Raw genomic sequence first — 72,089 nt, forward strand, 5'->3', positions numbered from 1 at the left:
GGAGATTACATTCAATTTTTAGAGGTCTGTTACACCATTTGTCTCGAGGATTGCGCCTTGGGATACTTACAAGATTTATGCAAATATGAGAGTTGATATGACTTTGGCAGGTTTTGATGGTTTAAGAATCAAAATATCTGATCAAAGTGTTCTTTTCATTGATGATGAATCTGATGATGAGAGAATAAGCCTTGGATTTATGTGTTTGGTTTCACATGAGAAAAAAGGAGTAGTTATTTAGACCATCAAAACCAGGTGAAAGAGAAATGGAACAAGATTTGGCTAAAAAATCTACTGAGGCTAAAGTTGTTAGAGTTGGAATTGATGTGAGTCAAGTACTTTTAGTTCCTCAAATCTACTTGAGAAGAATGGATAGAAAATAAAGTGTAAGGCCATGGAAAAGTAAGGTTTTATGATATGCAAAATCTGGTTTTAACTGTTAAATCCAAAGGGTTACTGGAGGCCAACACAATTGTTTGGGACATGGGAAATGAAGAATGGGTAGCAGAACCTAAGGTAGTAGATGCATTTACCAATGTCAAAGTTGTTCATGTTGAAACAGATCAATGAAAGGGTGGTACAGATTAGTCTGACCAATTTCATTTAATGGAATGCTCATACCTTTGCTCTCACTGAATCAGGGAAGCTTTATTGATTTAGGGCTAGAGACAAAGGACAGCTAGGAATTTAACTTGTTGCAAACCAGACGGAAAGGGTAAATCCGGAACGGGTGAAATCAATCTTGTTAACTGTTTGTGCTTCTAATCACCAATTTTTTAAACCATTTTATTTCGTCTAATTTATGATCATCACAATGCATAGCATTTAGTGTTTAAATTTCCTTTGTCCATTTTGTAAATATAATCAAAGAATGCAGTGACATAATGGTCCAAGGTAGGTAAAACAGCTAACAAGGGCGGAGCTAACTATTGTTGTCAAATAGCGGCGCTAGAGCGTAGTAGAATTTGAACAAACTCTTATTGCTACACAACAATACGCTATTGTTTAGTACAAATTGTTGTCAAATAGTGGTTATAGCAACCATATATCACTATAGCATGTTAGGCGGAATTTGAACAAACTACGATTTTCCGCAATCCACGGTTGACATCATTGGAGCTAACACAACACAACTGAGATAAGCAAAAGTACACAGCAAAAGTTGATATCTGATGTGGAAAGTGGAAACTGTTGAGTCAAGTAGAATGCCATATTTAAATATGAACATCATTAGGAATGAACTTCTAGTCTTTGATTCATGACCAATTTATTACTCTTTATATTGAAAGCCTTTTGTTGAGTTTAGAATTATTATCTTTCATTTAGACCACAAGTTTGTTCAGCTTAATAGTTCATTCTAGATTTGGCAGTTCCTACCTAGGCCAGACATCACAGTATACTATACTGAATCATCATCAAATTTTTATTTTCCTGTAAATGATCATATCAGAATCTATTCAACGAAATGAAAAGATAGAATTTTATACTAACTACTATTTCTTGCTAGATGTTAAATCCTACAAATTTTGAAATCTCTACTGAATTGGGATGCTGCAACTGCTAAATGTGGAATCATGGCAAAGAAATGCAAATACTTGAATATCACAAAATCCATTACTACTACTATCTATTCATTTATAAGTCACAATTCAAAACATAAAACAATTACACCCCCCAAATAAATTCTGTTTACAGCAGCAGATCAGACAAATTTAAAAATTAAACTAATTCTTGGCCCGACGCAGCATGGCGAAATCAAATCGGCCGTTGTTTTGATCCCAACGTAAGCCGATTTGATCTCCTTTCTTCAAATTCCTACTTTGAACAAAATCTTTGGCCCATCTCTTGGTGAAAGTATGCATTTTTGCAGAAATCCATATCTTGAAAACGAGAGAATGAAGAGTGTCGGTGTCGACGTCGCGGACTTGAACTTGAATTCCCTGTTTGGTCTGAGCAGCTTCAGCACCACCCAACAAGAAAGGAATGATGAATTTTTGAGCGACTTCTTTCTTCAACAAAAGCCTACACAAATGGAGACAAACATCACTTGTTTCAAATTTGAAGCTATTTCTGGAATTCCTTAACTCAGATACACAGTGGGCTCATATCCTCAGAAGTAGGGTGAAGAGAGGCAGTGATTTCATTAATCATCATGTGTTTTCTTCAATATGGAGTGGCATCAAGGATCAAGCCCATACTATTTTGGAGAACACAACTTGGCTTCTTGGTAATGGAAGACACATCAATTTTTGGTAGCATAATTGGAGTGGGGTAACTCTTGTTGATATGCTTCACATTCCTCAACATTTGTATAGGCATTTGCAGTAAACGGTTGCTGATATTAGAACTAATAATCATTGGAATATTCCTATGGAACTACAAGATCTTTTTCCCAACCTTATGACGGGTTAATTTGGATGCACACAGATTCTGGAGAGATCACTTTGAAAGATGCTTATTTAAATTTTGCTCCAATTGGTCCTAATATCAGTTGGGCAAAATCTATTTGGAATGTTGCGATCCCTCCTTCAAAATCTTTCATTGTTTGGAGATTGTTTCACAATAGGTTACCAACTGATGAGAATTTAGCTTCTAGAGGTTTTCAATTACCGTCTGTTTGTAACTTATGTAACAAGTCTTCTGAATCCTCACTGCATTTGTTTCTGCAATGTTCCTTTGCTACTGTACTCTAGAACTGGCTTGCTTCCATTGTTAATCTTAACATCGATTTGAACTCATTTTCTAGTGTGTTAATGATCTGCAATGTTACAGTTGCAGCTGCTGTTATCTATATATTCAATGCTATATGGAGTTGTAGGAATCTTCTTAGATTTGAAGACATCATTCCAAACCTCAATTCCACAAATGATGAAAACACAAATAATATACTATAAAGTTTATTTTTTTTTTAGTATTAAACAAATAATAGACAATTTATTTTCTCTCATTTTCATATGTTAAATATGACCTTTGACTAGACAAAAAAAAAAAAGACTTTTGAAGTCATAATATATCATTCACCAAAAATACCGCCAATCGATTACATGCATGCATGAGACCACCAACCAATTATGAAGTTTAAATTAAAAGAATATTAAAATATTATTAAATCATATTTTCCCATTCTCATGTATTAAATACGACTCTTAGAGTCATGCATATTCATCACTAAAAATACACACAACCAATTATTATATGCATAACACCATAATATATTAGAACTCATTCTTCTACTAATTTTTCATGTAATATATGCATAATTTCTTTGATCTCTTTTTTTTTTCTTCATATTTTCTTTTGAATTTTTCTCTTTTATTTTCTTTCATCTTTTTTGCATACATTCGTAGAAATAAAAGACAATTGTGCAAACTTACGGAATACATTGATACCCAGGGCCGTTTCAATATATTTGGAGGTCCGGGGCGAATCGAATAAAGAGGCTTTTCTTTTTTGGGTACATAGATGCCTTTTGTTTTTGAAGCAAGAATAAAGAGGCCTTTTAAAGGTGAAATAAATTTTATAATATTAATATGTTTTCTATTAAAAAAAATGCAATTTTTAAAAGAGTAATTTTTTATTTAAAATGTAAATAACATCAATAATATAAAAATAGTCATATTCTAATTGACTTTGATGTTGATCGACATTAAGTAGCAGAATGACCTAAATTAAATTAAAGTAAATAACTTGAGACAAAAATGCATAAACCCAATACAGTAGTACACCAAGAACAATAAAACTTTAGTAATTTCAACCATTTGTTCATGATAATAATTCAACAAGTACAAAAGATATTTATATAACAAGCAAGTATGTGGGCACAAAAAGTGTGCCACATTACGGTATACACTGCACATGCATGATCATCGATTACTTGGAACATACTCCAATGAGTTTCTGAAAGTCCCGCATCGCCTCACTGTTTGCTTCAAAACGAGCGGTGTTTCGAATTTTATTGATATCGAGCCGAGCCTTTTCTCTGAGACTTTGATATTGATAGACCCGACCCTTTTCTCTGAAACTTTTATATTGATAACCCTTTGTCGTCATCTGTCTCCAAGTGGAGATAGTGTTCTTGACTTGAAGATCATCAAGAAAAGGAAGATTTTTGGAAGAATTTTACGGTGATGACGTTGTTAGTGTTTGATGAACATCAAGAATAAATCTTTCCTTTTCCTTTTCTTCAATCTTTGTCGCAGCAATAGAAATGGAAACCAATTTTCCCTTTTTCTTGAAAATTTTCTGTTTGACGAACAAGGGTTTTGGTGGTTTTTCTGGACGATGAATGGTTTTTTTGGGAAAGAAGACAATTGTATCACAAGAATGAAGCAGAGTGAGAGTGGAGAGTGGAGGGAGTGAAGTGGGTAAGTGTTGCGGTGAAAGAGTGAGTGTTGGATGAAAGCGTGTTTTGTGATGAAAAGAAGAGAGGAGAGGAAAGAACGGCGGAATAAAGCGGTAAAGAGACCGAGGGTGTGAGAAAGAAAGTGTTTGGTTTTTTTTGTTTTGTAAGTGAACATTAATTAATGAGCCTCTTCACTTATATAGATTTTTTTCTTAACGGCTAGTTCACATGTCTAATCCAATTTATAACAGTAAAAAAATTGGGTTAATAATAATTTTTTTATGCTTTATTATTATATTTTTTTGTAATAAAGAAATGATAATAATAAACCATAAAACTCGTATTATTATCATTTTTAAAATCTCATATTCTGGGATTGTGTCTTTCGGATTTTTCATAAAAAAAATCTATTTTTTCCAAAAAAAAAATCTATTTTTTTATCTTATTTGTGCTTGTTTCAGATTTTTTCAAAAATCATTTTAGTAAAAAAAATCATTCCTTTCATCAAAATGAGAATCTATTTTCAATAGATTTTATCAAAATCCATTTTTTTTTTATCATTCATCATCCCTCACCATCTTAAAAAAAAGACTTAATTAGTAAAATGGTCCCTTAAAGACATTTTTGGTTTCAGATTGGTCCCTTAAAGAAAAAAAGGTCCAAATAGGTTCTTTAAAGAAAAAAAAGTCCGAATAGGTCCCTTAAAGATAGGGGTGCTCAAATCCAAACCAATCCAAATAAAAACCGAAAACCGCAAAAAACCAAAGTTTTTTGGATGTGTTTGGATGTTCTTTTGTGAAAACCGCTGGATCGGATCGGATCGGATTTCGGATTGATTTCTTAAAACCGATCCAAACCAAACCAAATCGCATACATATATTTTAATATTTATTTATCTTTTTATTAGTATAAATATATATTATTGCATTAACCTTTTTTCATTTTAAATTTTGTTAATACTATATGTTAGTTTAATTTAATCTATTTTAAATTTTGTTAATACTATATGTTAGTTTAATTTAATCTATTTTTTTTTACTTTTTGTATGTTTTGAATATAATTGGTAATTGTCATTCCAAAATATTAATTTTCAATATATTATATGTTATATTTTACATCAAACTTAATATTTATTTTGTCAAAAATGTCAAACTATTATTTTGTAGCGTTTTTTATAATATTTATATTTATTAAAAAAATTATAATTTATAATTTGGATATCCAAAAACCGATCCAAATTAAACCGCATAATATTGGATCGGATTGGATCGGATTTTTTTTATTTGTCATCCAAAACCGAACCAAACCGCAAATGAATTTATTTTTGGATCGGATGAGTTTTTGCCTCAAAACCGATCCAAACCGAACCGCGAGCACCCCTACTTAAAGACATCTCCATTAATCAGTTTGGTCCTATTTAGACCTCTTTTTAGGGACCAAACTGATTAACGGAGATGTCTTTAAGGGACCTATTCGGACTTTTTTTCTCTTTAAAGGACCTATTTGGACCTTTTTTTCTTTAAGGGACCAATCTGAAACAAAAAATGTCTTTAAGGGACCATTTTACTAATTAAGCCTAAAAAAAAATAAATTTTAATAATTATAAACAAACGACAAAAGCTTTAGATTTTTTTCAAAAAAAAAAATCAAAAAATCTCAAACAAACATGTGCTCTATCACTTCAAAATTTCACCCGTTAATTTAAGATCAAATAGCCTAAGGGTCTGTTTGGTGAAAATAAGCTATAAGCTAGCTGATAGCTGATAAGCTAGCTGATAGCTGAAAAGCTAGCTTATAGCTGATAGCTGAAAAGCTAGCTTATTAAAATCAAAGTGTTTGGTAAAATTAGCTTTTAAAGTGGTTATTAAATACTCCCTCCGTCCCGATTTATAAGAGAAAAAAAAAACACACTTATTAAGAAATGCATTTAATATTCTAAAATCTATCAAAAACATAATTTTGTTTCCAAAAGTACCCCTATTAACTTATTCCATAAAAAAGCAAAATCATTTAATATCCTACTCCTAATTTCTAAGTACCCCTAATAATTAATTGTTTTGGAAAATATAACAAGGGGTATTTTTGGAACTATAAAATTAAATTGGTCAAATTTGAGTATTTTCCCTTATAATTTGGGACAAAAAAAATAGTCTTTTTTCCCTTATAAATAGGGACGGAGGGAGTATAAAATTACATAATTGATAGTGGGTAGTTTATTTTTTAGAGTGGGTAGTTATTAAATTAAAGGGTAAAAATGGAATAAAGTGTAAAAAGCTATAAGCTATAAGCTCAAATGCTACTTGAAATAGCATCTGAAAAAAAAGCTATAAGCTAGTACAAAAAGCTTGTTACCAAACACCTCTAATTTTTTGAAACAAGCTTATAAGCTCATATAATAAGCTATAAGCTAGCTTATTTGTGTTACCAAACAGAGCCACATAATAAATTCCACTAGACAATACAAATGCCTAACCAAGTCATTGGACTCAAGTGGTTAATGAGCTTCATCAAAAAGGACGAATTTCGGGAGATCACAGATTCGATTCTTAGGTAGAACAATTTCTTGGCCAGACTTTACTTATCTCACGGCCGAACTCTGGACTACTGGTGCCCCTTTCCGCTATGAACCAGAGGGTTATAAAAAAAAACGTGCTACTAATTATTTATATAAATTATATAATAATAATAATAATAATAATAATAATAATAATAATAATAATAATAATAATAATAATAATAATAATAATAATAATAATAATAATAATAATAATAATAATAATCCATTAAAGAAATAATAACCTGTGTTGCACCTTGGGGAAAATTGAATTTTGATAAACCCTTTTCCCAAATTGATCCTCACAAATTCGCAATTCGTTCAGCTGAACCCTCTTCACCGCCATTAACCTCACCTTCTCCACCTCCTCATCGCAAACAACCTTCTCCACAATCCAGAAATCCTTTGCTCAAGCGGTCAACAATGTATGTTTGTGAGTCTCGCTTGCTATCGCATTACCAGAAAAAGATTATCTTGCAGGAATGGAACCATGTAAACACAAACTCCATTAATTGTTGTGGCTTTGAAGAACAAGCTTGCACCGATGTGGAGGAAGATGGGGAGTACTCTCGCTTGGTAAGGGTTATTATGAAGAGTGAGATCTATTGCATCATGGTCCTTAAACCCTGGAATGTTAAAACTGACTGTTTGCTTTGGTCAAAAGACTTCAACCCTAGAATATCGGCATCAAAATATTGTTTTTGCAATTGCCAGCATTAGGGACAACAACATGTACAGATGCAGCTACAGGCAAGCCTCTTTTCGAGAGAACTTTTGGTCAGTTTGTTATGGACCTTTGTGCTGCAGACTAAAGATGGTGGTAGGGTAGGGTTGATCAGGGCACTTCAAAGGGTTTGGATGCTGAGATTGAGAATAGTGGCAAAGCTCAAGAGGAAGCTGATGATGTGGTTATTGTTGAAGAAAGAATAAGCAATGAGACTCAGGACAACTCAAAGTCTCAGGACAAGGAGCAAACTTTGAAAACACCTACATTGGTGTTGGCACAAAATGATGATTTGAACCAGGCTCAACTCAAGTTACTAGTAGTAAGAATAGGTTTGGATTTGGACCGACTCAAATTACTTAATACATCTGCCCACTACTGGTGCTTTCTTTACATGGACAAATGGTAGAGGTGGTTCTCGACACACTGATAGAAGAAGACTTGACAGGACCATTTGTAACCAAGCTTGGTTAGATGCTTGTACATCTTTGAATTGCTCAACCCTGTTTAGAAATAGATCTGATCATTTTCCTTTGCTCTTTGATTTTAACACTCATAATCTTAGTTTCAAATTTATGAGAATGTGGTCTCTTGCTGCCATGATGTTATAGCAAATTCTTGGAATGAAAGGGTCATTGGTTGTCCTATGTCTATTCCAAATTCTCTCACTCTCAACAGTTTTGGTGGACAAATGGATGATTTAGGGTGTGTTTATTTAAGTTTTAAAAAAATATTTTGTTGTGAAAAAATTAAAGGATTTTTTCCAGAGATTTTTAGAAAAATTTAAAGTTATTTTCGGTTTGTTCATCATAGAAAAATCATTTTTTTTAATAGATTTGAAGCTCCTACATCTAAGTTTTAGTTTCTTGTTCTTTTATAAAAATAGATTTTAAAAAAGTTCTTAGTATTAGCTTTTTATTTCAAGGCTAAAAATATATATTTTTTAAATAATTTTAATAAAAATTAAAATAAACACTATTAAAATAATAAATAAAAAAATTGGTTAAATAATTTTTTTTAAAAGATAAATAGATTTGGGCGCCTATTTACACGGATACAACTTATTCATACGCTCACAACTAAAATTCTTACAAAAAAAATTCTTTAATATTACAATTATTCTGAAAAACAGAAAAAAGAATCCCCTAAATCTCTAATGGCTTATTTTGAGAGAAATGAATGTCACACATGAATTATCTAAAATAATAATTTTCCTATTTTTAAGCCTTTTGCTTTCAAGTATCTCTACCTGCCCCTCACTTTTATTTCCTATTTTTATGCTTGTTTAAATCTTTGTCCCTTTGGCTTCTAATTTATAGATTGTTGTTGAAATTGGATTGATTTTTTTTTTTAGAGCAAAATTGTATTGATTTGATACATGATTTTGATGAAGTTTTATTTAAAAGTTTAATTAATCATCCCCTTGATTTGAGCTATGGCAGGCATTGATGTGTCAGCATATGCTCATAGTTCTGTGCATAAAGCCATAATATTGAAAGATTATGATAATCTTAAGAAGATAATTGATAATTTACCAAAACTTGGTAATGCTTATGAAATAAAAACTGAGCGTGCATCAATAGCTGAGGAAGAAAAAGCTGCTGCAATTTCTGCAGTGATAGATAGAAGAGATGTGTTACATGGTGACACGCCTCTTCACTTGGCTGTAAAACTCGGGGATATTGTTGCGGCTGAAATGCTCATGGCTGCCGGTGCAAATAATAGATTGAAGAATAGTGAAGGTTGGAGTGCTTTCAGAGAAGCTATCATAAAAAAACAGGATAAAATAGCATTGATTATGATTAAGTATTCTTATGGCGAAATGGACGAAAAATGGTACCGGAGGTTTCCTCGTTACTTTGCGACGATGAGAAGGATGAGAGACTTTTATATGGAGATTACATTTCATTTTGAGAGTTCTGTCATACCTTTTATATCGAGGATTGCGCCTTCGGATACTTACAAGATTTGGAAAAGAGGTGCTAATATGAGAGCTGATATGACTTTGGCTGGTTTTGATGGTTTGAAAATGAAAAGATCTGATCAAAGTGTTCTTTTCATTGGTGATGAATCTGATGATGAGAGAATAAGTCCTGGATTTATGTGTTTGATTTCGCACGAGAAAAAAGAAGTAGTTGTTCCTTATTTATCTAGACCTTCAAAACCAGATGAAAGAGAATTGAAACAATATTTAGCTAAAACATCTACTGAGGCTAAAGTTGTTAGAATTGGAATTGATGTGAGTCAAGCACTTCTTGTTCCGCAAATAACATGGAGGAAAAAGGAGAGAAAAGAAAGTGTAGGGCAATGGAAAAGTAAGGTTTATGATATGCAAAATGTGGTTTTAACCGTTAAATCAAGAAAGGTTCCTGGAGTTCAAGCTCCTAAGTTACCTCCTAAAGAAAATTGTAACAAGCAAAATGAAAAGATTGATGATATTTTGACAGATGATGAGAGAAAGCAATTAGAAGCTGAATTGAGTTACTCAGAAGATAATCACGGTCATAAAAGTGAATCTAAGAAAGGGAAGAAAGGGAAGTCTAGTGGACATAAAGAAAAGGATCATCGTCGTCATCACAAAACGAAAAGTACCAAAATGGCTTCTACTGCTAGCAGCAGTAGTAGTAATCACAAGGAGGAAAATGGTGACAGTGAGTATAAAAGAGGGATGATGCCAGCACTTTGGCTATCTCCAAACTTTCCATTAAAAATTGAAGAGTTTTTACCTTTGCTTGACATTCTTGCGGAAAAAGTTAAAGCGGTTCGTCGTGTTAGAGAACTCCTTACAACAAAACTTCCAAAAGATACCTTTCCTGTTAAGGTGTGTGCTCTTTATGATCTTCTTTGGTTTCTGCATTTTACAAACATCATAGATTTATTGGCATATAGCATAGTACTTTGGTGTCTGAGTATTCCATGTGTAAGTAGTTTACATGATTCTTTCCATTCTGTTTTCCTTGATGCACAAGTCACTAGCTAGTGAAAATTACAATTTTTGGTTTGTTTTATTCTCTTTAGTACTATGCTTTTTGTTTATATGATGTCTCATCATGTATTGGTTATGGAACTATTAAGTTTTTTTTTTTTTTTTGGTACATGGAACTATTAAGTTTTTATCTATACTATATTTTGCTGCAAAACAAGATTATAAGATAAAGACTAATATACCTATCATTTATTCATGGTATATATGATTGTATATTCATTTCATTGTGTTTCCAAATTCAGATTGCTATTCCTGTGGTATCTACAGTTAAAGTATTGGTTACATTTACAAAGTTTGAAGAAATACCAAAAGTAGATGAATTTGAATCAGCTCCATCAAGTCCTACTTCTGCTGACTTTGAGAATGCACCAGAAGAAGAAGAACCCTCCGCATCATCATCAGCATCAACATCACAATCGTCGTGGTTTCAATGGATACGGACTCCTTCTCAGTCCAATTCATCTGCTGCTGAAAACTATAATAAAGCAGAAGACCTATTTACAATTCCCTCTAATTATACATGGGTTGCTATTGATTCAAAGATAAAGGCTCAAGAAAAGAACAAGACAAAGGAGACAAAGGACATAAAGTCGTAACTAATTAACTAGGAACATTACCGCGGTTCTTTAGGGCCTGTTTGGTGCACAGGATAAGGGACAGGATAGGATAAGTGTATCATATCCTGCCGCAATCCAGTGTTTGGTGATACGGCAGGATATGATAAGTTAATCTTGAAGCTTATCCTATCCTGTCTCTCTAGTTATAATTTTTATCCTGAATTTGAGCTGGGTTACCAGCAGGATAGGATAAGAAAAAAAAAATACTGATTTATTTTATAAAATATATTTTAAAATACATAAAATAAAATTAATAAAATATAAATAATAAAATAATTAATTTTTAAATATATATGTGATTTTCTCACAGGGGTAATTTTGTAATTTATATATTCTAAGAAATCAAAATTTTACTAAAATTACAATATTTTAAAGTAAAATGATTATTAAAAAATTGACAAATAGGGATATTAATTTAAATTTTATAAAAAATTAAATATAATCTTTTGCAATAGTAGTTTTATTATTTACGTATGAGATATATCATATATTTATTTGGCTTATTTAACATGTATATATTATTGAGTTATTTATTTGATCATGATTCATATAAAAAATTAAACTTGATTATTTTCTCACAATTTTTATTTGAAATTATATAAAGTTATTTGATTACTTATTCATATTTTTTATTTATAAAATTAAAAGTATTACAAAATAATTTTAAAAAAATAACAATTGTTTTACAATAGTAATTTTTTCATTGTCATTTAAATATGTTATATATCTTATCATATTATTATGAGCTATTAAAAACAAAATATAATAGTTATCATGTTTATTATCCTGTGTGCACCAAACACAGGATATGATAACTGAGTATAACTGTTATCCTGCTGTTATCATATCCTATCCTTATCCTGTTTTATATCCTATCCTGTCATTATGCTATCCTGCGCACCAAACGGACCCTTATAGTTTTACAATTTAATTGTTAAACCAGTTGTATATATACTGCACATTTGTAGTTTTACATATTAATTTTCTCATTTGAGTGGAAATAGGATAATTTGGAAGCAAAACAACATAGCATAAATTGACCAGAAAAAAATAAATACAAATAGGATACTAACACAGCAATGAGAGAACGAATAAAAATAAATTGACCAGAAATTGTTTGTTTTAATAAGTTCAGAAAACATGCAAGATAGAGAGAGCTAGTAAATGCAGAGTAAAAATTGGAAAGTATCATGCGCACCAAACGGACCGTTATACTTCAAAATAACACACATAGCATAAACCCTTGTAGAACACTTGAAAGTCGAAACCGTCAAGACGAAAACATCTTAAAATCAAAAATTGGCAATAACTACTTTTGATGCCTCCATTGGAACAAGAGATCAAACTTTACCTTTCTTCACTCAACAAATGCCTTTTCAAAACTCAAGTTTCTATATTTTGATCAAAAACACTCATTCATGCAATCCTATTCAACAAATGCAGTAAAACACAAGCATCTGACCTATTATTAACAATGCATGGACAACGTGGATCTCTGACGAGGACGTCGTGTCCTCATCGGTTACGCGCTTTGTTAACTTTCAAACATGTTGCCATTTCGATGAAAGGGATCCAACCTAACAAAATTGTTAGAGGAATGTTAGAATGAGAAAGCTTATTGAATGTGAATTTATAGCAAACACAAGACCTGCATACCGCAACTGGAGAGATTAATCCCCTCGAGGTAACTGAGGATCCAACAAATGTTTCTCCATACGCACCGCTGGGGATCGAACCCAGGATCAAATGGTTAAGGGACCCAAGTATCCACCACTTGTGACACAGTATGTTCGTATAAAGGTATAATATTTAAATAACACCTAATTGATTTTATTAATACATTTTATGTCTATAATAATTTAAAAAAAGAGAAAAATATGATGAGTAGAGTTGTTATCGAAAAGAAGTGGGAGGTTGTTGCCCATTTAAATATTACAAGATTAAACAGATTAATCATTGCAGTTACCGTTTAAAAAAATTGATTTTATTAAAACATTTTATAGTGTCTATAATTTAAAAAATTAGTAGACTTCTAATTGGGGAAAAAAAGTGGGTGGTTTTCGTCAATTTAAATCTCACATGACTCGAAAGATTGATCACTGCAGTTACCAATTTAAAAAAAAAATGATTTTATTAAAACATTTTATAGTGTCTATAATTTAAAAGATTAGTAGACTTCTAATCGGGAAAGAATTGTAAAAGAAGTGGGTGGATTCCGTCAATTTAAATCTCACATGACTCGAAAGATTGATCACTATAGTTACCGATTAAAAAACAACTTTTTCAAATGTTACTTTTTTTTTAAAGGTATCAAATGTTACTGTTAAAATAAAATAAAACACGCAATTTTTTCATTTATTTTTAAAACAAGTTTTTCAAATGTATTTGATCATATTTCTCTAGTTAGATATTTTTATACAAGAAAATGTACAAATAAACAAAAGTATCTATATATAATAAGATAAGAATGATTAATTAAACAAGAAAAAGGAATTCTCCAACTTCATTCCAATTCCAATGGCTTCTCACAGCAACAACAATACTATTTGCCCTCATTCTGTATTTGAGGTGTGTTCGTGTTCAAATGTGTGTCTACATTTGTCACTCACTCCTTGCTGTCCATTGCCATGTACAACAACAACAACAAGAAATGAGAAACAATCCACAAAGAAGAAGAGAAGGCTTGTGCAGCAAGAAAACAATTCTTCAAGAAAACAATTCTTCAAGAAAAATGGCATGCAATGATGTAAATATAAACTGGGAGATTAAGAAGGTGTTGACGGAAAGCGACGTTCTAGGAGTAACGTGCAGATTACTTGTTGGGAAAAAGTGTGCCGAGGCATTTGTTGTTCCAATATTTGGCCGTGATGATGTTGAGAATGGTGTAAATGTCAAGATAAGGGATTATGACACTCATTCTGTTCATTATCTTGTTTTCAAGAAATGTTCCTCCAGAAGCTATGGTTTCGGCCGCAATTGGATGAAAGAATTTGTAAGTAGAAGAGGGTTAAAGGGAGGCGATATGATCGGTCTTCACTGGGATCAAAACAACCAACAATTCAATTTCTCGGTCATCGAAGCCAATTAAGATAGACTACTTGTGGTTTGATCCTATTTCCTCTTATGCAATTTCATGAGTCTTACACCTTTTCTGAATTTCATGAGTCTTACACCTTTTCTGATTAATGTTTACTTCCAAAGGCTTTCTTTAATGTTGTGCTATACTTAATTAATTAATCACCTTACATACTAGTATGATCCCTTTATTCTTTGCTGCCTTATTTGGTTTCCAGATTTTGTAGACCTTAAATCTCTGCTGCATTAATATTTTTTCAATTTGTGTTAAACATATATGTTTCCTCTTTTGTATTAACTGTAATTTGAACATATCGGAAATGGTGATTCTCACACAATTTCATCGAGTAATCTGACGTACTGTCATGGATTTAGAAATAGAGGATCATTAGATAACCAATCTTGCTTTAAAAATAGAGTTATATATTAATTGGGGATCCATAAGTCCTAGTGCAATCGATGCAGTTTGGCAGGTATTTGGAATGAATCAACTGAACTAGTTTACTAAACACAGCTGTATTAGATTCTCTAGTAAGCCCTTCATCCTTCTAAGTCTATCTTATTCGCAACATCGATCTCCTTATTCACCAAAACCAAATATTAGGAGATCCATCATCATCCACACCAGAATTCTTTTGAGTATGCCTATGACAGTATCTGTTGGTTAAGTCATCATGGTCTCATCTCCGGGAGTCCTTAAAATGTTCCACCATAATCCCATTCGTCAAATAATAGGAGGCTTCTGAGTTTTGAATATGGTTTAACCTATGACACTCATCATAACAACAGGCTTACCTTGATTGATTTTCGCCAATGCCTCCAATGAAAATTAGCTGCTTCATGATCCTTTTACCGCAATGATGTCGAATTCAGGAACGGATTTTAGTGCATCATCATCACCATTATCTGCACTAGCTCTTGCACGATAGGCATATTGTCCACACGATGTGAAGACCTTCATATTCAACCTTATACCAATATCCATTCAACCATAGTATTCCAAAAACAGCCCATTTCGTCGGTCCACGTAGAACACACATTTGCTTGAAAACTTTTTCCACCTTCATGCTCAATGTGAACCGTCTTATGTGCTACTGCTATGAGATCAACTATCTCCATCTTTCATGGACACATGCATACATTTGGGATAATTTGTCACCAATTTGAGTTTCACAAAGCTCGAGAGAGATTAATCACTAGGTACGCGTAAAAGATATTGATTTTAAAAAATAAATAGAGACTCATATTGGTCTAAAGAATGAGACAAGGTTGAATCAACATACCATACATATTTGAGCTTGAATTTGTCAACATTAACACCCAATGCAATACAGGTAGAATCAATTCCTGAAACACGTCTTTCCCAACAAATAGTCTACTCATATAGTCAATTAGATCACTCTTTTTCCAACACATTTTTGAATTTTCAAGGATCATATCATATAGCATCAGCTCAATATGATTAGTAGACTACTTGCTGGGAAAGAAGTGGGAGGATTGAACACGGTGTTAGACGGAGACAGACATTCATAATGGAACCCTACTCTAGTGGTACAAGAAACATAGATACAACACAATGATGAATGACAAACAAATTAATGTTGATATAGCAAACAAAGTTTCTTTTTTCTTTTTGCACAAGTTTCGCAAATAGAGTTTTGTTACACTCTTATACTAAAATTTCGAATGTGTAATAGAGTATTGCGCAAGTTAAACTAAAATCAATGTTTTTTCCGTTACAAACATATTTTTTTCCTTCAATCTATACGAACATAAACAATAACAGTTAAATGCCACCAAAATAGAAACTAAAACGGTCAAAGGATTAATTATCCATTATTATTATAACAAGAATACTCATAAAAATAAAACTCAATCTAATAATCTACTTTTGTAAAAAAAAAAAAAAGAGGGTTTAATTGAAGGGAACATAGATACAATAGGAGATGTGATGTTAGAAGAGGGTTTAGATTTGGAAACTATTATTTCATCATCCTTAGAAAATTGTTCCTCAGCATTTGAGTTTACTATCATGAAAACATCATCAATTAGAGAAACTGAACAACATTTGGAAAAGAAGAGAGTTCAAAATTAAAAGGGTGATGAGGCAACATAAGAAAATAAATTGAACCAAAAAATCTTTACCTTGATCACTATTAGTCTTAGTAGTTCCTTCTATCTCAATATCCTGTTTAAAAAATTCTATTCAATTCCTGCATTTGAAAAAGAGTTAAAAGAATAAAAGTAAAATGAGGAGAATTGCCTTTTTTTAAGGACCAACTACTTGTATAGGTGGCTCTTTCTTTGTTCCTGAAATGGTAGACACAGTTGCAACTGCTGTTTTTCCCTTTTAGAAAAAATGAAGCTTGAGTTTGAGTACTGGTATCCATTTCTCACTTTTTGCATTTACAATCATACTGCAATTTTCCCCGAGCGTCACTGGCCTCGTGGGTTTAGATGCAATGGCCACATAATGCTCAATTCTGAAAAAATGTCCAAGTCCACCGGAAATTTCAGAACTGTTCGTCAGCCAATTGAGGAATTTTCTGCTGATGCTACACGGTTCTCTTTGGCTGATGCTGGTGATGGTGTTGACGATGCCAATTTTGTCTTTGAGACAGCAAATGCGGCAATTCTCAGGCTCACCAAAGAGCTTGCTTGGTATGAAGAGAATCTGGCTGCAGAAGCTACTTTGAGAACTGGTCCACCCTCTATTTATGCTGATCGTGTGTTTGCAAATGAAATTAACATTGCTGTCAAAACAACTGAGCAAAATTACTCCAACTATATGTTTCGAGAAGCCCTCAAGTCTGGCTTTTATGATCTTCAAGCTGCCAGGGATGAGTATAGATTGTCATGTGGGGTTGGTGGTCTCAATCGTGATTTGGTCTGGCGTTTTATGGATGTGCAGACACGTCTGCTAGCACCTATCTGTCCGCATTATGCAGAGTTTATTTGGAGAGAGCTTTTGAAGAAGGATGGTTTTGTGGTGAAGGCAGGTTGGCCAACAGCGGATGCTCCTGACCTTACTTTAAAGAGTGCCAACAAATATCTACAGGATTCTATTGTTCTGATAAGGAAGTTGCTTCAGAAGCAACTTTCAGGCTCAAAGAAAGGAAATAAGAAAGGCGCTCCAGTTGCATCGCCAAAAGAAATCAAGTTAACATGCTTGATATATGTCAATGAACAATTTGATGGTTGGAAAGCCGAGTGCCTCAATATTCTCTGGAATAATTTTAACAAAGACACTCGAACTTTTGCTCCGGATTCCGACATAATGGAGGCTTTACAACAGAGTTCTGTGGGCTAATCTTCTGAATTTAAACGAACTCAAAAGTTATGCATGCCTTTCTTGAGGTTTAAGAAGGATGAAGCAATTGCACTAGGGCCTCAAGCCCTGGATTTGAGATTGCCATTTGGTGAAATTGAGGTTCTTCAGGAGAACTTGGACTTGATCAAGAGACAGATAGGTTCAAAAGATGTGGAAGATTTGAAAATATTATCTGCAGCAGATGCTGATTCTGTGGCTAAAGCTGGATCTAATGCATCTGTACTAAGAGACAATCCTCCATCCCCTGGAAGTCCTACTGCCATCTTCTTACCTAAGTAGCTACTCGGTAAGTTTCTAGAAATTTCCTTTCTTAAAATAGGCCATGCCTTAATATGACTTTATATAGAGACATGACTATTGTTTCCATTTTCCCCATTTTCTCTACATGTTTATTCTGATACAAGTTTTGTATTTTTTAGTTTTTTTTTTTTTTTTTGGCATATTAGGTTTTATTTACATCATAACCAATTTAGGAATAATTTATCGGTGTCGCAATATGCACCCCATGATAGTCGCAATTGTCCCACAAAATCATCTTCATAGCTTTTAGTGTTTTAAAAACCGGACCGGACCGGACGGGAACTGCTACTGTGGCCGGTTCGGTCAAGCAACAGGACATGTTCTGCAACTAACCCGTTGAAACCCGCAATGAACCGGCCGGTTTAACGGTTGAACCGCGAACCAGTGGATAGTTACAATTCAATCAATTTTTTTTTCATTTAATATATGATAGTTACAATTTGTACAAAGATAATAGGTTACAATAAAAGTTTGGGTACACACCCATGTGTAAGCCTAGTGAATACAAACTAAGCACCAGTGAGCTTTGTCACAAATCTCGCAACTACATTAAACCCCAGTTGCATAGCTTTGTCACAAATATCGCTTGACAGAATTTCATGCAACTGAAAATCAGCAGCAGTGCTTAATTAGTTCTTTCATCTTCTTCTTTTACATATAAAGTGCTATATATTATTTGCACATCAGCTCCTGCTTCACCAGTACCTAAGGATCCAAAGTTTTGGTAAAAAAAGAAAAGGAAAAAAAACTTAAGTTAAATATTAAATTCAAATTCTAATGGCTAAACAATCTAAATTTTAAAAACAGAAGAGGGTACTGCATCTTTGTTTCAAACAAGCATTTCAGCAAACATCTAGAGAGCACATTAAAAAAACAGATAGCTTCTATTGAGTTGTAAGGTTAAATACCAGAAAATCAAGTATAAGAAGGGATACAAAACAAGAATAAATCAGAAAGAAGAGAAGCAAAAGAAAATATGTGAGGTAGTCACAACCACGGGAAATTAGTCGTACACTATTATCAGGACAGATTTGAAAGGCGACCTTTGGTGAAATCTTTGCCTTTCCTCAGTTAGATCCAAAAGCATGAAATTGAGCAGAAAAGGAGGCGGTGTTATTCAAAACGAGAGATGCGTGTGGCATTGTGAGGTGTGTTCTTGTTCAAATGTGTGTCTACATTTGTCACTCACTCCTTGTTGTCCATTGCCATGTACAACAACAACAAGAAATGAGAAAGAATCCACAAAGAAGAGAAGGCTTGTGCAGCAAGAAAACAGTTCTTCAAGAAAAATGGCATGCAATGTAAAAATAAGCTGGGGGATCGAGAAGGTGTTGCCGGAAAGCGACTTTCTAAGAGTAACGTGCAGATTACTTGTCGGGAAAAAATGTGTCGAGGCATTTGATGTTCCAATATTTGGTGGCGATGATGTTGAGACTGGTGTAAATGTCAAGACAAGGGATTATGACACTCATTCTGTTCATTCTCTTGTTTTCAAGAAATGTTCCTCCGGAAGCTATGGTTTCGGCCGCAATTGGATGAAAGTAGAAGAGGGTTAAAGGGAGGCGATATGATCAGTCTTCATTGGGATCAAAACAACCAACAATTCGATTTCTCGGTCGTCGAAGCCAATTAAGATAGACTACTTGTGGTTTGTGTAACGACCCAATTTTCAAATTATTAATTTTTATGTGTTAAAATATTTTATTAACGTAGAATTTTAATTAAGTTAATAACTTGAGTTATTCATCGAGGACTTTAGTTATTAAGCGAGTAGTGAGAGTTAACGTGTTATTGGGCTTGAGGCCCAATGGGCCTTGTGTGTGTGTGTGGCGCCATATGGCCATGAGAGGGAGAAGAGAAATTCATTCTCTTTTGTTCTTGTGTTCTTGAGTTGAGAGAGGAGAGCTTGAGGAGCTAGGGCAAGAAGAGAAGCTAGAGATTCGAGATTTTCGTCGTGTTTTCTTCGAATCCAGGTATGAGAGTAGGTTCCATAATCGTGGGTGACCCGAGGAAGGGGAGAATGTCGATTTCTCCTCACCCGAACTTCCTCCACCCCATTTTCGTTTTAGCTTAGATCGGATTTTCTTGATGGAAATCGTTCCTAAGGTTCTTAATATGTTTAACATGCTTTTAACATGATTAATGAACGAAAATAATGGTTAAAAACGAGTTTTATAACAGATTAAACTCAAGAACTTTGTGTTCTTGAGAGTTTTGATGAAAAAGTGTCAATCTTTACTTTTTCGATGTTTATGAGGTAGATCTGAGAAATGGACTGTCCTTTTGTGTTTATCTATGTTTGTTATGTGGGAATACAAACTCTTTTGGGATTTATAACATGAAAAATGGGATTTTTGGGTGATTTGGTGTAGAAAACGCAAGTTTTGAACTGTCCTGACAGGAGACACTCGCTAGGCCTTCGCTCAGCGAACGTGTGGCGAACAGCTCGCCATGAGCAGGTGATCCCCTGGTGAGGTTCGCTTAGGCTCGCTAAGCCTTCGCTCAGCGAATAGTTCGCTGAAGCTCGCCAATGCTCGCCATGAGCAGGTGACTTCCTGGTGAGGTTCGCCATGTCTCGCTAAGCCTTCGCTCAGCGAAGGCCTCCGTGACAGCAATTTTTGTTGATGTTTGTAAGTGTAATTAGGCACTTGTAACATGGTTTAATGGTATTCTTACATGATTGTTGATGCATGTTGATGCTTATAATGCTCATTGCTAATCGTTATATGATTGTTAATCGTGTATGAAATATAAATGAAGGATATTAAGGTTTTGTTAAATCTTAATGATGAAGTATGTTGGATAGTGTTCCACATAGTAAAGGAAGAGCTTTATGCTATATAATTGTGAGTGAATTCATGAAAAACATATACATGCATTCATGAATTAAATAGGATATTGGATATTCCAATAAAGAAGTATATCAGATTATATTTATCCGATAAAGAAGGATATTAGAGGTGAGATACTCTAATAAAGAAGATGGTACCACATGCATTAGAAATGTCTAGGGTGACAATCATGAAGTTGAAGCATTAGAGTTGCATTAGGCTATGTGTGCATTTTATGATAAATGATATGTGACACATGTTTGGCTAATTGTGGTATTTGATAATTGATACTTGATAATTTGGTATTCGATTATGTGTTTGAGAACTTCTAATTGGATTATAGATGTGAATATATGTATATGTATATGTATAATTGTGAGGCATGCTTATGTTATTGAAGAAGTGTTTAAGTATCAATTTACTTGCACTTGTATTTTGATTATGTGATCTAACTCTCATGCTTTGTGTTATGTGCTGGACCGTTGGAGGTTCAGATTCTCAGGTTGAGGATCCCGATCAGAGTTAGAGGTTTGCTCGTGCTCGTGGTAGTGCGCTTCTTGGTGAGGAGTTTAGCTTAGACTACTCCTTAGATATATTTTGTATATCTTTTGATGGGTTGTATAGAATTGCTCTGATTAGGTATTTACCGGGTCGGGTTATTCGATTGGATTGTATTAAGCCCGTGATGACATATTTAACTTTGCTAATCCTATCTTTTGTTGTAAACATAATATCCTTTGTTGATATGGCCTAGAGCCTAGGGATATTGTGTGAACAATTATGACTATTGTATGATATGCACTATGTTAATTATTTGTTTTTAATTTCCGCTGTGCTAGCATGATTTTAATTATGCCGTGGTTTTGTATTATAACATGTGACGCCTGAATTTTCTTAAGTGTTTTATTTATTTATATTCAATAAATTCGCGTTAAGGAGTTTGGGTGTTACAGTTTGATCCTATTTCCTCATATGCAATTTCATGATTACGTCTTACCAACCATAGCGACCAATTTGAGTTTCACAATGCTCGAGAGAGATTAATCACTACATACAGTTACGCGTAAAAGATATTGATTTAGAAAAAATAAATAGAGACTCATATTGGTCTAAAGAATGAGATAAGGTTGAAACAACATACCATACATATTTGAGCTTGAATTTGTCAACATTAACACTCAATGCAATACAGGTAGAATCAATTAGTGAGCCACGTCTTTCCCCACAAATAGTCTACTCATATAGTCAATTATATCACTCTTTTTACAACACAATTTTGAATTTTCAAGGATCATATCACATAGCATCAGCTCAATAGGATGAGTAAACTACTTACCGGGAAAGAAGTGGGAGGACTTAACATGGTGTTAGATGGAGACAGACATTCACAATGTAACCCTACTCTAGTGGTACAAGAAACATAGATACACCACAATGATGAATAGATCTTTCAAAGGGGCTGGCCCGGTCAGGCCTGACCGGTCTGGGGGGGGCCCGGTAAAATAAAGGGGCCGGCCCAGCCCGACCTGTTAACTTCAAGGTCCGGCCTGATAAACAAAAGCCTACATGGCCCAATGGGCCGGCCCACTAATTTTCATAGTTTTTTTTTTGAAAAAGAAACATTCTACTAAATTTATGTTATATTTCTCATATAAATCTTCATGAAGGTAATTCATATCCCTATATTTTCTCACATAATCTCCCAAACAACAATATCTTCCTCTTTATCCTCATCAAACAAACAAACAAATCTCTAACAAATAATCTCATTTTAATACAATAAGTTTTTTGTCATATTATTATTATTATTACTACAAAAAAAAAAAATCCAAGTTTTATATCTTTCAAATATCCATTGTAATTTAAGTAAAAAAAAAAAAAGAATATAGAAAAAATATAAAATAAATACAATAAAAAGATGATAGGCTTAAAATAACCATATTCCAAGTTTTATATCCTTCGTTGTAATTTCACAAAAAAAATAATTAAAAAAAATATAAAAAGATGATATGCTTAAAAATAGGAATAAAACAGATTATAGATAGGAACAAAACACAAATAATAACAATAAAACAACAAAAATAATAATAAAAAATTATATATGAATTTATGCATAAAAATAAGACCAAAATATAACAATAAAAATATTATAGAAATTTTTTCAATTCTTTAAGGGGCCGGCCCAAAAGCCTGTGGGCCGGCCCATGAAAAAGCCTGACCCGATAAGGTCCGGCCCGATAAGGCCCGACCATCTTTTTATGAAGCCCGGCCCATGTAAAAGGATAGGGCTAATGGGCCGGCCCAATAGCCCGGCCCTTTATGACAACTCTAAGGATGAATGAATTGTAGTTACAATCAATGATCCTTATATACAAAGATTAGGATACATCATAAGCTATGCTACACTAACTATACAATAACTTGTCCTACAAGTTAGTCATTAGAACTAAACTTATTCTCTACATTTTTATTGTCATTTGATCTACACTAACTTTATTTTATTTTTTTTGGTTCAGAATTAAATTTATTTTATTAGTAGTAGATTATTAGTTTTTTTTTTTTTTTACAAAAGTAGATTATTAGATTGAGTTTTATTTTTATGAGTATTCTTGTTACAATTGATAATCTTTTGACTGTTTTTGTTTCTATTTTTGTGGCATTTATCTTTTATTGTATATGTTCCTATAGATTAAAGGAAAAAAAATATGTTTGTGACGAAAAAACATTGATTTTAGTTTAACTTGCGCAATACTCTATTCCACATTCGCAATTTTAGTATAAGAGTGTAACAAAAATCTGTTTGAGAAACTTGTGCAAAAAAAAAAAACAAGAAACTTTGTTTGCTATATCAACATTAATTTGTTTGTCATTCATCATTGTGTTGTATCTATGTTTCTTGTACCACTAGAGTAGGGTTCCATTATAAATGTCTGTCTCCATCTAACACCATGTTCAATCCACCCACTTCTTTCCCGGCAAGTAGTCTACTCATCATATTGAGCTGATGCTATATGATATGATCCTTGAAAATTCAAAATTGTGTTGGGAAAAGAGTGTTCTAATTGACTATATGAGTAGACTATTTGTGGGGAAAGACGTGGCTCACTAATTTATTCTACCTGTGTTGCATTGGGTGTTAATGTTGACAAATTCAAGCTCAAATATGTATGGTATGTTGATTCAACCTTTTCTCATTCTTTAGAGCAATATGAGTCTCTATTTATTTTTTCTAAATCAATATCTTTTACGCGTAACTGTACGTAGTGATTAATCTCTCTCGATCATTGTGAAACTCAAATTGGTGACTATGGTTGGTTGAATGGACTGTTTTTGGAATACTATGGTTGAATGGATATTCAAAAGGGGTAAGACATACTCATGAAATTGCATAAGAGGAAATAGGATCAAACCACAAGTAGTCTATCTTAATTGGCTTCAACGACCGAGAAATCGAATTGTTGGTTGTTTTGATCCTAGTGAAGACCGATCATATCGCCTCCCTTTAACCCTCTTCTACTAACAAATTTTTTCATCCAATTGCGGTCGAAACCATAGCTTCCGGAGGAACATTTCTTGAAATCAAAAGAATGAACAGAATGAGTGTCATAATCCCTTATCTTGACATTTACATCATTCTCTACATTATCTCCACCAAATATTGGAACAACAAATGCCTCGGCATATTTTTTCCCGACAAGTAATCTGCACGTTTCCCTTTGTCTATATTCGCTTTGCGACGTTCTAAGAGTAACTTGCAGATTACTTGTCGGGAAAAAGTGTGTCGAGGCATTTGTTGTTCCAATATTTGGTGGTGATGATCATGTTGAGAATGGTGTGTATGTCAAGATAAGGGATTACGACACTCATTCTGTTCATTCTCTTGTTTTCAAGAAATGTTCCTCAGGAAGATATGGTTTCGACCGCAATTGGATGAAAGAATTTGTAAGTAGAAGAGGGTTAAAGGGAGGCGATATGATCGGTCTTCACTAGGATCAAAACAACCAACAATTCGATTTCTCGGTCGTCGTAGCCAATTAAGATAGACTACTTGTGGTTTGATCCTATTTCCTCTTATGCAATTTCATGAGTATGTCTTACCCCTTTTGAATATCCATTCAACCATAGTATTCCAAAAACAGCCCATTCAACCATCCATAGTCACCAATTTGAGTTTCACAATGATCAAGAGAGATTAATCACTACGTACAGTTACGCGTAAAAGATATTGATTTAGAAAAAATAAATAGAGACTCATATTGGTCTAAAGAATGAGATAAGGTTGAAACAACATACCATACATATTTGAGCTTGAATTTGTCAACATTAACACTCAATGCAATACAGGTAGAATCAATTAGTGAGCCACGTCTTTCCCCACAAATAGTTTACTCATATAGTGAATTAGATCACTCTTTTTCAACACAATTTTGAATTTTCAAGGATCATATCATATAGCATCAGCTCAATATGATGAGTAGACTACTTGCCGGGAAAGAAGTGGGAGGACTAAACATGGTGTTAGATGGAGACAGACATTCACAATGAAACCCTACTATAGTGGTACAAGAAACATAGATACACCACAATGATGAATAGATCTGTCAAAGGGGTTGGCCCGGTCAGGCCTGGCCCGGTCTGGGGGGCCTGGTAAAATAAAGGGGCCGGCCCAGCCCGGCCCGTTAACTTCATGGTCCGGCCTGATAAACAAAAGCCTACATGGCCCGATGGGCCGACCCACTAATTTTCATAATTTTTTTTTTTTTTGAAAAAGAAACATTCTACTAAATTTATGTTATATTTCTCATATAAATCTTCATGAAGGTAATTCATATCCCTATATTTTCTCACATAATCTCCCAAACAACAATATCTTCCTCTTTATCCTCATCAAAGAAACAAACAAATCTCTAACAAATAATCTCATTTTAATACAATAAGTTTTTTGTCATATTATTATTATTATTATTATTACTACAAAAAAAAAATCCAAGTTTTATATCTTTCAAATATCCATTGTAATTTAAGTAAAAAAAAAAAGAATATAGAAAAAATATAAAATAAATACAATAAAAAGATGATAGGCTTAAAATAACCATATTCCAAGTTTTATATCCTTCGTTGTAATTTCTCAAAAAAAATAATTAAAAAAAATATAAAAAGATGATATGCTTAAAAATAGGAATAAAACAGATTATAGATAGGAACAAAACACAAATAATAACAATAAAACAACAAAAATAATAATAAAAAATTATATATGAATTTATGCATAAAAATAAGACCAAAATATAACAATAAAAATATTATAGAAATTTTTTCAATAATTTTTTCAATTCTTTAAGGGGCCGGCCCAAAAACCTGTGGGCCGGCCCATGAAAAAGCCTGACCCGATAAGGTCCGGCCCGATAAGGCCCGACCATCTTTTTATGAAGCCCGGCCCATGTAAAAGGATAGGGCTAATGGGCCGGCCCGATAGCCCGGCCCTTTATGACAACTCTAAGGATGAATGAATTGTAGTTACAATCAATGATCCTTATATACAAAGATTAGGATACATCATAAGCTATGCTACACTAACTATACAATAACTTGTCCTACAAGTTAGTCATTAGAACTAAACTTATTCTCTACATTTTTATTGTCATTTGATCTACACTAACTTTATTTTATTTTTTTTGGTTCAGAATTAAATTTATTTTATTAGTAGTAGATTATTAGTTTTTTTTTTTTACAAAAGTAGATTATTAGATTGAGTTTTATTTTTATGAGTATTCTTGTTACAATTGATAATCTTTTGACTGTTTTTGTTTCTATTTTTGTGGCATTTATCTTTTATTGTTTATGTTCCTATAGATTAAAGGAAAAAAAATATGTTTGTGACGAAAAAACATTGATTTTAGTTTAACTTGCTGATAGAAATTTAGCAAGTGTACTAAATAGCCGTCAAGTAGTATAATAAAATCGTTCTTTCCGCAGGGATTGTTGTAAATCAATTGTAATTTGAAGACATACTCATGTAAATTGACATAAATTGTAAAAAGGGGGTTCTTGTTTGGTTTCAAGTTAAAACTTTTAAACTTTGGAATTGCTTTGGTGTTTAGATTGATGTAAGAAAAGCGATTGGTCCTTTTTGGGTCATCTAATTACTATTTCTCTTGGTAACGCCATGTATGATAACGAATTATTCAAATTAGTTTCATGATTTGATTAAAACACAATTGATTATGCCCAATGTCTTGGTAACATAATCCTCTCTCATGATCATCAATCCCTAATTTCTTAGTAAGACCTATGATCATGTGAGGAAGAAAAACTTTAATCTCTTAATCTCAATTAACAATCCAAAATTTCTTAAGTGAAAATTAATTGATCAATCGTTCCTAGATCGATGATTTATTCCTATCGTCATAGTAAAACAAATCATTGCAATCATCATATAAGTCGCGAATTCATACAAAGCATTAAGCACAAAGAACAATCAATAGAAACTAACTTCGTAATTCATTAATCATATCATATGACAATCACATAGTTCAAGATCAAAAGTAATTAGAATCACCTAAGGACCAATCATGAGAATTTAGCTAGACATTGCAAATTCAGAAATTACATCAAATAAAATGAAAGAAAGCATAATTACAAGAAGAATCTTGATGTGTTTCCACACTTGAATCCTTGCTTGGTTGCTCTTGATCCTCCAAAATCGCTCCAAATGCTGTTCTCAGTGTTTCAAATTCGATAATGATCCAGATCTGATGTTTCCTTTTTATAAAAATGATCAAAAGTAACGTTTTCCGCCTGAGGCACAGAATTTCCGCCTCAGGCGTAAAGAATTACGTTTCAGGCACAGCTTTTTCCGCCTGAAACGGCAAAACAGAGAGCAATCTTGGTTCTTCAGTGAAATTTCCGCCCCAGGCGGAAAAACTTCCGTTTTAGGCGTAAAAATACTATACAATCCACCAATTTTCATTTGCTATCTTTCTTCGCATGTAGCTTCAAATCAATGTTTCATTCTTCATGATTTAGGTCAAAAACCTCTAAAAATACTTGAAAATGGTCTTTATTTCCATGTAATGACTAATGTCATCACAACCCCAAACTTGAACTTTTCCTTGTCCTCAAGGAATATCTCAATCTCCAGGAAAACAAAACACTACCTCGATTCATCTGGCTAAACAAACTCAAACCCAATCAAGTTAGACGTAATTTGCATGATATTTCAATGATCAATTTCGTCATGATTCAAGTACACACAGTTTCAAATTTAGGCAAAACAAAGAGCATCAAACAAAGATTGACCATACTTAATTTCTTCACACCCTCACCGACTCTCCTGTTTAAGGGTAATATAATCACTCAATCAACACATCATAACTAGACTACTATAAATTTGCAGACATTCTCAAAAATCAATCACCATGTCATGAGCACACACATTAGAGGACTTTTAAAGGTTATAACGTGGCCTGGTTAAAAGGTGGATGGTGGCTTTTCTGGTAAGTGAGTAAAAAAACTTGAAATTAGATACCACTGAGTCAAATAGATACAACACCCCACCCTACTTTGTAAGAATTTATACTTAGAGAACAATTCACAAAATTCCTTTTTGTTTTCAAAAAGATCACCATGATTATTATTTTTTTTTTTCTTCTTTTTTTTTTTTTTTCGATACTTCTTTTCTTGGTGAACTTTTGAATTTTTCTTTCATAATTTGGAATTTTTCTTTCATAATTTTTTTAGTTCTCTAGTATAGTATATCCACCCCAAACTTAAGTTGTTGCTAGTTCCAAAAGCAACCCCAAACTTAGTGTAATGCATTGTGCAAAAACCACTAAAGGTATCTAATTCTCCAAGAAAATCATTTTTTTTTTTTTTTATATATTATTTTGATAACTTGGGTCAGATACAAACAAAACATTTTTTCTTTAGGCTCAAAAGGGGTTAAACAACGGATAAGCAATGATAAGGGTGGCTAGAACAGGCTCAAGGTACCAAACAACTTGCCTCGTGTGTACATCACAACAATAAATCAATTAAAGAGAACATGCGCAAATTCTAGAGACATAGCTAAGTGTGGAATTCTCATAATCATCAAAAGAAATCAGTGTTTGGGCTCAAAATCTCACAGTTTTTGGCTGAATTAAACTATGGTCAATATTTGTGAGAGTCCCTAAGCCTTGCCTAAATCATCACTATGATGCATCCGAAACAATCAAAAACATCACAAATTCATATCACACATTTGGTCAACAATTTTGAATCTAAGATGATAGCCAAACAAATTTCAATAGTGTGAAGTTTTCAAAAAGACTAAAACATTCAAAGAAAACACAACGACTAGCTCAAGTACTTATTATAGACCAACATCAAGCATGCAACAAATTAAACAAAGGAATCATAATACACAGGCCAAAAAGAATCTATAGAGGAGAAGGACAGTAAAGGTGAATGGCACAAAACCTCAATCCTGCTCGGGCATGTTGTGATCATGATCAAAACGAGGCAGATTTCCAGGAAATTGCATTGATGAGGACCCTCCTTCATCTGGAAGGCCAGCTGCCCTCCTTTGGCGAATGTAGGTAGCACGGTTCCTTTCATGTGTAGCCGCCATGCTCCTAACTCTTTGATTGTGAGCTTCATCAAATTCATGCATTGTTGGATATCTCGGATAGAAATATGCCGGGACTTGCTCCCGGTAACGCATGGATGCTTGCCATAAGGCGGATGAAGTGTCATAGTGGTCCGCCATATCAATGCCCTGTTGGGTGCTCATGTCCATTTTCCACACCATGTCAGCAAGAACATTCACATCAAATTGCGGAGCTGGAAAACCCTCCATCTCCGGAGCCTGTGGCACTTCATGGTGCATCACATTTTCAACATTCTCCTCCCTTTCTTCACCTCCTCCCTCAACCGTGTAATCCATTACATCATCCACATCAGCAAATGGAATGAATGTCTTCCCGAAAGTCTTTCTTCTCACATCTCTAACAAAAGCCGTAGTGACTTTTCTAGGCTCTTCCATTTGATCATCATCAAAAGCAGCAACATTTTGATCCAGACACAGTTTAGTGATCAAACAGAGGTGTGTTAGACTATATGACCCGGGATCTTTCTGGATAATTGCAGACAAATCATCACTCAGAATTGTGCCCAAGTCTATGTCTTCACCTAACAAAATAGCTTGGAGTGCTAGCCCTATATCCATAGGAATCTCAGAATTGTTCCCACTTGGCTCCACGTTATTTATCCAAAATTCAGCCCAAATCCGTGGAATATCCAACAAATGAGCGGTTTTAAACCGCTGGGGTGGGAGCTGCCTAGAAGGTCTCACCCACACACTTCCGGGTGCAGTCAGCTGAGATTTTAAAGCCTCACGCTTATCTGATGCCATGGTTGCCCTATTCTCACGTCGATGATTCAGAACACAGAATTCAGGAACATTAAAATGAAATATCCTATTTATAGTTTCCGGGGAGTAGTCTACATCTACCCCGCGTACTTTAGCAATCCGTGGTGACGAATTTTTCACTCGCCATGCATTACTCAAAAATTCTAATGCTAAAGTACGATTTCCAGACCGAAGACAGAAATTAAACTCATACCAATGCCTGTTGCGGAATTCTGCCTCAATTAAGGGAAATGCTAGCACTTCATCAGTGAGACGCCTTTCAGGTTTGAAGTCCTTACTTTTGAGAGTCTGGTACCGATTGTAGGCCGTTGGACGAACAAAACGTGACCGAGGAATTTCAATCACAACCGGCGTTGGAGGAGGTGGTGATTGCTCTCTAGGCGGTGATGGTGGAGGAGAAGGCGAAGGTGACGGTGTAGGAGTTCGGACTACTCTCCTTTTCTTCACCACTTTTGACCTTGATTTTGAAGACCCAACTTCAACTTCCTTGTCTTTTGAGGATTTTTTGAATATGTTCTTCATGGTGTGAAAGGTAAAGATTGAGAAGGGTGATGGGTTATGGGTGAGTGATGGAAAAGATGAAGATTTATGGTGTTTTTGGGTGAATTTTCGTGTAGGGTTTTGAAGGGTTTTTGATTTTGGGTTTTGGAAAAATTTGAAGAATTGGTTGTTGTTAATGATGGGTTTTGAAGAATAGAGTTAGATGGAAGAAATTTCGTGGGTTTGGTGTTATGGGTGTGAGAGAGGTTGTTGTTTTAATGGAGTTTGAAGGATTTGGGAGGTTTAGGTTCAAGAGGGGTTTGAGATTTGAGGATGAAATTGGTGAAAGATAATGGGTGAATTTGTTGTGGTTGTTGTTTTAATGAAGGATTTGTGTTGGGTTTGAAGGTTTGGATGGTTGTTAATGGAGGATTTGTGTGAGGAAGGAGATGAAGTTTGAGAGAAAGGATAAGGTTTGTTGAAGAAGATGAAGTTTGAGAGAAGGAATGAGGGTTTCATGTGTGTTTCTTTCGCCTAAAACGCGCAAATTCCGCCTAAAACGTAAGCTTTTCCGCCTGAAACGGCAAAACAGTAAGCACCATTTTTTTCATTGTGATTTTCCGCCCCAAACGGCAATTTTTCCGCCTAAAACGTAAAAATATTGAGCAATCCAATTTCTTCAGGATTTTTACGCCCCAAACGTAATTTCTTCCGCCCCAAACGGCAAAACAGAGAGCACATGAATTTTCTTCAAAATTTTTACGCCTTAGGCTCCATTTTTTTCGCCCCAAACGTAATTTCCTGGTTGTACACTTTTCACACTCCTCTTTTTTTTCAATTTGACCTGCAAAACACAAAAACTCAAAAGAAAAACTATTACGGTTAAATAAAACCTTGGGTTGCCTCCCAAGCAGCGCTACTTTTAGCGTCATTAGCTTGACGGTCTCGAAACCTTAAGGGTCTTCGAAAAGTACTGCCACCTTGTGGCGATTAAAATCTCCTCCCTTATAAAACTTGAGTCTTTGTCCATTTACTTTGAAAGATTTCTCCTCCTCTCCTGGTGTAAAAATTTCCACAGCCCCGTGTGGAAAAACTTCCTTAATGACAAACGGACCAGACCACCGAGACATCAGCTTACCCGGGAATAACCTTAAACGAGAATTGAACAACAAGACTTGCTGTCCTTTCTTAAACTCCTTTCTTACCAACCCTTTATCATGATACTTCTTTGTTCTTGCTTTAAAAATCACGGCATTTTCATATGCTTGCATCCGCCATTCTTCAAGTTCATTCAGCTTAAGCAATCTTTTCTCCCCCGCAAGACCTGCATCAAAATTTAAAAATTTCACAGCCCAATATGCCTTGTGTTCTAGCTCAACCGGTAGGTGACATGCTTTGCCATAAACTAGTTGGTACGGAGAGAACCCCAAGTGTGTCTTGAACGCGGTTCTATAAGCCCAAAGTGTATCATTAAGCTTCATTGACCAGTCTTTTCTTGAAGTAGAAACCGTTTTCTCCAGAATTTGTTTCAATTGCCGGTTAGATACTTCAACTTGTCCACTTGTCTGAGGATGGTATGGAGTGGCCACCTTGTGCTTAACATTGTATTTCTCCAAGACATTCTCCAAGTATTTGTTACAAAAATGTTTGCCTCCATCACTAATGAGAATTCTAGGAACCCCAAACCGAGTAAAAATATTTTCTTTAAGAAACTTGACCACGGTATGAGAGTCATTTGCTTGGCAAGGAATAGCTTCCACCCATTTTGTAACATAATCTACACACACCAATATATGAAGGTTAGACCGTGAAGATGGAAAAGGTCCCATGAAATCAATCCCCCAACAATCAAAAGGTTCTACTTCGAGCATTTGGTTTAGAGGCATCTCATCCCGCTTTGAAACATTGCCGGTCCTCTGGCAATTATCACATCTTCTAGCAAACTCTACACAATCTGCAAACAGTGTCGGCCAAAAGAAACCACTTTGAAGCACCTTTGCTGCTGTTCGTGGACCGCTGTGATGACCACCATATGGAGAACTGTGGCAATGCCACATTATGCTTTGTGCCTCTTCCTCATCAACACATCTACGGATCAAGCCATCTTGCCCCACCTTAAATAGGTATGGATCATCCCAAAAATAGAAGTTAGCATCTCTAAAGAATTTCTTCTTTTGTTGATAGGAATAGTCCTCCGGAATTTCATTTCCTGCTTTGAAATTAGCCATGTCAGCAAACCAAGGCCTTTTAGAAACCATCAGCAATTTTTCATCCGGGAACTCTTCGTTAATGCACTTCTCTTTTGTGGTCACCATTGGATTTTCTAGCCTTGACAAATGGTCCGCGACCACATTCTCCACACCTTTCTTGTCTTTTATCTCCAAATCAAATTCCTGCAAAAGTAGTACCCACCTCAAGAGTCTAGGCTTTGAGTCGCCTTTTGTGAGGAGGTACTTAAGTGCCGAGTGATCTGAAAAAACAACAACTTTCGATCCAATCAGATAAGAGCGAAATTTTTCCAAAGCAAATACTATTGCAAGCAACTCTTTTTCAGTAGTTGTGTAATTGATTTGGTTTTCATTCAAAACCTTGCTTGCATAATATATAGCATGGAAAAATTTCGCATGTCGTTGGCCAAGCACCGCTCCAACCGCATAATCACTTGCATCACACATTAATTCAAAAGGGAGATCCCAATTAGGTGTAACGATTATGGGCGCGGTGACCAACTTTTCTTTAATCACAACAAAAGCATTCAAACATTCATCATCAAATTTGAATTCATTTTCCTTCACAAGGAGGTTACTTAAGGGCTTAGCTATTTTCGAAAAGTCTTTGATGAAACGCCGATAGAAACCGGCATGACCCAAGAAGCTTCTCACTCCCTTAACATTCACGGGAGGAGGCAATTCCTTAATAACCTCTATCTTTGCTTGGTCAACTTGAATGCCCTTTGAAGAGATTTTGTGTCCAAGCACAATACCTTCTTTAACCATAAAATGACATTTTTCCCAATTTAAAACTAAATTGGTACTTATGCATCTCTTCAATACGGCATTCAAATTGGCTAAACATTTATCAAAAGACTTACCAAACACAGAAAAATCATCCATAAATACCTCGATTGTGTCCTCCATCATATCAGCAAAAATAGATAGCATACACCGCTGGAATGTGGCCGGTGCGTTGCACAACCCGAAAGGCATCTTCCGGTAAGCAAATACTCCAAAAGGACAAGTAAAAGCTGTTTTCTCCTGATCCTCTGGGTCTACCACAATCTGATTGTACCCAGAATATCCATCCAAAAAGCAATAATAGGCCTGCCCTGCAAGCCTTTCCAACATTTGGTCCATGAATGGAAGAGGAAAATGGTCCTTCCTTGTTGCCGAGTTCAACCGCCTGTAGTCTATACACATCCGCCACCCAGTGACGGTTCGAGTGGGTATCAGTTCATTTTTTTCATTTCTCACAACTGTCATACCACCTTTTTTCGGGACCACATGGACAGGACTAACCCACGCACTATCCGAGATTGGATAAATCATACCAGCTTCTAGGAGTTTAAGAACCTCTTTCTTCACCACTTCTTTCATGGTTGGATTTAATCTTCTTTGAGGTTGCACCACAGGTTTGTATTCATCTTCCATTTTTATCTTATGCATACAGAATCCGGGACTAATCCCTTTCAAATCAGAGATGCTCCAACCCATGGCTTCTTTATTTTCTCGCAAGACTCTAGTTAGCTTCTCTGCTTCCAAAGAACTCAACCTGCTGCTTATGATTGCCGGTTGTGAAGCATCTTCTCCTAAGAAAACATATTTTAAGTGAGGTGGGAGCTCTTTCAACTCTGGAATAGTAACTTTTAGGTCCTCCTTACCACTAGCTTTCTCTTCCACAGCATACACATTTTCAAAATCTTTTTGTGCTTCTTCTTCTTTACATGATTCAAGCTGACGGAGACAAATTTCAATCTCCTTGTCCCATTCCTCTTCCAAATCATCGATGGAATTAACAATTACTCTTTCTAAAGGTAAGGATGGTGTTTCTTCCACTAAGACATCTTCTACCACTTCCTCAATCACGTCAACCTTGTAACATTGTGGCTCATCCTCATGGTGTTTCATAGCTTTGAACACGTTAAACATGACTTGTTCCCCATGTGTTCTCAACATAAGTTCTCCCATCTCAACATCAATCAATGCTCTTCCGGTAGCTAAGAATGGCCTACCCAATAACAACGGCTCTACCTCGGCATCATCTTCCATATCAAGAATTACAAAATCAGCCGGAAAAACAAATTCAGCAACTCTTACCAAAACATCATGTAGTATGCCATATGGATGTACTATTGATCGATCAGCCAAAGAGAGTTGCATTTTTGTAGGTTTAGCAACGGCTCCCGGAATCTTTTTCATCATTGACAATGGCATGAGATTTATGCTTGCTCCCAAATCACATAGAGCTCGACCAACGGAAATGTTGCCAATAGAACATGGGATAGTAAAACTTCCCGGATCTTTCTTCTTTTGAGGAAGCTTCTTTTGAATTATGGCGCTACATTCCTCTGTCATATCAACTGTGTCATCATCAAGAGGTTTCCTTTTCTTTGTCAAGAGATCTTTCATGAATTTAGCATAGACAGGCATTTGTTCCAACACTTCAGCAAAAGGAATGTTAATTTGGAGATCATGAAGCATCTTCATAAACTTTTTGAATTGTTGATGATCATTAGCCTTTGCCTTCTTCTTGCGCGGATATGGCAATTTAGCATGGACAGAACTTTCTTTCTCCTCTACACCCTTGCCTTTCTTTTCAACTAACTTCTCATCATTCTCTTTTTCAATTTTTTTCTCTTTCTCATCTTCAACTAACTCCTCTTTCTCACTCTCAATCATTTTCTCTAACTCATTCTCAACTTCTCCCTCATTTTCATGTTCAACTTCTCCCTCAACATTATTTTTTTCTTTCACTCCCTCAACACTAGGCTCACTCTTTTTCTTCGTTACAATCTCAGGTGAAAGAACCACTCTATTTCTCAAATTAATCGCCTTGCAACTTTCATTCCTCGGATTATCCTTTGTAGAACCTTCAAAACCATTATTTTGAGTAGCCGCGAATTGCCTTGACAATTGCCCAACTTGAGTTTCCAAGTTCTTAATTGAAGCTTCATGATTCTTGTTGGCAACATCTTGGTTGGCTTTCATTTGATCTTGGCTAACCTTCATAGCTTCGAAGTTCCCTTGAGTCACCTTTATGAATTGAGTAAGTGTATCCTCTAATTGAGAAGGTCTCCTTTGTTGAGAGTTTTGTGAAGAAGATTGTTGTTGAGATTGATTTGAGTTTTGATTTCCTCCCCAACCAAAGTTTGGATGATCTCTCCAACCTGGGTTATAAGTGTTTGAATATGGATCATACTTTGGGTTGTTCCTTTTGAAGTTGGCTAGGTACTTTGCCTCTTCTGACCCTTCAGGAAAACATTGGCCATTAGCATGCCCTTGTCCACAAAAATCACATTTCACTTCATTAGCTGCCATGACTGGCATTTGGGCATTAGGAGTGCTAGTGAGGTGTTTCAACACAGCTGCCATTTGAGAATTCATCAATGTAGATTGGGCCAAAAGAGCAGTTTGAGTATCAAGCTCTATCATGCCTGCCTTCTTCTTTGCACCACGATCATTTTCAACTCTGTACTCATTTTGAGCCATGGACTCCACCAACTCTCTAGCTTGAGTTTGATTTTTATTTTTCAAAGATCCACCTGCCGATGCATCTAGAAACATTCTAGTTTGAGCTCTCAATCCTTGTGTGAAATGCTGCATTTGAGTATGACTATCGAGCCCATGCTTAGGACACTTCTTCAGGCTCAGTTTGAATCTTTCCCAGGCATCATACAATGTTTCGGAGTCTCCTTGCTCAAAACTTGTAATGTCAGCTCTTCTTTCCAAATACTTGTGAATTGGAAAGTACCTATCCATGAACTTCATCTCTAGCTCTTGCCAAGTATTGATGGTGTTAGGTGGTATTGTGTCCAGCCAGTCTTTAGCTCTTCCAGTTAACGAGTACTTGAAAAGCCTTAATCTTTTATCTGATTCAGATACTCCTGGTGGGTCTGTATAGTCACAAGCTTCATAGAAATGCTCCAGGTGGAGATTTGGACATTGTGTTTCTGCCCCTGAGTATTGATTCTCCTTGAGGGCGCTGAGCACTGAATTCTTGATATCAAATGACACATGATTTCTCGGTTGGAAACCCAGATTGGCAAGCTCTCCATTGTTTCTTTGCCCATAGTCACCTAACAACCTCTCAGGCACAACTGGTGGAGGTGGTGGTGGATTTTCAGCCATGATGTTGGCTTCGTTGTCCGTTGTGTTTGGACTAGAAACCGCTTCTTCACTACTTTCTTGTGCAACACCTGCTAACCGGGCAGCCTCTCGGGCTAACCGAACTGCTTTCCTGTTTGCTTTAGCTGTTTTCTCTATTTCAGGATCAAAGACAAGTTCTCTTGCTACTTTCCTACCTTGCATAAACAACCAGAAAATACCTTAAGAAGCAACTGCACTACACAAGAATGAAAATGAAAATAAAATTCAGAACTTATATTTTTTTTTTATATATATTTATAATTAAAATAAACAAAAACTTAATCAATAAAACAATAAAATTTAAAAGTATGACTCAATTGCCTTGTTGATTTAATCAACAATCCCCGGCAACGGCGCCAAAAACTTGATAGAAATTTAGCAAGTGTACTAAATAGCCGTCAAGTAGTATAATAAAATCGTTCTTTCCGCAGGGATTGTTGTAAATCAATTGTAATTTGAAGACATACTCATGTAAATTGACATAAATTGTAAAAAGGGGGTTCTTGTTTGGTTTCAAGTTAAAACTTTTAAACTTTGGAATTGCTTTGGTGTTTAGATTGATGTAAGAAAAGCGATTGGTCCTTTTTGGGTCATCTAATTACTATTTCTCTTGGTAACGCCATGTATGATAACGAATTATTCAAATTAGTTTCATGATTTGATTAAAACACAATTGATTATGCCCAATGTCTTGGTAACATAATCCTCTCTCATGATCATCAATCCCTAATTTCTTAGTAAGACCTATGATCATGTGAGGAAGAAAAACTTTAATCTCTTAATCTCAATTAACAATCCAAAATTTCTTAAGTGAAAATTAATTGATCAATCGTTCCTAGATCGATGATTTATTCCTATCGTCATAGTAAAACAAATCATTGCAATCATCATATAAGTCGCGAATTCATACAAAGCATTAAGCACAAAGAACAATCAATAGAAACTAACTTCGTAATTCATTAATCATATCATATGACAATCACATAGTTCAAGATCAAAAGTAATTAGAATCACCTAAGGACCAATCATGAGAATTTAGCTAGACATTGCAAATTCAGAAATTACATCAAATAAAATGAAAGAAAGCATAATTACAAGAAGAATCTTGATGTGTTTCCACACTTGAATCCTTGCTTGGTTGCTCTTGATCCTCCAAAATCGCTCCAAATGCTGTTCTCAGTGTTTCAAATTCGATAATGATCCAGATCTGATGTTTCCTTTTTATAAAAATGATCAAAAGTAACGTTTTCCGCCTGAGGCACAGAATTTCCGCCTCAGGCGTAAAGAATTACGTTTCAGGCACAGCTTTTTCCGCCTGAAACGGCAAAACAGAGAGCAATCTTGGTTCTTCAGTGAAATTTCCGCCCCAGGCGGAAAAACTTCCGTTTTAGGCGTAAAAATACTATACAATCCACCAATTTTCATTTGCTATCTTTCTTCGCATGTAGCTTCAAATCAATGTTTCATTCTTCATGATTTAGGTCAAAAACCTCTAAAAATACTTGAAAATGGTCTTTATTTCCATGTAATGACTAATGTCATCACTTGCGCAATACTCTATTCCACATTCGCAATTTTAGTATAAGAGTGTAACAAAAATCTGTTTGAGAAACTTGTGCAAAAAAAAAAAACAAGAAACTTTGTTTGCTATATCAACATTAATTTGTTTGTCATTCATCATTGTGTTGTATCTATGTTTCTTGTACCACTAGAGTAGGGTTCCATTATAAATGTCTGTCTCCATCTAACACCATGTTCAATCCACCCACTTCTTTCCCGGCAAGTAGTCTACTCATCATATTGAGCTGATGCTATATGATATGATCCTTGAAAATTCAAAATTGTGTTGGGAAAAGAGTGTTCTAATTGACTATATGAGTAGACTATTTGTGGGGAAAGACGTGGCTCACTAATTTATTCTACCTGTGTTGCATTGGGTGTTAATGTTGACAAATTCAAGCTCAAATATGTATGGTATGTTGATTCAACCTTTTCTCATTCTTTAGAGCAATATGAGTCTCTGTTTATTTTTTCTAAATCAATATCTTTTACGCGTAACTGTACGTAGTGATTAATCTCTCTCGATCATTGTGAAACTCAAATTGGTGACTATGGTTGGTTGAATGGACTGTTTTTGGAATACTATGGTTGAATGGATATTCAAAAGGGGTAAGACATACTCATGAAATTGCATAAGAGGAAATAGGATCAAACCACAAGTAGTCTATCTTAATTGGCTTCAACGACCGAGAAATCGAATTGTTGGTTGTTTTGATCCTAGTGAAGACCGATCATATCGCCTCCCTTTAACCCTCTTCTACTAACAAATTTTTTCATCCAATTGCGGTCGAAACCATAGCTTCCGGAGGAACATTTCTTGAAATCAAAAGAATGAACAGAATGAGTGTCATAATCCCTTATCTTGACATTTACATCATTCTCTACATTATCTCCACCAAATATTGGAACAACAAATGCCTCGGCATATTTTTTCCCGACAAGTAATCTGCACGTTTCCCTTTGTCTATATTCGCTTTGCGACGTTCTAAGAGTAACTTGCAGATTACTTGTCGGGAAAAAGTGTGTCGAGGCATTTGTTGTTCCAATATTTGGTGGTGATGATCATGTTGAGAATGGTGTGTATGTCAAGATAAGGGATTACGACACTCATTCTGTTCATTCTCTTGTTTTCAAGAAATGTTCCTCAGGAAGATATGGTTTCGACCGCAATTGGATGAAAGAATTTGTAAGTAGAAGAGGGTTAAAGGGAGGCGATATGATCGGTCTTCACTAGGATCAAAACAACCAACAATTCGATTTCTCGGTCGTCGTAGCCAATTAAGATAGACTACTTGTGGTTTGATCCTATTTCCTCTTATGCAATTTCATGAGTATGTCTTACCCCTTTTGAATATCCATTCAACCATAGTATTCCAAAAACAGCCCATTCAACCATCCATAGTCACCAATTTGAGTTTCACAATGATCAAGAGAGATTAATCACTACGTACAGTTACGCGTAAAAGATATTGATTTAGAAAAAATAAATAGAGACTCATATTGGTCTAAAGAATGAGATAAGGTTGAAACAACATACCATACATATTTGAGCTTGAATTTGTCAACATTAACACTCAATGCAATACAGGTAGAATCAATTAGTGAGCCACGTCTTTCCCCACAAATAGTTTACTCATATAGTGAATTAGATCACTCTTTTTTCAACACAATTTTGAATTTTCAAGGATCATATCATATAGCATCAGCTCAATATGATGAGTAGACTACTTGCCGGGAAAGAAGTGGGAGGACTAAACATGGTGTTAGATGGAGACAGACATTCACAATGAAACCCTACTATAGTGGTACAAGAAACATAGATACACCACAATGATGAATAGATCTGTCAAAGGGGTTGGCCCGGTCAGGCCTGGCCCGGTCTGGGGGGCCTGGTAAAATAAAGGGGCCGGCCCAGCCCGGCCCGTTAACTTCATGGTCCGGCCTGATAAACAAAAGCCTACATGGCCCGATGGGCCGACCCACTAATTTTCATAATTTTTTTTTTTTTTGAAAAAGAAACATTCTACTAAATTTATGTTATATTTCTCATATAAATCTTCATGAAGGTAATTCATATCCCTATATTTTCTCACATAATCTCCCAAACAACAATATCTTCCTCTTTATCCTCATCAAAGAAACAAACAAATCTCTAACAAATAATCTCATTTTAATACAATAAGTTTTTTGTCATATTATTATTATTATTATTACTACAAAAAAAAAAATCCAAGTTTTATATCTTTCAAATATCCATTGTAATTTAAGTAAAAAAAAAAAGAATATAGAAAAAATATAAAATAAATACAATAAAAAGATGATAGGCTTAAAATAACCATATTCCAAGTTTTATATCCTTCGTTGTAATTTCTCAAAAAAAATAATTAAAAAAAATATAAAAAGATGATATGCTTAAAAATAGGAATAAAACAGATTATAGATAGGAACAAAACACAAATAATAACAATAAAACAACAAAAATAATAATAAAAAATTATATATGAATTTATGCATAAAAATAAGACCAAAATATAACAATAAAAATATTATAGAAATTTTTTCAATAATTTTTTCAATTCTTTAAGGGGCCGGCCCAAAAACCTGTGGGCCGGCCCATGAAAAAGCCTGACCCGATAAGGTCCGGCCCGATAAGGCCCGACCATCTTTTTATGAAGCCCGGCCCATGTAAAAGGATAGGGCTAATGGGCCGGCCCGATAGCCCGGCCCTTTATGACAACTCTAAGGATGAATGAATTGTAGTTACAATCAATGATCCTTATATACAAAGATTAGGATACATCATAAGCTATGCTACACTAACTATACAATAACTTGTCCTACAAGTTAGTCATTAGAACTAAACTTATTCTCTACATTTTTATTGTCATTTGATCTACACTAACTTTATTTTATTTTTTTTGGTTCAGAATTAAATTTATTTTATTAGTAGTAGATTATTAGTTTTTTTTTTTTACAAAAGTAGATTATTAGATTGAGTTTTATTTTTATGAGTATTCTTGTTACAATTGATAATCTTTTGACTGTTTTTGTTTCTATTTTTGTGGCATTTATCTTTTATTGTTTATGTTCCTATAGATTAAAGGAAAAAAAATATGTTTGTGACGAAAAAACATTGATTTTAGTTTAACTTGTGCAATACTCTATTCCACATTCGCAATTTTAGTATAAGAGTGTAACAAAAATCTGTTTGAGAAACTTGTGCAAAAAAAAAAAACAAGAAACTTTGTTTGCTATATCAACATTAATTTGTTTGTCTTTCATCATTGTGTTGTATCTATGTTTCTTGTACCACTAGAGTAGGGTTCCATTATAAATGTCTGTCTCCATCTAACACCATGTTCAATCCACCCACTTCTTTCCCGGCAAGTAGTCTACTCATCATATTGAGCTGATGCTATATGATATGATCCTTGAAAATTCAAAATTGTGTTGGGAAAAGAGTGTTCTAATTGACTATATGAGTAGACTATTTGTGGGGAAAGACGTGGCTCACTAATTTATTCTACCTGTGTTGCATTGGGTGTTAATGTTGACAAATTCAAGCTCAAATATGTATGGTATGTTGATTCAACCTTTTCTCATTCTTTAGAGCAATATGAGTCTCTGTTTATTTTTTCTAAATCAATATCTTTTACGCGTAACTGTACGTAGTGATTAATCTCTCTCGATCATTGTGAAACTCAAATTGGTGACTATGGTTGGTTGAAGGGGCTGTTTTTGGAATACTATGGTTGAATGGATATTCAAAAGGGGTAAGACATACTCATGAAATTGCATAAGAGGAAATAGGATCAAACCACAAGTAGTCTATCATAATTGGCTTCGACGACCGAGAAATCGAATTGTTGGTTGTTTTGATCCTAGTGAAGACCGATCATATCGCCTCCCTTTAACCCTCTTCTACTAACAAATTCTTTCATCCAATTGCGGTCGAAACCATAGCTTCCGGAGGAACATTTCTTGAAATCAAAAGAATGAACAGAATGAGTGTCATAATCCCTTATCTTGACATTTACATCATTCTCTACATTATCTCCACCAAATATTGGAACAACAAATGCCTCGGCATATTTTTTCCCGACAAGTAATCTGCACGTTTCCCTTTGTCTATATTCGCTTTGCGACGTTCTAAGAGTAACTTGCAGATTACGTGTCGGGAAAAAGTGTGTCGAGGCATTTGTTGTTCCAATATTTGGTGGTGATGATCATGTTGAGAATGGTGTGAATGTCAAGATAAGGGATTACGACACTCATTCTGTTCATTCTCTTGTTTTCAAGAAATGTTCCTCAGGAAGATATGGTTTCGACCGCAATTGGATGAAAGAATTTGTAAGTAGAAGAGGGTTAAAGGGAGGCGATATGATCGGTCTTCACTAGGATCAAAACAACCAACAATTCGATTTCTCGGTCGTCGTAGCCAATTAAGATAGACTACTTGTGGTTTGATCCTATTTCCTCTTATGCAATTTCATGAGTATGTCTTACCCCTTTTGAATATCCATTCAACCATAGTATTCCAAAAACAGCCAATTCAACCATCCATAGTCACCAATTTGAGTTTCACAATGATCGAGAGAGATTAATCACTACGTACAGTTACGCGTAAAAGATATTGATTTAGAAAAAATAAATAGAGACTCATATTGGTCTAAAGAATGAGATAAGGTTGAAACAACATACCATACATATTTGAGCTTGAATTTGTCAACATTAACACTCAATGCAATACAGGTAGAATCAATTAGTGAGCCACGTCTTTCCCCACAAATAGTTTACTCATATAGTGAATTAGATCACTCTTTTTTCAACACAATTTTGAATTTTCAAGGATCATATCATATAGCATCAGCTCAATATGATGAGTAGACTACTTGCCGGGAAAGAAGTGGGAGGACTAAACATGGTGTTAGATGGAGACAGACATTCACAATGAAACCCTACTATAGTGGTACAAGAAACATAGATACACCACAATGATGAATAGATCTGTCAAAGGGGTTGGCCCGGTCAGGCCTGGCCCGGTCTGGGGGGCCTGGTAAAATAAAGGGGCCGGCCCAGCCCGGCCCGTTAACTTCATGGTCCGGCCTGATAAACAAAAGCCTACATGGCCCGATGGGCCGGCCCACTAATTTTCATAGTTTTTTTTTTTTTTTGAAAAAGAAACATTCTACTAAATTTATGTTATATTTCTCATATAAATCTTCATGAAGGTAATTCATATCCCTATATTTTCTCACATAATCTCCCAAACAACAATATCTTCCTCTTTATCCTCATCAAAGAAACAAACAAATCTCTAACAAATAATCTCATTTTAATACAATAAGTTTTTTGTCATATTATTATTATTATTATTATTACTACAAAAAAAAAAATCCAAGTTTTATATCTTTCAAATATCCATTGTAATTTAAGTAAAAAAAAAAAGAATATAGAAAAAATATAAAATAAATACAATAAAAAGATGATAGGCTTAAAATAACCATATTCCAAGTTTTATATCATTCGTTGTAATTTCACAAAAAAAATAATTAAAAAAAATATAAAAAGATGATATGCTTAAAAATAGGAATAAAACAGATTATAGATAGGAACAAAACACAAATAATAACAATAAAACAACAAAAATAATAATAAAAAATTATATATGAATTTATGCATAAAAATAAGACCAAAATATAACAATAAAAATATTATAGAAATTTTTTCAATAATTTTTTCAATTCTTTAAGGGGCCGGCCCAAAAGCCTGTGGGCCGGCCCATGAAAAAGCCTGACCCGATAAGGTCCGGCCCGATAAGGCCCGACCATCTTTTTATGAAGCCCGGCCCATGTAAAAGGATAGGGCTAATGGGCCGGCCCGATAGCCCGGCCCTTTATGACAACTCTAAGGATGAATGAATTGTAGTTACAATCAATGATCCTTATATACAAAGATTAGGATACATCATAAGCTATGCTACACTAACTATACAATAACTTGTCCTACAAGTTAGTCATTAGAACTAAACTTATTCTCTACATTTTTATTGTCATTTGATCTACACTAACTTTATTTTATTTTTTTTGGTTCAGAATTAAATTTATTTTATTAGTAGTAGATTATTAGTTTTTTTTTTTTACAAAAAGTAGATTATTAGATTGAGTTTTATTTTTATGAGTATTCTTGTTACAATTGATAATCTTTTGACTGTTTTTGTTTCTATTTTTGTGGCATTTATCTTTTATTGTTTATGTTCCTATAGATTAAAGGAAAAAAAATATGTTTGTGACGAAAAAACATTGATTTTAGTTTAACTTGTGCAATACTCTATTCCACATTCGCAATTTTAGTATAAGAGTGTAACAAAAATCTGTTTGAGAAACTTGTGCAAAAAAAAAAAACAAGAAACTTTGTTTGCTATATCAACATTAATTTGTTTGTCTTTCATCATTGTGTTGTATCTATGTTTCTTGTACCACTAGAGTAGGGTTCCATTATAAATGTCTGTCTCCATCTAACACCATGTTCAATCCACCCACTTCTTTCCCGGCAAGTAGTCTACTCATCATATTGAGCTGATGCTATATGATATGATCCTTGAAAATTCAAAATTGTGTTGGGAAAAGAGTGTTCTAATTGACTATATGAGTAGACTATTTGTGGGGAAAGACGTGGCTCACTAATTTATTCTACCTGTGTTGCATTGGGTGTTAATGTTGACAAATTCAAGCTCAAATATGTATGGTATGTTGATTCAACCTTTTCTCATTCTTTAGAGCAATATGAGTCTCTGTTTATTTTTTCTAAATCAATATCTTTTACGCGTAACTGTACGTAGTGATTAATCTCTCTCGATCATTGTGAAACTCAAATTGGTGACTATGGTTGGTTGAAGGGGCTGTTTTTGGAATACTATGGTTGAATGGATATTCAAAAGGGGTAAGACATACTCATGAAATTGCATAAGAGGAAATAGGATCAAACCACAAGTAGTCTATCATAATTGGCTTCGACGACCGAGAAATCGAATTGTTGGTTGTTTTGATCCTAGTGAAGACCGATCATATCGCCTCCCTTTAACCCTCTTCTACTTACAAATTCTTTCATCCAATTGCGGTCGAAACCATAGCTTCCGTAGGAACATTTCTTGAAATCAAAAGAATGAACAGAATGAGTGTCATAATCCCTTATCTTGACATTTACATCATTCTCTACATTATCTCCACCAAATATCGGAACAACAAATGCCTCGGCATATTTTTTCCCGACAAGTAATCTGCACGTTTCCCTTTGTCTATATTCGCTTTGCCACGTTCTAAGAGTAACTTGCAGATTACTTGTCGGGAAAAAGTGTGCCGAGGCATTTGTTGTTCCAATATTTGGTGGTGATGATCATGTTGAGAATGGTGTGAATGTCAAGATAAGGGATTACGACACTCATTCTGTTCATTCTCTTGTTTTCAAGAAATGTTCCTCAGGAAGATATGGTTTCGACCGCAATTGGATGAAAGAATTTGTAAGTAGAAGAGGGTTAAAGGGAGGCGATATGATCGGTCTTCACTAGGATCAAAACAACCAACAATTCGATTTCTCGGTCGTCGAAGCCAATTAAGATAGACTACTTGTGGTTTGATCCTATTTCCTCTTATGCAATTTCATGAGTATGTCTTACCCCTTTTGAATATCCATTCAACCATAGTATTCCAAAAACAGCCCATTCAACCAACCATAGTCACCAATTTGAGTTTCACTATGATCGAGAGAGATTAATCACTACGTACAGTTACGCGTAAAAGATATTGATTTAGAAAAAATAAATAGAGACTCATATTGGTCTAAAGAATGAGATAAGGTTGAAACAACATACCATACATATTTGAGCTTGAATTTGTCAACATTAACACTCAATGCAATACAGGTAGAATCAATTAGTGAGCCACGTCTTTCCCCACAAATAGTTTACTCATATAGTCAATTAGATCACTCTTTTTCCAACACAATTTTGAATTTTCAAGGATCATATATCATATAGCATCAGCTCAATATGATGAGTAGACTACTTGCCGGGAAAGAAGTGGGAGGACTGAACATGGTGTTAGATGGAGACAGACATTCACAATGAAACCCTACTATAGTGGTACAAGAAACATAGATACACCACAATGATGAATAGATCTGTCAAAGGGGTTGGCCCGGTCAGGCCTGGCCCGGTCTGGGGGGCCTGGTAAAATAAAGGGGCCGGCCCAGCCCGGCCCGTTAACTTCATGGTCCGGCCTGATAAACAAAAGCCTACTTGGCCCGATGGGCCGGCCCACTAATTTTCATAGTTTGTTTTTTTTTTTTTTTGAAAAAGAAACATTCTACTAAATTTATGTTATATTTCTCATATAAATCTTCATGAAGGTAATTCATATCCCTATATTTTCTCACATAATCTCCCAAACAACAATATCTTCCTCTTTATCCTCATCAAAGAAACAAATAAATCTCTAACAAATAATCTCATTTTAATACAATAAGTTTTTTGTCATATTATTATTATTATTACTACAAAAAAAAATCCAAGTTTTATATCTTTCAAATATCCATTGTAATTTAAGTAAAAAAAAGAAAGAATACAGAAAAAATATTAAATAAATACAATAAAAAGATGATAGGCTTAATATAACCATATTCCAAGTTTTATATCCTTCGTTGTAATTTCACAAAAAAAATAATTAAAAAAAATATAAAAAGATGATATGCTTAAAAATAGGAATAAAACAGATTATAGATAGGAACAAAACACAAATAATAACAATAAAACAACAAAAATAATAATAAAAAATTATATATGAATTTATGCATAAAAATAAGACCAAAATATAACAATAAAAATATTATAGAAATTTTTTCAATAATTTTTTCAATAATTTTTTCAATTCTTTAAGGGGCCGGCCCAAAAGCCTGTGGGCCGGCCCATGAAAAAGCCTGACCCGATAAGGTCCGGCCCGATAAGGCCCGACCATCTTTTTATGAAGCTCGGCCCATGTAAAAGGATAATGGGCCGGCCCGATAGCCCGGCCCTTTATGACAACTCTAAGGATGAATGAATTGTAGTTACAATCAATGATCCTTATATACAAAGATTAGGATACATCATAAGCTATGCTACACTAACTATACAATAACTTGTCCTACAAGTTAGTCATTAGAACTAAACTTATTCTCTACATTTTTATTGTCATTTGATCTACACTAACTTTATTTTATTTTTTTTGGTTCAGAATTAAATTTATTTTATTAGTAGTAGATTATTAGTTTTTTTTTTTTACAAAAGTAGATTATTAGATTGAGTTTTATTTTTATGAGTATTCTTGTTACAATTGATAATCTTTTGACTGTTTTTGTTTCTATTTTTGTGGCATTTATCTTTTATTGTTTATGTTCCTATAGATTAAAGGAAACAAAATATGTTTGTGACGAAAAAACATTGATTTTAGTTTAACTTGCGCAATACTCTATTCCACATTCGCAATTTTAGTATAAGAGTGTAACAAAAATCTGTTTGAGAAACTTGTGCAAAAAAAAAAAACAAGAAACTTTGTTTGCTATATCAACATTAATTTGTTTGTCATTCATCATTGTGTTGTATCTATGTTTCTTGTACCACTAGAGTAGGGTTCCATTATAAATGTCTGTCTCCATCTAACACCATGTTCAATCCACCCACTTCTTTCCCGGCAAGTAGTCTACTCATCATATTGAGCTGATGCTATATGATATGATCCTTGAAAATTCAAAATTGTGTTGGGAAAAGAGTGTTCTAATTGACTATATGAGTAGACTATTTGTGGGGAAAGACGTGGCTCACTAATTTATTCTACCTGTGTTGCATTGGGTGTTAATGTTGACAAATTCAAGCTCAAATATGTATGGTATGTTGATTCAACCTTTTCTCATTCTTTAGAGCAATATGAGTCTCTGTTTATTTTTTCTAAATCAATATCTTTTACACGTAACTGTACGTAGTGATTAATCTCTCTCGATCATTGTGAAACTCAAATTGGTGACTATGGTTAGTTGAATGGGCTGTTTTTGGAATACTATGGTTGAATGGATATTCAAAAGGGGTAAGACATACTCATGAAATTGCATAAGAGGAAATAGGATCAAACCACAAGTAGTCTATCTTAATTGGCTTCGACGAACGAGAAATCGAATTGTTGGTTGTTTTGATCCTAGTGAAGACCGATCATATCGCCTCCCTTTAACCCTCTTCTACTTACAAATTCTTTCATCCAATTGCGGTCGAAACCATAGCTTCCGGAGGAACATTTCTTGAAATCAAAATAATGAACAGAATGAGTGTCATAATCCCTTATCTTGACATTTACACCATTCTCAACATCATCACGGCCAAATATTGGAACAACAAATGCCTCGGCACACTTTTTCCCGACACGTAATCTTCAAGTTACTCTTAGAACGTCGCAAAGCGAATATAGACAAAGGGAAACGTGCAGATTACTTGTCGGGAAAAAATATGCCGAGGCATTTGTTGTTCCAATATTTGGTGGAGATAATGTAGAGAATGATGTAAATGTCAAGATAAGGGATTATGACACTCATTCTGTTCATTCTTTTGATTTCAAGAAATGTTCCTCCGGAAGCTATGGTTTCGACCGCAATTGGATGAAAGAATTTGTAAGTAGAAGAGGGTTAAAGGGAGGCGATATGATCGGTCTTCACTAGGATCAAAACAACCAACAATTCGATTTCTCGGTCGTCGAAGCCAATTAACATAGACTACTTGTGGTTTGATCCTATTTCCTCTTATGCAATTTCATGATTACGTCTTACACCTTTTGAATATCCTTTCAACCATAGTATTCCAAAAACAGCCCATTCAACCAACCATAGTGACCAATTTGAGTTTCACAATGCTCGAGAGAGAGATTAATCACTACGTACAGTTACGCGTAAAAGATATTGATTTAGAAAAAATAAATAGAGACTCATATTGGTCTAAAGAATGAGATAAGGTTGAAACAACATACCATACATATTTGAGCTTGAATTTGTCAACATTAACACCCAATGCAATACAGGTAGAATCAATTAGTGATTCACGTCTTTCCCCACAAATAGTCTACTCATATAGTCAATTATATCACTCTTTTTACAACACAATTTTGAATTTTCAAGGATCATATCATATAGCATTAGCTCAATATGATGAGTAGACTACTTGCCGGGAAAGAAGTGGGAGGACTGAACATGGTGTTAGATGGAGACATACATTTATAATGGAACCCTACTCTAGTGGTACAAGAAACATAGATACACCACAATGATGAATAGATCTGTCAAAGGGGCTGGCCCGGTCCGGCCCGGTCTGGGGGGCCCGGTAAAATAAAGGGGCCGGCCCAGCCCGCCCCCGTTAACTTCATGGTCCGGCCCGCTTAGGCCGGCCCGATAAACAAAAGGCTACATGGCCCGATGGGCCGGCCCACTAATTTTCATAGTATTTTTTTTTTTTTGAAAAAGAAACATTCTACTAAATAAATCTTCATGAAGGTAATTCATATCCCTATATTTTCTCACATAATCTCCCAAAGAACAATATCTTCCTTTTTATCCTCATCAAACAAACAAACAAATCTCTAACAAATAATCTCATTTTAATCCAATAAGTTTTTTGTCATAATATTATTACTACAAAAAAAAATTCCAAGTTTTATAACTTTCAAATATCCATTGTAATTTAAGTAAAAAAAAATAGAATATAGAAAAAATATAAAATAAATACAATAAAAAGCTGATAGGCTTAAAACAACCATATTCCAAGTTTTACATCCTTCGTTGTAATTTCACAAAAAAAAAATTAAAAAAAGCCTGTGGGCCGGCCCATGACGCCCCATGAAAAAGCCTGACCCGATAAGGTCCTGCCCGATAAGGCCCAACCATCTTTTTATGAAGTCCAGCCCATGTAAAAGGATAGGGCTAATGGGCCGGCCCGATAGCCCGGCCCTTTTTGACAACTCTAACGATGAATGAATTGTAGTTACAATCAATGATCCTTGTCCTACATCATAAGCTATGCTACACTAACTATACAATAACTTGTCCTACAAGTTAGTCATTAGAACTAAACTTATTCTCTACATTTTTATTGTCATTTGATCTACACTAACTTTATTTTATTTTTTTTTGTTCAGAATTAAATTTATTTTATTAGTAGTAGATTATTAGTTTTTTTTTTTTTTACAAAAGTAGATTATTAGATTGAGTTTTATTTTTATGAGTATTCTTGTTACAATTGATAATCTTTTGACTGTTTTTGTTTCTATTTTTGTGGCATTTATCTTTTATTGTTTATGTTCCTATAGATTAAAGGAAACAAAATATGTTTGTGACGAAAAAACATTGATTTTAGTTTAACTTGCGCAATACTCTATTCCACATTCGCAATTTTAGTATAAGAGTGTAACAAAAATCTGTTTGAGAAACTTGTGCAAAAAAAAAAACAAGAAACTTTGTTTGCTATATCAACATTAATTTGTTTGTCATTCATCATTGTGTTGTATCTATGTTTCCTGTACCACTAGAGTAGGGTTCCATTATAAATGTCTGTCTCCATCTAACACCATGTTCAATCCACCCACTTCTTTCCCGGCAAGTAGTCTACTCATCATATTGAGCTGATGCTATATGATATGATCCTTGAAAATTCAAAATTGTGTTGGGAAAAGAGTGTTCTAATTGACTATATGAGTAGACTATTTGTGGGGAAAGACGTGGCTCACTAATTTATTCTACCTGTGTTGCATTGGGTGTTAATGTTGACAAATTCAAGCTCAAATATGTATGGTATGTTGATTCAACCTTTTCTCATTCTTTAGAGCAATATGAGTCTCTGTTTATTTTTTCTAAATCAATATCTTTTACGCGTAACTGTACGTAGTGATTAATCTCTCTCGATCATTGTGAAACTCAAATTGGTGACTATGGTTGGTTGAAGGGGCTGTTTTTGGAATACTATGGTTGAATGGATATTCAAAAGGGGTAAGACATACTCATGAAATTGCATAAGAGGAAATAGGATCAAACCACAAGTAGTCTATCTTAATTGGCTTCGACGACCGAGAAATCGAATTGTTGGTTGTTTTGATCCTAGTGAAGACCGATCATATCGCCTCCCTTTAACCCTCTTCTACTTACAAATTCTTTCATCCAATTGCGGTCGAAACCATAGCTTCCGGAGGAACATTTCTTGAAATCAAAAGAATGAACAGAATGAGTGTCATAATCCCTTATCTTGACATTTACATCATTCTCTACATTATCTCCACCAAATATTGGAACAACAAATGCCTCGGCATATTTTTTCCCGACAAGTAATCTGCACGTTTCCCTTTGTCTATATTCGCTTTGCGACGTTCTAAGAGTAACTTGCAGATTACGTGTCGGGAAAAAGTGTGTCGAGGCATTTGTTGTTCCAATATTTGGTGGTGATGATCATGTTGAGAATGGTGTGAATGTCAAGATAAGGGATTACGACACTCATTCTGTTCATTCTCTTGTTTTCAAGAAATGTTCCTCAGGAAGATATGGTTTCGACCGCAATTGGATGAAAGAATTTGTAAGTAGAAGAGGGTTAAAGGGAGGCGATATGATCGGTCTTCACTAGGATCAAAACAACCAACAATTCGATTTCTCGGTCGTCGTAGCCAATTAAGATAGACTACTTGTGGTTTGATCCTATTTCCTCTTATGCAATTTCATGAGTATGTCTTACCCCTTTTGAATATCCATTCAACCATAGTATTCCAAAAACAGCCCATTCAACCATCCATAGTCACCAATTTGAGTTTCACAATGATCGAGAGAGATTAATCACTACGTACAGTTACGCGTAAAAGATATTGATTTAGAAAAAATAAATAGAGACTCATATTGGTCTAAAGAATGAGATAAGGTTGAAACAACATACCATACATATTTGAGCTTGAATTTGAAAAACATTAACACTCAATGCAATACAGGTAGAATCAATTAGTGAGCCACGTCTTTCCCCACAAATAGTTTACTCATATAGTCAATTAGATCACTCTTTTTTCAACACAATTTTGAATTTTCAAGGATCATATCATATAGCATCAGCTCAATATGATGAGTAGACTACTTGCCGGGAAAGAAGTGGGAGGACTAAACATGGTGTTAGATGGAGACAGACATTCACAATGAAACCCTACTATAGTGGTACAAGAAACATAGATACACCACAATGATGAATAGATCTGTCAAAGGGGTTGGCCAGGTCAGGCCTGGCCCGGTCTGGGGGGCCTGGTAAAATATTGGGCCGGCCCAGCCCGGCCCGTTAACTTCATGGTCCGGCCTGATAAACAAAAGCCTACATGGCCCGATGGGCCGGCCCACTAATTTTCATAGTTTTTTTTTTTTTTTTGAAAAAGAAACATTCTACTAAATTTATGTTATATTTCTCATATAAATCTTCATGAAGGTAATTCATATCCCTATATTTTCTCACATAATCTCCCAAACAACAATATCTTCCTCTTTATCCTCATCAAAGAAACAAACAAATCTCTAACAAATAATCTCATTTTAATACAATAAGTTTTTTGTCATATTATTATTATTATTATTATTACTACAAAAAAAAATCCAAGTTTTATATCTTTCAAATATCCATTGTAATTTAAGTAAAAAAAAAAAGAATATAGAAAAAATATAAAATAAATACAATAAAAAGATGATAGGCTTAAAATAACCATATTCCAAGTTTTATATCCTTCGTTGTAATTTCTCAAAAAAAATAATTAAAAAAAATATAAAAAGATGATATGCTTAAAAATAGGAATAAAACAGATTATAGATAGGAACAAAACACAAATAATAACAATAAAACAACAAAAATAATAATAAAAAATTATATATGAATTTATGCATAAAAATAAGACCAAAATATAACAATAAAAATATTATAGAAATTTTTTCAATAATTTTTTCAATTCTTTAAGGGGCCGGCCCAAAAGCCTGTTGGCCGGCCCATGAAAAAGCCTGACCCGATAAGGTCCGGCCCGATATGGCCCGGCCATCTTTTTATGAAGCCCGGCCCATGTAAAAGGATAGGGCTAATGGGCCGGCCCGATAGCCCGGCCCTTTATGACAACTCTAAGGATGAATGAATTGTAGTTACAATCAATGATCCTTATATACAAAGATTAGGATACATCATAAGCTATGCTACACTAACTATACAATAACTTGTCCTACAAGTTAGTCATTAGAACTAAACTTATTCTCTACATTTTTGTTGTCATTTGATCTACACTAACTTTATTTTATTTTTTTTGGTTCAGAATTAAATTTATTTTATTAGTAGTAGATTATTAGTTTTTTTTTTTTTTACAAAAGTAGATTATTAGATTGAGTTTTATTTTTATGAGTATTCTTGTTACAATTGATAATCTTTTGACTGTTTTTGTTTCTATTTTTGTGGCATTTATCTTTTATTGTTTATGTTCCTATAGATTAAAGGAAAAAAAATATGTTTGTGACGAAAAAACATTGATTTTAGTTTAACTTGCGCAATACTCTATTCCACATTCGCAATTTTAGTATAAGAGTGTAACAAAAATCTGTTTGAGAAACTTGTGCAAAAAAAAAAAACAAGAAACTTTGTTTGCTATATCAACATTAATTTGTTTGTCATTCATCATTGTGTTGTATCTATGTTTCTTGTACCACTAGAGTAGGGTTCCATTATAAATGTCTGTCTCCATCTAACACCATGTTCAATCCACCCACTTCTTTCCCGGCAAGTAGTCTACTCATCATATTGAGCTGATGCTATATGATATGATCCTTGAAAATTCAAAATTGTGTTGGGAAAAGAGTGTTCTAATTGACTATATGAGTAGACTATTTGTGGGGAAAGACGTGGCTCACTAATTTATTCTACCTGTGTTGCATTGGGTGTTAATGTTGACAAATTCAAGCTCAAATATGTATGGTATGTTGATTCAACCTTTTCTCATTCTTTAGAGCAATATGAGTCTCTGTTTATTTTTTCTAAATCAATATCTTTTACGCGTAACTGTACGTAGTGATTAATCTCTCTCGATCATTGTGAAACTCAAATTGGTGACTATGGTTGGTTGAAGGGGCTGTTTTTGGAATACTATGGTTGAATGGATATTCAAAAGGGGTAAGACATACTCATTAAATTGCATAAGAGGAAATAGGATCAAACCACAAGTAGTCTATCTTAATTGGCTTCGACGACCGAGAAATCGAATTGTTGGTTGTTTTGATCCTAGTGAAGACCGATCATATCGCCTCCCTTTAACCCTCTTCTACTTACAAATTCTTTCATCCAATTGCGGTCGAAACCATATCTTCCTGAGGAACATTTCTTGAAAACAAGAGAATGAACAGAATGAGTGTCGTAATCCCTTATCTTGACATTCACACCATTCTCAACATGATCATCACCACCAAATATTGGAACAACAAATGCCTCGGCACAAATATTTTACTAACCTTTTTTTTTCCTTCAAATTTTGACTAATCATTTTAATGAAATTAATGTTGTGGAAAATTATATGATCAAGTAGGATGCTTTCCATTAAAAATAAATAAAACTTTTGCATGCATGAAAAAGAGACACTAATTAAGATCTAAAACAAGGATTGAACAAAATTAAATGGAAACGGATGTACCGTGAAAATGAAGGTGTAACCATGTCTTAAAACTTCCAAGAGAAAAAATGTCCTTCTCCACATCATCATGATGAAATCTTCAGACATGTATAATTTCTCACCTCCAAAATCAACACCATTTGTTTCCAATTTGTAGCAATTCAACCGTACCGTTTGATCAACAGCTACTATGAGAAGGTTATCAATCAAAGACCTTGTTCTTTCTCCAAGCCAAAAGCTGCTTAAAAATAGATCAAACATGGTGATAGGGTCGCCATTTACATCTTGTTCTACATAAGCTTTATTAACTACAGCAATTATCAATGTTTTGTTTCTTCCCTTTGAAGCTTTGGCCAAAGCTGTATCAAGATCATCCTCATCATATGCTTCATTAACATTGGTGCTCTACAATAATAATAAAGAAAAACAAATTAATTTATTGAAAATTTTAAGCATGTCATAAAAAAAATTAATTCTTACATGAACAAAAAAATTAAACTTCAAAAATATATTAATATTTAAAACAGGGACAATGTTTTTTTGATAAATAGACGAAATAACAAACCATTGAAAACTCACACACACAAAATGAAAAGACCGGCGGCTTGAACAACTGTTTGATTGGTTTAATATATATTTGAACATACCATATTTGATTGGTTTTGGCAGAGTAGTTGATTATGGGATAGAAGTAATTGAGTCGAGTAAGATGAGAAGGACCAATGGTAAATGAAAATAAAACCTATAAAGAGTAATGCTACCATTGCAAAACTCCCAAGTGTTTGCCTAAGATTATCCATCACTAATTCTTTCTTTACCTCTTTGTTAGGATATTGTACAAATTAAATAATCAAGATTGAGAGCTATGCATATATAGTAGTCCTTAAATGTTTGTTCCAAGTTGAAAATTAAGGTTTGGCCATGTAGAGTTAGCTAACTAAGAAGAAAAAATTATTTTTATTTCGGCGTTGCTGGCTATGGGGTTCATACATAGTATAGGTGTAGGACTTAGGGTCGATATTAATTATTTTTTTAAAATTAATGGCATGTACTCCTCCGTCCCAAAATATAAGCAAAAGTGGGTCAAATAAACTTGATGTATTTGGTTAAAAATTTGGACCAAATACATCCACTTTTATTGACCAACTTTTGCTTATATTTTGGGACGGAGGGAGTATACTATAAAAAATCAATGATATTTACTTTTTAAAAATTAATTGGGTATCCTCTGCGCGCAACTGCAGAGACTAATCACTTGAGTCTTGTGGGACCCAAATGGGTGGAAAACTATCTTGATTAAGCTAGAAGAGACCCGTATCATCTCATCTAAGTGCTCTTGAATGACACATCATTATTTAAAACTGACTACATCTTCAATTTATTTTTAAGTTTGAGGGTAAATTTGTCACTAATTTATATACATCTTCTATCTATTTTTACCATCTCTTATTATTTTGTAATTCAAATTTCAAACCTATTTTTATATTTACTCCCTCTTTCTTAAAATGTCTTTTATTTCAACCATTACTCCCTTCCCTTGTGAACGAGAGAGGTTAAAACGGAAAAAAAAAATTATTTTCTTTTTTTGGCTTGTAACACCTGTTTAATTTGGTTCGAAGATCAATTCTGGTACCAAATAGTTTCATCCCTTATCGATCGCAGTTGCGGATGATTAAATTGTGTCTTACCAAGTTCAGCATCAATCATCACTGAATCAACTAAACCAACTAACGATTCGTGAAAACAAATTATCTTTTAACAATCTTATTTTCTCATCCCTATTTCCTCTCCCATTTTTTTCTCTTCACTTTCTCACTCTTCCCTTCTCTATACGATTTCATAATCATCCCTATTTCCTCTTCTCTTTGACGATCAATATCTTTTTTCACCCACACTCATTTTTTTAATCTATCATTCATATTATCTTTCTCTTCATTTTTTGACAAAAAAACAAAAGGATAAGAAATACCTGAAAGTTTGTTTAATTGTCACTTGAACATATGCTTCCTCCATCCCATAATATAAGCAAAAGTGAGTAAAAAAAATTGATGTATTTGGTTAAAGATTTGCACCAAATTCATTTACTTTTGTTGACCAATTTTTACTTATATTTTGGGACGGAGGGAGTATGAGACCGTGATTCTCACACAAGTTGCTTCTCCTAATTGTTAAAGTTCAAAGAGAAAGTAGATGATGACATGGCTTGTAGCTCAAGTAACTAATCAAGTTGGTTATAACAAACTTGTAACAAACTTGTAACTAACTTGTTAGTGTTAGTTAGAACTAACTTTTCCTCTTTAGATTCTAGCTTAGCTTAGCACATGTGTATATAAGACCATTGTACTCAACAATAATGAATTCAATGAATCATTTTACCCTTTTCATTCTTTCTTCCATTATGAGTTTTCTCTCTTTCTTGATACTTCAACATGGTATCTAGAGCCTAACCGTTTTCTCTAACCGTTTTTTCTCAAAGCTTCCGCATTCATCAATGGTGAATACACGCAATGCTTCTTCCTCTGGCTCCATGGATCCATCTCTCGATGCTTCCAGCCCTTACTTTGTTCATTCTTCTGATGGACCGAACTCTGTTTCGGTTAAACCACTTCTCACAGGTTCAAACTACCATTCTTGGGCTCGTTCAATGCGCAGAGCACTCGGCGGCAAGATGAAGTTTGAGTTCGTCGATGGAACGTTTCTGGTGGTTACTGATAAGTTTGATCCGTCGTATCGCGCATGGAATCGTTGCAATATGCTGGTACACTCATGGATCTTGAATTCGGTTTCGGATTCAATCGCTCAATCCCTTGTGTTCATGGAAAATGCTATAGATGTATGGAACGATCTTAAAGAACGCTTTTCACATGGCGATTTGGTGAGAGTTTCTGAGCTTATGCAAGAAATTTACCGTCTGCAACAAGATTCCAAAACTGTAACCGATTTCTATTCTGAATTGAAGATCCTTTGGGAGGAATTAGAAATTTACATGCATGTTCCACAATATGTACATGTCGTTCTCAGTGTTCTTGCGAAACTATGCGTAAAGCAAGACAAAATCATCATACTCTTTATGTTATTCGCTTCTTAACTGACCTCAATGCTAATTTTGATATGATTAGATCACAGATCCTACTCATGGATCCTTTACCACCTATGAATCGTGTTTTCTCTATGGTTTTGCAATTTGAAGGGCAAGGAAATTTTGGTTCTGTTGATGAATCAAAAGTCTTGATCAATTACTCTGATTCAAAACGTCCTCCAAACAAGAATTCTAGGCCAAATTCTTCTGCTCCAACCAAGAAGCATTGTACTTTCTGTGATAAGCCTAATCACACTGTGGCTGATTGCTTCAAGAAGCACGGTTATCCACCTCATATGCAAAGAAACCATGGTGCTTACAATGCCTCCACTGAGGGAGGTGAAGCATCTAACACAGTTGAGGTTCCACCAACTCAGCCAGCCCCTTCCCCATCCATCACTCAAGATCAATTTGATCAACTAATGCAGATACTTCAGTCTTCCAACATTAATCCATCTTCTGGTTCTATCTTCACATCAGGTCAATTCTTCCCAATCATTTGGTCCTTCATCAAATGGTAGGCAAGGTAGTGTTTCTTTTTCTTCATTTTGTTGTCACATTACTCAAGGTTCTTGGATCTTAGATTCAGGAGCTAGTGATCATATCTATGGATCTCTACACTGGTTTGATTCATATAATCAAATCAATCCTATTAGTATTAGGTTACCTACAGGTCACACTTCAATTGCACAATTTTCTGGAACCATTAAATTTTCAAATCATTTAGTTTTACATAATGTTTTGTTTGTTCCCAATTTTACTTTAAATTTGATTTCTGTGTCAAAGATGTGCAAAGCATTAGGCTGCACTATCTCTTTTAATGGTTCACTGTGTTTGATTCAGGAAAAGGAATCATTGAAGACGATTGGTTCAGCTAAACAGGTTGAAGATTTGTACTACTTACATCTTGCAAATAAAAGTGTGCAAGCTTCAAGTCTTTCTGCTACTTCCCTACCAAGCAGTGCTCTTTGGCATCTTAGATTAGGACACCTATCTAGTTCTAGATTGTCATCTATGCACTTAGATTTCCCTTTCATTGATGTTGATAATAAGGCAACTTGTGATGTATGCCATTTAGCAAAACAAAAGAAATTGTCATTTCCTTCAAGTTTTAATAAAGCTTCTCAATGTTTTGAATTGATTCACTTCGATATTTGGGGTCCTATCAATGTTCCTTCTATTCATGGTCATTCTTACTTTTTAACTGTTGTAGATGATCATAGTAGATACACTTGGTTGATTTTGATGAAACACAAAAGTGAAGCAAAATCACATGTGCAAAATCTCATCAAAATGATTGAAACTCAATTTAATGGAAAAACCAAATGTATTAGGACAGATAATGGACCAGAGTTTCTTATGAAAGAATTTTTTAAAAAAACTGGAATTGTGCATCAAACTAGCTGTGTTGAAACACCTCAGCAGAATGCTAGGGTTGAACGCAAACACCAACATATTTTGAATGTGGCAAGAGCCCTACTCTTGCAGTCACATTTACCAAAACAATTTTGGAATTATGCAGTACTTCATGCTGTTTTTCTTATAAATAGAATTTCAAGTCCTATTTTAGATAATCATTCTCCTTATTTCATTATTCATAAACAATTACCTGATTTGTTAAATCTTAAATTTTTTGGTTCCTTGGCTTATGCTTCAACACTTGAAAATCATAGAACCAAACTTTCTTGTAGAGCAAGAAAATGTGCTTTTTTAGGATACAAAACTGGCATGAAAGGAGTTGTTCTTATTGATATCAATAATAGGGAAATATTAGTGTCTAGACATGTCACACATCATGAACATATCTTCCCTTACAAACCTCAAAATAACTCCATTTCATGGCTTTATTACCCTTCTAAACTGCCCTCACCTTCTACTGACATTGAACCTTCACCACATGTCACCATTGATTCTTCTCCACCTGTCCCTACAGATGTATCTTCAAATGACACTAACAATGCATCCCAATCTACTCAAATATCTCCCCCACATGTCATTCATGATTCTCCAACTGCTTCACCTAGACCTCAGAGGCTCAAGCATGCACCTGGTTATTTGCAAGATTATGTATGCAACTCTTCTACTGTTTCTCATGAACGAGTCTCTTCAGGTACTTCTTATCCTATATCACACTTTCACTCCTTTAAATACTTATCACCTTCACATAAAGCTTTTTCTGTGTCTCTTTCCCTTACTACTAAGCCAAAGACCTATGATGAAGCTTGTAAGTCACAAGATTGGATTAATGCCATGAAAACTGAATTGGATGCATTGGAAAGAAATCAAACTTGGTCTTTAGTTGATTTACCTCCTCACATCAAACCAATTGGGTGTAAATGGGTCTACAAGATCAAACACAAGGCAGATGGTAGTATTGAACGGTACAAAGCACGACTTGTAGCAAAAGGCTACAATCAAATTGAAGGCATTGATTACTTTGATACTTTCTCTCCTGTTGCTAAATTAACCACAGTTAGGGTTTTAATTGCTTTAGCTTCTACCAATCATTGACATCTCCATCAGCTTGATGTAAATAATGCTTTTCTCCATGGAGATTTGCAGGAAGATGTATATATGCAGGTTCCGGAGGGGGTAACTTGTGACAGAAGCAATCAAGTCTGCAAGCTAAATAAAAGTTTATATGGTTTGAAACAAGCAAGCAGAAAGTGGTATGAAAAATTGTCCAATCTATGGTAATTGAAGGTTACACTCAATCCAATTCTGACTATTCCTTATTTACCAAGAAGATGCATAATGAGTTCATAGCTATATTAGTGTATGTGGATGATATCATTGTGGCTGGAACATCACTAACAGAAATAAATAGAATCAAACTCATTTTGGACAACAACTTTAAAATCAAGGATTTAGGCCTGCTCAAATATTTTCTAGGGTTAGAAGTAGCTCATTCATCTCAAGGCATAACTATTTCTCAAAGGAAATACTGTTTGGACTTGTTAGAAGACACAGGATTATTGGTTTCAAAACCTGTCAGCACTCCACTTGACCCTTCTGTCAAACTTCACAAAGATAATGGGGAACCTCATATTGACATTACAGAATACAGAAGGTTAATTGGAAGATTATTGTATCTGAACACTACAAGACCAGACATTACACTTGCTACTCAACAATTGAGCCAATTTCTCAATGCACCTACTAAGACTCACTATAATGCTGCCTGCAGAGTGTTGAGATACCTAAAATCCAATCCTGGATTTGGTATTCTATTCCCTAGAGATTCAGAACTTCAAATATTAGGATATGCAGATGCTGATTGGGCAGGGTGTGTGGACACTAGACAATCAACTACTGGTTACTGTTTCTTTTTAGGATCATCATTAATATCATGGAAGGCAAAGAAACAACAAACTGTTGCAAGATCATCATCTGAAGCTGAATATCGAGCTTTATCATCAGCTACATGTGAGCTTCAATGGCTGCTCTACTTACTTAATGATCTCAACATCACTTGTACCAGACCACCTGTACTTTACTGTGATAGCCAGAGTGCTATCCACATTGCTTCAAACCCAGTATTCCATGAAAGAACAAAGCACCTTGAGATTGATTGCCACTTAATCAGAGAGAAATTGCAAAAAGGAATTATGAAGCTTCTTCCAATATCTACAAATGAACAAGTTGCAGACTTCTTGACTAAACCACTGTCCTTGCCTAAGTTTGGTTATTTCATATCTAAGTTGAATATGATAAACATCTATCATAGTTCAACTTATGGGAGGGTGTTAAAGTCCAAAGAGAAAGTAGATGATGACATGGCTTGTAGCTCAAGTAACTAATCAAGTTGGTTATAACAAACTTGTAACAAACTTGTAACTAACTTGTTAGTGTTAGTTAGAACTAACTTTTCCTCTTTAGATTCTAGCTTAGCTTAGCACATGTGTATATAAGACCATTGTACTCAACAATCATGAATTCAATGAATCATTTTACCCTTTTCATTCTTTCTTCCATTATGAGTTTTCTCTCTTTCTTGATACTTCAACACTAATCAACAAAGATGTTTAGTCAAAAAAAAAATCGACAAAGATGAGAGTCTTGGCAACACAAACATGCAGAAGTAACTAACAACAAAGGGAAAATGGAAAAGGAGAAAGCCACAAGACTGTTGCCCTTTTTGTGAGTTAAAATGTCTATGATTTAGTCCTTGATCAAGCAATTAAAAAATCTACTGAGGCTAAAGTTGTTAGAATTGGAATTGATGTGAGTCAAGCACTTCTTGTTCCGCAAATAACATGGAGGAAAAAGGAGAGAAAAGAAAGTGTAGGGCAATGGAAAAGTAAGGTTTATGATATGCAAAATGTGGTTTTAACCGTTAAATCAAGAAAGGTTCCTGGAGTTCAAGCTCCTAAGTTACCTCCTAAAGAAAATTGTAACGAGCAAAATGAAAAGATTGATGATATTTTGACAGATGATGAGAGAAAGCAATTAGAAGCTGAATTGAGTTACTCAGAAGATAATCACGGTCATAAAAGTGAATCTAAGAAAGGAAAGAAAGGGAAGTCTAGTGGACATAAAGAAAAGGATCATCATCGTCATCACAAAACGAAAAGTACCAAAATGGCTTCTACTGCTAGCAGCAGTAGTAGTCACAAGGAAGAAAATGATGACAGTGAATATAAGAGAGGGATGATGCCAGCGCATTGGCTATCTCCAAACTTTCCATTAAAAATTGAAGAATTTTTACCTTTGCTTGACATTCTTGCGGAAAAAGTAAACGTGGTTCGTCGTGTTAGAGAACTCCTTACAACAAAACTTCCAAAAGATACCTTTCCTGTGCATTTTACAAACATCATAGATTTATTGGCATATAGCATAGTACTTTGGTGTCTGAGTATTCCATGTGTAAGTAGTTTACATGATTCGTTCCATTTTGTTTTCCTTGATGCACAAGTCACTAGGGAAAATTTTTTGGTTTGTTTTCTTCTCTTTAGTACTATGTTTTTTGTTTATATGATGTCTCGTCATGTATTGGTTATGGAACTATTAAGCTTTTCTCTATACTATATTTTTCTGCAACATAAGATTATAAGATAAAGACTAATATACCTATCAATTATTTATGTTTTTTTTTCTTGTAATGTTGCCATAATCATTTCAAGTCTCAAATACTATCTATAGTATATATATGATTGTAAATTCATTTCATTGTGTTTGCAAATTCAGATTGCTATTCCTGTGGTATCTACAGTTAAAGTATTGGTTACATATCTGCCACCTAACAAAAGAATCAAAATAGGGATTCATATCGGTCGTAATAAACGACCTCCTCCAATCACATCCTAAACCAAAAGCCTTAAGATCCTCAATAGCCAAAGGTGGAAAATAAGATAACCACTTATAAGGATCTTGAAAATCCGAAATCTCAGCATCAGTTATCCCAACACTCCTCATAATCTCCCATTGATAAATCTGTCCACCCGATTTTGCAGCAACTTTCGATTTCTTCCCTTTAAATTTACCAGCAACAGCATTTTCCTCACCAGTATTACCATCACCACCGCCGCCACTCTCAACAACAGCAACAACATTCTCTTGTTCCTCAACTTCATTCGGAAAAACCGGAGGATTACCGGTTGGAAATTTTGGGTATATTTCAAAAGTTTATATTATATTGTGTCTAATAATTTTTAAATGAGAAAAGTAGAAATATATTTTATCAAGGAAATTATTTCATTTGTGGTTATATTCATTTAGTCTTATTTATCTAAATGAAAAAACTTTGAATTAGTTTATACATAGGATACCCAGTTGTTCCTATTATTTCTCTCACGTTTTCCTTTCATATATTAACTCCAAATCAATTTTGCTATTTATTTGAGATACACCTTTAGTTTTTTTTTTTTTGAAGGAAAAAGACTTATAGCATTTCATTATTAACTATGTTACAAATACATATGGGTACATCAATAAAGAGGTGGAAACTAGCTAGAGATGTGGCCACCCTTGCTAAGGCATGAGCAACCTCATTAGCTTGTCTCCTAATAAACTCGATACGAGAGTTTCTAAAATAAGTGTTATAGACACGTACGCAATCCTTAATAATATCTCCGAGCTCAGACATGTTAGGATGCTTACTATGGAAACTAGTGACAACATTTCTTGAATCAAGTTCAAAATCAACATTTTCCAGCTGCAAGTCATGGACCCAATTGAGAGCACTGAGTAAGCCAAGAGCTTCTCCTATATCGACATCAGTAATGGGCGATAGCCATTCTGTTTTGGCCAAAACAAATCTTCCTTGATCATCTCGGATGCACATACCTATTCCAACTTTGTTCTGGTGTTTGGAGAATGATGCATCTATATTGCATTTGTACCTACCAGTTGGAGGTTTTGACCAACAAATTGCAGTATTATGTTGTCGTTGTTGGGAGTGCAAGTTCTTGTGATTCTGCGCACCTTTCCAATCTGTAAGCAAGTTGATAGCACGTGCACGTACATGTTGAAACGGTTCAACCTTGTCTCTCCAAACCTTGTCATTTCTTTGTTGCCAAATACTCCATAACAAAACCATGAAAAGTGACACTTGATCTGAATTGAAAACCTGTAACACAGAGAAGATAATGTCTGCAATATTATTATGCTGCAAGTGAGTTTGCAAAGTATTCCACCATCCAACACTTTTCCAAATTTCCTTTGCATTGTTACACAAGAGGAATATGTGTAAATTATTTTCCTGTTCATTTTCACAGAGAGCACAAATATCAGGACAGTTAACGCCTTTTTGAATAAGGCGAGCACGAGTCGGAATACAATTTCGACATAATCGCCAAATAAAATTCTTAATTTTTGGCGGAACTTCAGCTCTCCAAATTTTATTCCATTGACCCGGGATTTGCAAACCAGTTGTGTCAATTGCTTCATTGATGCAGTAACGATATGCACTCTTAACAGAGTAGTGTCCATTTTTCTCAAGTCTCCAAATCAATTTATCTTCAACAACCGACTCTAATAAAGGAGTTTGCAAAATTTTTGTTGCACTACTGTTATCAAAAATAGAGCAAATAAGAGGCATATTCCACTTTTTTGCATTTGCCATTAACAAGTCAGATACATTCAAATAGCTTAACATTGGATCCAGTTGCAAGGGTCTTGTAAAAACTGAACCATCAGACACCCATCTATTATCCCAAACCGGTATATCATAACCCGTTCCAATACTCCACCTATAGCCACCACGAACAATAAATTTTGCACTCCAAATGCTTCGCCACACGTAACTTGGGTTGTGCCCAATGCTTGAGCCAAGGAAATCGCTTCTAGGAAAATATTTAGCTTTGAATAATCTAGTGATTAAATTACCCGGATTAGCTTGTAACTTCCAGGCCTGCTTACCAAGCATCGCATAATTAAAAGCTTGAATACTCTTAAAACCCAAGCCACCCGCATTTTTGTGCATAGCTAACCTCTCCCAAGAGAGCCAATGGATTCCTTTAGACTGTTCTTTGTTATGACCCCACCAAAATGAATTCATCATCTTTTCAATTTCGTCGCAAAGAGAGGACGGAATCAAAAAAATACTCATGATGTATGAAGGTATAGATTGAAGAACCGATTTAATCATAATTTCTCGTCCTACTTGAGAGAGACATCTGCTGCTCCAAGAATTTATTTTTTTCCAAATTCGATCTTTAATAAACCTGAAAGTTGCTTTTCTACTTCTCCCAACCATAGAAGGCAATCCGAGGTATTTTCCAGTACCAAGAACCTGCTGCACCCCTAGAATATTAGAGACAGAGTTTTGAATGGCCTGAGAGACATTCCTGCTACAATAAATTTCAGATTTTTGCAGGTTAATTGTTTGGCCTGATGCAGCTTCGTAAGTAGAGAGAATATTCTTCATGATTACAGCTTCACTGTCAGAAGCTCGAAAGAAAAGGAAACAATCATCTGCAAAAAGAAGATGTGAAATAATGGGGGCATTTCTGCAAATTTTAACCCCGTGGATATCACCTTGGCATTCTGCTTTTCTAATAAGTGCCGACAAACCTTCGGCACAAATAATAAACAGATAAGGGGACAGAGGGTCCCCTTGCCGTAAGCCTCTGCCCGGGATGATAGGTCCAGCTGTGTTGCCATTGAGGATCACTGAGTAATCAACTGTCTCAACACAAAGCATAATCCAAGATATCCAATTATGAGAGAAACCCATAGTTTTCATAACATCTTTGAGATAATCCCAATCTATCCTGTCATATGCTTTACTAATATCAAGTTTAAGAGCAAAAATAGGGACTACGGTTTTGTTTTAGACAAAAAGTTTTGTTGTGTAAAATCATAATGATTACTATTAAGTAACGGTTTTGATATAGATATTATATGAGAAGGTGTATCCAAGTATCATAAGATGCAATTGAGTTTTGTTTAGTTTTTCCATTTTTCTTTGTAATGCCTGAGTTACCTACCTTGTTGATATTCTCGTGTCTTGATAGCCTCGGTATGTTTATCACCGAGAAGAACCGGTTGTATTCTGGGGGAGTGTTGAAAGAACTTTCGGCAAGTATGTTTCAAATATCGTATCCACAGGGACTAGTGTGATATTAATTGTAAATACACAAATTCCATGATTCTAAGTGCGGGTTTGTTTCGATTTGGTTTCGTAACATAAAATTGCGATAAAAGTGCGTGATAAACTTTTGAGATAAAAACTTGTTGGAATTGGATTTCATCAAATCATTCACATGTATCAGTTAACTATTGATATATATATTTCATTTACCAATCAATATCGTCACGTATTACTCGTTGATCATATCCGTGTCCGGAATATGTCTTGAAATCTATTGTATCTATTAACTTTCCGATGTCTCGAATCATTAATTGATAAAATAGCATTAAGCTCTAATACTTTAAGTGACTATTAAATCTCAAAATCTATGTCTAAACTTTGAATTTTAACAAGTGATTATCCTACCTTTGATTCAAATAACATATGTCTATATCATTTAAATCTTTTAATAAAAGCTTGAAAACAAGGACATCACTAATATTGATTGATAAATAAAACACATATAGCAAAGTTAAACTAGATTCATGATCATAATTCAATTACATCCAACCCCAACAAAAGAGATTTAGCTATGAATAGCCATGATAAACTTACAAAAGAGTGAAGATGAGAAGGATTGAAAAACCATAGAGCTTGATTTCTCAAGTTGTGTGGAATCCACCTTCAAAACCTTACTAAACAGGATCTATCTATGAAAATCGTATTTTTCTATCTGATATTAGCTAACTTGATTTTCTACAAAATGATCTAAAATGCTATTTATAGACTTCTGAAATGGGCCTGTTCGCTAAGCGAATCCTTGTTCGCTACGCGAAGAAGTTGCTTAGTTGAAGAGGTTTGCTGACACGTGTATTTAACTATGACTCATCCTTTGCTCGCTAGGTGTTCGCTGCATGCTCGCTTTATTCGCTGCATGCTCGCTGGGTGTTCGCCAAGTACCCTGGACTCCCTGCCTTTGTTCGCTGAGGCCTCGCTGTAGCGAGCTTGTTCGCTGCAGGTTCGCTGGGTGTTCGCCAAGTACCCTGAACTCCCTGCCTTTGTTCGCTGCATGCTCGCTGATGCTTCGCTGCAGCGAATGCTTCAGAATTTTGTTTCTTTTCTTAGTATCAGCATGAACCTAACAAAATGGTTGGATTTGATAATTCTTGCACAAATTCTTAGTACACACTATATTTACATCAAAAGTGATTTATATTCCAAGGATTTGTTATCAAAATTTATTCAATAAGTGCTTTTTAAACATGTATTTTAACCAATATTTAGCACTTATCAAATCTCCCCAACTTAGGACTTTGTTTGTCCTCAAACAAAAGGTATTTTAACAAGCTCAATATTCATTCAAAAGAGTGGGTTTGTAATCAATCAAAGTTTTCAAAATCTCAGAGCACAAGTAAAGCAATGTCATCTCAAAGACTAGTTCCCAAAACATTCAAAGAAAATAAAGCATGATCATGAAATGATTCCTATGCCTAAGCAAAATTCTCAACATTCTTATCAAACAATCAAGACTCAAGTGTTATCTCAAATTTCTCACAATTATTTCTCTCAAGGGTAAGTGTTTAACTCAATCCAAGCAATGTGCATGCAACAATTCAATTCAAACATTTATCCAAGCAATATCACAAAACATGCTATCAGTTGTGGATCACTAAGGACTTTATCAAGCTTGTAATGGGGCTGGGCTACAAAAATTCATTGTTTTTCTATGGATTCAAAAAGCCTTAAGGATAAGAGAGCACAAAATCTACAAAATTCATCTCATGATTCATTCACTCCCTTTCTTTTTCCCCCTATTTCCATTTGTGGTGATTCTTTTGTTTTGACACTTTTCACAAAATTTTGTTTTCTTTTCTCATTTCCTTTTGACTTTCAATTGTGTCAAGCAACTCTTTTATTTTTTCACATATTTTCTTTTCTTTTTCAATCACCACAACACTACCTTTTTCAACCAATTTATTTATCTATTTTTCAACCTACTTCTCCCCAACTTGAATCTTATCATATAACCCTTATAAAAATACACTTGCTCTCCTATCCTAAGACAAGGGTAGAGTAGTTGTTTTTCTTTTCTTTCGGTTTCAGGGTTTATAAAACAAACAATTTTCAAAATTTAAGGCTCAAATGGGGACACAAAAGATCACTATCTCACAGGGTAGGTTAAATTTGGCTAAGTGGTTATCACTCAAAAAGAAACAAGGCCTTGATCATATCCACAACATCAAACACATTAGTGACAGCAAGATTAAGCTAAAATCAAATGAGCATACACAATTGCCGGCACTCTCATATTTATGTAAACAATGGAAAGTTCACACATTCTCACCCAGCTAGATTGGATAACACAAGTTTCAATCATGTTCAACAAAAATAGTGAGAATCATCTTAGGACAAGTAACACATTTCAAAAACATGTTAAGTTTCTAAGCCTATTTTGAACACTAATCAAAGAAGATTGACATATATCTCTACAAATCGACTATCATGCTCAACACATTGATTTATCACAAACCTATCTTTCAATTTCAAACACATGTGAGCTTGTTCTTCAAAATGCTATTCACAATATTTCACATTACTAGACTACCATACTACTATATTAAATTACTAATTATCATGCATTAAACTTTAAACATTCATCATATGTTCACAACAAAACACAAAACAAGTGACACACATTCATACTTCCACATGTTCCACATAGTCAACACAAAAGATAAACTACTTAAACTTAAACATTAAATGACTGAAAGCTTTTTAAAGTTCACTCATTTTGGCGAGCTTTTCAGCCATCTCCTTGCTTGCTTTACTCGGATGCAGAACCGGCTTCCGAACCAGATTCGGAGCCAGATGCAGAACCAGATCCCGAGCCAGCATCACTTTCATCTCCTTCTTGCATAGATGCATCAGAACCAGCTTCTCCTTCACTTGCATTGTCTCCTTCATTAGCAGCTTCAGCATCTGCTACATTACCCCCTCCAAGAAAAGTAGGCCTGACCTCAGGCCATGCAACATAGGCTTGGAAATCTTGCGGTGTCATCACCGACTGCCCGGTGTGCTGATTATAGAAAGACTGCTGCATTGCACTCATGGCTCTATACCCTGCATCATTCTGATCATACAAATAAGTAAAATGGTTATAAAAATTCTGATCATGAACAGCAGAGGTGGAGGCCTGGGGTGGTGGGGGAGGTGGTGGTTGTTGTGCAGCTTTTCTCTTCTTCGGTTTGCAGTACCGATCCACATAATCATCATCAATCTTCCCAATCTCCTCACGTCCAATTTCAGGAATGTGTATCCTATTAGCTGTACACAATCCCATAATTAAGCACGGGAAACCCAAAGGACTGTCGGATCTCACAGCAGTGGACTTAAGGTTTTTGTCAGGGTGGCCACACAAGGTAATCTCTTTCATCCAACCAGAGATGATACCGGCCAAATCCACTTCAAGGCCTTCATTTATGTAATGAATGAGGCCAAGTATATTCATGACATCATCAGAAGTGTGAGAATTAGGTTGGATGTTATATAAAACAAGTAGGAAAAGGAGTAGGGTGAAGGTGCGCATATCATCTCGAAGGGCCCTCAAAGGTTTGTTGGTTGTGCCATATACGAAGTCATGGTTAGGCCTAAGAAGTTTTCTTCGCATGGTGTCAATGTCCCAAGTCTTGCGGGCTCTTTGCTTCTGAAAATCACACAAGGTTTCATGGGCGGGTAGGGTGAAAGGGTTGCCAAGATACTCATTGATGGCATTGCGGTCAAAACGGATGGTTTTTCCGCGTACCATGGTGGTGAAAGAGAATGGCTCACCCTGAGATGGGTAAGCATTTGCATAAAATTCTCTCACAAAGGTGGTGTTGAAATATTGTGGTGGGTCAATAATTCTACCCCAACGCCTATCATTGATGATTGTTGCAAACTTCTCATAGCTTCCATGCTCAAAAATCTCGAATTTCCTTTCATTCCAAATCTTTTTCTTTTCAAGTATTTGGTATCGCTCAAATTGCTCCGGTCCACGAAACCTGCTGGGGTCAAAGGCTGTGTGCGATGAACTTGCCCCAGTCTTTTGCTTCTTTCCGGTACTAGCTGCTGGTCTCTTTGGTGCCATTCCTGAAATTACTTCGAAAAACTACATAAGTCTTTTGCTCAGAAAATTAGATAATTTATATTACAGAGCATGAATTTCAACTTTTCACAGTTCAATTTATCGAAAATTTTCGGGTTTTTTTTTTTTTTTTTTTTTTTGAAGTAATATATAACACAAGGATTTACATTTTGGCAAACCACAACTATGCACACACAAAGGGTTGGAGTTAGGGTTGACAAATTCAATCTCTTGAAACAAATTTGTAGCATGTGTGAACAAATTTACAAAATTCAAAAGCGACTTATTTATTCACAATTGTTCACAATTTGTCAAAAAGAAATTCAACATGAAGAGATTTAAATTTGTGTACCCTAATTCATTGAAGAACATACATGACTACCCACAATTTCATCAAAATTTTCAAACTATCTATACAATCATGCATCTTTCTACCCACAATATCATGCATCTTTCACTATGAACAAAAAATGATAAAAATTGGAAATTGAAGTTAAAATTCTGCATACCTGAGTGATGGAGATGCACAAAAACTGAAAGTAGAAATGAATGGGGTAGTGGGTGTTGGCTTAGATTTGAATTGTGAAGGATGGAGATTGTGGTTTGGAGATTTTTGTGAGAAAAGGGAGTTTAGAAAAGTGGAATTAGGGTTGAAATGGGGGAGATTCGGACTCCCTTCTGATTTTGTGGAAGTGGGGTGTGAGATGGCATGTGAGGTGGCCAAAAATGGCCAGCTGTCACTTAATTTTAAATCTGCAAATTTCGCATTGTTCGCTTAGCGAATGTATTTTTCGCTTAGCGAACACACACCAGAAAAATTTCTGCATAATTGGCCTGCTGTGTCTAGCCAACTTGCTTCCTTCACAACAAAAGTGTTCAATGCATGCTAAAACTTAAAAATACTTACAAAATTGGGTTGCCTCCCAACAAGCGCTTGTTTTACGTCATTAGCTCGACGTTCTTTTTGGAGCTTCAAGGATCGGAAAGTGGGATTTTGGTAGTGCCACGATCAAATTCACCACCAAAATAGAGCTTCAATCTTTGTCCATTCACAGTCCATGTGTTATTGGTAGCTGGATCTTCCAACAC

At 34.8% G+C, this 72,089-nt stretch overlaps 4 protein-coding genes and 1 pseudogene across 4 annotated transcripts; 3 read left to right on the forward strand and 2 right to left on the reverse strand.

Moving 5' to 3' along the window:
* The first annotated feature begins 7,319 nt into the window (after nt 1-7,319).
* LOC123891839 (ankyrin repeat domain-containing protein 13C-like) lies at nt 7,320-11,202 on the forward strand. The gene is made up of 4 exons (XM_045941723.1): nt 7,320-7,472; nt 7,721-7,952; nt 9,063-10,441; nt 10,849-11,202. The coding sequence occupies exons 1-4, from the start codon at nt 7,320-7,322 to the stop codon at nt 11,200-11,202; spliced, it is 2,118 nt and encodes a 705-aa protein (XP_045797679.1).
* Nucleotides 11,203-13,954: 2,752 nt separating this feature from the next.
* LOC123891845 (putative B3 domain-containing protein At1g78640) lies at nt 13,955-14,311 on the forward strand. The gene has a single exon (XM_045941729.1). The coding sequence runs from the start codon at nt 13,955-13,957 to the stop codon at nt 14,309-14,311; it is 357 nt and encodes a 118-aa protein (XP_045797685.1).
* A 446-nt stretch (nt 14,312-14,757) lies between these two features.
* On the forward strand, nt 14,758-17,908 carry LOC123891854 (annotated as a pseudogene).
* An 11,313-nt stretch (nt 17,909-29,221) lies between these two features.
* Nucleotides 29,222-31,029, reverse strand: LOC123891864. Its single transcript, XM_045941742.1, has 2 exons — nt 30,864-31,029; nt 29,222-30,823 (listed from the first exon to the last, which is right to left on the reverse strand). Exon 2 carries the CDS (start codon nt 30,692-30,694, stop codon nt 29,222-29,224), a length of 1,473 nt encoding a protein of 490 aa, XP_045797698.1. The 5' UTR covers nt 30,695-30,823; nt 30,864-31,029.
* Nucleotides 31,030-54,901: 23,872 nt separating this feature from the next.
* Nucleotides 54,902-56,111, reverse strand: LOC123891872 (uncharacterized protein At1g28695-like). The gene is made up of 3 exons (XM_045941749.1): nt 55,934-56,111; nt 55,308-55,691; nt 54,902-55,000 (listed from the first exon to the last, which is right to left on the reverse strand). The coding sequence occupies exons 1-3, from the start codon at nt 56,084-56,086 to the stop codon at nt 54,902-54,904; spliced, it is 636 nt and encodes a 211-aa protein (XP_045797705.1). The 5' UTR covers nt 56,087-56,111.
* Between the last annotated feature and the right edge of the window lie 15,978 nt (nt 56,112-72,089).

The sequence above is a fragment of the Trifolium pratense genome, linkage group LG1 (genome assembly GCF_020283565.1).
Source record: "Trifolium pratense cultivar HEN17-A07 linkage group LG1, ARS_RC_1.1, whole genome shotgun sequence".
Taxonomy (NCBI): domain Eukaryota; kingdom Viridiplantae; phylum Streptophyta; class Magnoliopsida; order Fabales; family Fabaceae; genus Trifolium; species Trifolium pratense.

Coding starts and splice junctions, on each gene's coding strand:
- LOC123891839 (XM_045941723.1), top strand. CDS start 7,320: ATGTATGTTTGTGAGTCTCGCTTGCTATCGCATTACCAGAAAAAGATT. Junction 7,473..7,720: donor ATGGGGAGTACTCTCGCTTG/GTAAGGGTTATT, acceptor AGATGGTGGTAG/GGTAGGGTTGATCAGGGCAC. Junction 10,442..10,848: donor AAGATACCTTTCCTGTTAAG/GTGTGTGCTCTT, acceptor TTCCAAATTCAG/ATTGCTATTCCTGTGGTATC.
- LOC123891845 (XM_045941729.1), top strand. CDS start 13,955: ATGGCATGCAATGATGTAAATATAAACTGGGAGATTAAGAAGGTGTTG.
- LOC123891864 (XM_045941742.1), bottom strand. CDS start 30,694: ATGAAGAACATATTCAAAAAATCCTCAAAAGACAAGGAAGTTGAAGTT.
- LOC123891872 (XM_045941749.1), bottom strand. CDS start 56,086: ATGGATAATCTTAGGCAAACACTTGGGAGTTTTGCAATGGTAGCATTA. Junction 55,692..55,933: donor GCCAAAACCAATCAAATATG/GTATGTTCAAAT, acceptor TTATTATTGTAG/AGCACCAATGTTAATGAAGC. Junction 55,001..55,307: donor GTTACACCTTCATTTTCACG/GTACATCCGTTT, acceptor CTTGTTTTCAAG/AAATGTTCCTCAGGAAGATA.